Raw genomic sequence first — 72,089 nt, 5'->3', positions numbered from 1 at the left:
TCCAGGGAGCCGCCCTGCCCTCCCTGGCTTCGACCGCGGGGCCTGGCGCGGGCCTGGGGTCCTCGGTGGTGGGGGCCAACCTCCGTGCGGGGACCCTCCGGCCGCTTGAGCGGAGCCGGCGCCCCGCTCCCCGCGCGGCTCGTTAGGCCCGAAGGCGCCGTGTGCGTCTGGCTGGGCTCCTGGTCTTCTCTTGCAAACCACGCTCGGGAAGACGTCCTCAGCTTCGAGACCACGTGGCATTTGCTTCTGGTTCTTTTACGATTTTATTTACCTTCTACTTTCTTTTCAACTCAAAATTATTTTGACTTAGGTTATGAAAGAACTATCCAAATGTATTATTTTTTCCACTTGGCTACACCACAATATTTATGGAATTATTGATGATTTCCTACTGATTCGCCTGTTTGAGTCTCAGTTACCTCTGCTGTATGCCCGGGAGTGGACTTGCTGGGTGTACGGCGATTGTGTGTTTAACTTTTCCGGGAGGAGAGCTTTCCGCCGCGGCTGCGCTGTTTTACTTTCCCAGCAGCGGTGTGTGAAGGCCCCGGTCTGCTCTGCCCGCATCCTCACCAACACTTACTCTTTTTCGCTTATCTCCTTGGGTTTCTTTTGGTCGTAGCTGACTTAGTGGGTGTGAAGTGCTTTATCATTGCGCCTTTGAATTGCATTTCTCTAACGACCAATTATATTGAGCGTCTTTTCAAATACTTATTGGTTATTTGCGTATCTTTGGATCAATGTCTGTTAAGGTCCTTTTCCTCTATTTTGATTGGGTTATTTATCTTTTGTGTCATTGAGTTGTAGGTGTTCTTTATGTATCTTGAATACGAGTCCCTTTTAAATATATTATTTGCAAAAATATTCTCCCATTCTGTGATTGTCTTTCCACTTTTCTGATCATGGCCTTGAAAGCACAAAGGTCTTTAATTTTCAAGTCCAAATTATCTCTTTTTTCTTTTGTTATTCATGCTTTGGGTATCACAGCTAAGAATCCATTGCAAATCCAAGGTCCTGAAGATTTAGTCCTAAGTTTTTAAATAAAATTTCAATAGTGTTAACCCTTTTATTTAGGTTATATTAGGTTATATTTAGGCCTTTAATTAATTTCCGGAGTTCTGAAAATGTTGACTATGAGAATTTTTGCCATTTTTTGTTGCTTTTATTAAGGTGCAAACTTCCAGAGGTCTTTAAGCTCTCATTTGCACAGGTGACCAGTTTGTTATTTTTTTTTACAAATAATGAAGTATTATTATTATATATAATGCAATATAATTCTGAATACTATTCTGTTCTGTAAGTATGCCACAGTTGATCCAGTCTTCTAGGGAAGGGCACTTGGATAGCTTCATTTTGTGAATGTTAGGGTTAGTGCTGCTGGGCACGTGCTGGAGTGTCTTATGATGCAGTTTTCTTTGGGAAGATAATTGTTGGGTGTAACCTAAGAGTGCCATTGCTGCATGTGGATATGGGTATGTTCAGTCTTAGCGGGCACTGACAGATAGTTTTCTAGCAGGGTTCGAGTTTTTCCGGTTCATTCATATGCTCTATGACACAGCATTTTTATCTTTTTCTAAATTTTAGCCGCTGTGGTGACTGTTATATTTTATTGTGTTTTTCATTTTCATTCTTCTTGTTGTTAATCAAGTTGAGCATATTTTATTTACCATTTGCATATAGTTTTTCAATTGCTTTTTCGTTTTTTGCCCAATGCACCACTGCATTTTCTATTTCCCAGAGTGATTTGTAGTTCTTTATATATTGTGCATATGAACCTTTTCTTGGTTGTGTATATGCATTACAGATGTCTTCTCATACTTTGGTTTTGCCTTTATGCTATTTTTATTATGGTTTAATAAACACAAGTTCTTAATTTTGGAATGTATCATTTTTCTTTGTTAGAAGGAACCTAAACCAAGATTAGTAAGATATTGTCCTGCAATTTGGTTAAAACATTATTTTTCCTTTGGCACTTAAATCTGCAATCCATTGATTTTTGTGAATAGAGTGAGATGAGAATTAACCGAGTTTTGTTTATGTCATGAGGTCGCAATTTAGTTTCCTTTTTGTCTCTGTGGGTATCCAGTGTGGTGGGGAAAATTCTGAGATGCTCTCTGAGAGAGCTGCCCTGGTGGGTAGTATATTCTCCTCCCGTAGAACGTATGATGAATGACAGGTACCTTGGATTTTACTCTTGATTAGGTTATGTTATGGAACAAAGGTGAAGTAGTTTTTCAGCTGTCCTTAAGGCCCCATTTCCGTTGTTTTTGATTTAATTAAAAGAGGGATTATCCTAAGTGGATCTGATGTAATCACATGAGCACTTCAAAGGGACTTGGTTCTTTATGAAGAGAGAGATTCAAGACCTGGGAGAAATTCTCCTGTTGGCTTTGAAGGAGTGAACCGCCATTTTGGATAGAGGCCCACACGTGAGGGAGCAGCAGGTGGTCTCTGTCAGCTGAGGGCCTGAGTCCAACAACTACAAGGGAATAAATTACAACAATGACCACGTGTGCTGAGAAGAGGACCAGAGCCTCCAGCCGGGGCCAGCACTTGTAATGCAGCCTCGTGAGGCCTGAGCAGAGGACCCAGCTAACCTGTACCTGACCCACAGAAACAGTAAGTAAGACATTTGGATTGTTTGAAGCCACTTAATTTGTGGTGATTTCTTACAGTACCATAGAAACGTAATGCCCCACTTGATACAAAACCGCTTATTGAAAAATGCACCATTTTCCCCGCTGCATTGCCGCGCCGCCCTGGCTGTAAACCACTTGTAGATGTGTCTCTTCCAGGTTTCACTGTTGAGTTCCACTGGCAGGTTAGTCATGTTTGTGCTAATGCCACATTATTTTTAAAAATTATTTTATTGAGGTCGTATTGGCTTATAACATTGGGTAATTTCAAGCATATATTATTATATATAAATTTCTGTATAGACTGCATTGTGCTCACCACCAATAGTCTAGTTTTTATCTGTCGTCATGTGTATGTGCCTCTTTACCTCTTTCACCCTCCCACCCCAGTTCCTTCTCCTCCGGTAACCACCTTATCTTCTCCTTATTTATTGCTTGTTTATCTTTCACATATGAGTGAAATCATACAGTATTTGTCTTTCTCCATCTGACTTATTTCACTTGGCATAGTACCCTCAAGGTCCATCATGTTGTCACAAGTGGCACATTTTAATCTTTCTTTTTATGGGTGATTATATTCCATTGTATATATATATATATATATATATATATATATACCACTTCTTCTTTATCCATTCATTCATGGAATGAGCACTTGGGTTGCTTCCACATCTTGGCTATTGTGAATAATGCTGCAGTGCACATAGGGGTGCATATATGTTTTTGAATTATTGATTTCATGTTCTCTGGATAAATACCCAATAGTGGAATAGCTGAAATATAGTATTTTTATTTTTAATTATTTTAATTTTATTACTTTTTAATAACTATTTAATTTAGTTTAATATGATATTTCTAAATTCTAGCTTTTTGAGAAATCTCCATACTGTTTTCCACAGAGGCTGTGCTAGTTTGCATTCCCACCAGCAGTGCATGAGGGCTCCCTGTACTCCACATCCTTTCCAACATTTGTTAATTTTTATCTTGTTAATTTTAGTCATTCTGATGGATGTCAAGTGATATCTCATTGTAGTTTTGATTTGCATTTCCCTAATTGTTAGTGATGTTGAACATCTTTTTATGTGCCTTTTGGTCATCTGTATATCCTCTTTGGGAAAATGTCTGTTCAGATCCTCTGCCTATTCTTTGATCCGGCTGTTCATTTTGCTGTTGTTGAGTTGTGTGAATTCTTTATATATTTTGGAAATTAGTTGCTTGTCAGATATATGATTTGTAAATATTTTCTCCCAGTTAGTGGGTTGTCTTTTGGTTTTGTTCCTGATTTCCTTTGCCACGTAGAAGCTTTTTAGTCTGATATAGTCCCATTTGTTTAGTTTTTCTTTTCCTCTCTTGCCTGAGTAGACATGGTCTTCAAAAAGATGCTGCTAAGACTGATGCTGAAGAGTATACTGCCTGTGTTTTCTTCTAGGACTTTCATGGTTTCAGGTCTTACATTCAAGTCTTTAATCCATTTTGATTTTATTTTTGTGTATGCTGTGAGATAATGGTCTACTTTCATTCTTTTGCCTGTGGCTGTCCAGTTTTCCCAACACCACTTATTGAAGAGACTCTCCTTTCTCCATTGTATGTTCTTGGCTCCTTTGTCAAAGATTATCTGTCAATAGATGTGTGGGTTTATTTCTGGGCTCTCAATTCTGCTCCATAGATCAGTGTGTCTGTTTTTTTGTACCAGTACCATGCTGTTTTGGTTACTATGGCTTTGTAGTATATTTTAAATACAGAGAGTGGGATACTACACTATTTTTTTTTAAGCTGTTGCCAATCTTCTTCTTTATTTTTCTTTTTCATCTCCCCAACCCCCCCCCCCCCCCCCCCCCCCGTACACCGTTGTATATCTTAGTTGCAGGCCCTTCTAGTTGTGGGATGTGGGATGCTGCCTCATCGTGGCCTGATGAACGGTGCCATGTCCGCACCCAGGATCCAAACCCTGGGCCGCCACAGCAGAGCAAGCGAACTTAACCACTCGGCCAGGGAGCCGGCCCCACACTATTTTTTTTTATAATAAGTCTTGATATCTGGTAATGTTAAGTCTTTTAGGTTTGTTCTTCTGTTTTAAAATTTCCTTGGCAGTTCTTCGTTCTCTGAGTTTATATATGGATTTTAGAATAAAGTGGGGAAGTTTTGAAAAATAATTGCTGAAATTTTCAGTGGGATTGCAATGAATGTGCATAAATTCCTATGATCTTTATTTTACTCACAATTCTATAATTTATGTAGTATAAATTTATTTTACACTATAAGCATGAATGCAATAAATATATTTCTATTCCCTCAATAGTCTTCTCTTAATTTCACTATGTAAAATATTTTTCTTGCTCTTTACCTTTATGCTCATATTCACTTATGTTCTTCTAATTTATCATATTTAATTCCTATCATTTATCTTGCTCTAAAAGATGATGGAATCAGTATGTTTACACTGTCTTACACTTTCATTAGGTCTTTCCTCAAAATTTTTTAATCTATTTCTGCATTGTTAAGGCTTATGACATGAACATTCTGTTCTTTACCAATAAATAACATATTTGCTTTCGTTTTCCCTACAGTAAAATAGATTCCATGACATTGCCATCTCTTTGAGAGTAGTTTATCTGGTCATCTTTTGATTGAATTTGTCCTCCAGTAGTTTTTTCTTAGGAAGGAGTGATAGGTTATTGAATTTTAATTTTTTTTTATTTTATTGCTGTTTAATTTTAGTTTCAGTTTGGCTGTTTATGAAATTCTTGGCTCGCCCTGTCCTTGCATACTTTGGAGCTTCTCAGTCTCCTAGAATTTAGTTTTGCTTTGGAGAAATTTGAGATCAGACCAACTTTTACTCCTTTTGGTCACCACCCTTCAGGCAACTCTTCTCTGTTGTCTTTGTTGACCTTCACAGCGATACTTGGATGTTGCAGATGGTGATGCACCTGTCTTTAACTTTTATTAAATCAAGATTTTGCATTTCTGATTTTCCTTATTACTTAGGGGTAATGCCCAAGTCCAGAAAGTGAAAATACGACTGCACTCTGTCACTTTGAAGCCAAGAAGTGTCTCTCTGCACCGCATCCCTGATTTGTTCTCATGGGTTGTAAATGTGTCTTTATAGATGTGTGTCACATTTCTCTCAGTAGGTTTATAACTTTACGCTTGAATTACCAAAACAGATAGCATCTCATAGTTGCTTAAATCAAAGAATGTTCTTTATCACCATTTACTAAACCCCCTATTTAGAAAAACTGATGTAACAGTTTCCTTTGGTTGATAACAATTAAAGTAACAACAGCCTCATCAACAATACCAACAGGAGCAGCAGCTAACAAGTATTAAGTAATTCCTATGTGCAGAACAATGTATTAATCCCTTCATGTGGACTGTCCTATTTAATTCTTACAACAGGGCTGTTCTGACGTAACTACTAAGGTCTAGTGAATGATGTAACTTGAGAGAAGCTACTCAGTTGGCAGACGATAGAGCGATGATGGGGTCCTGTGCTTTCTGACTTCAGAGTGTTCACCACCTTTGCATAGGTACTGCTCAGCACGTGGACTTTCTTTTTCACGTCGGGATTTGGCGTTGTTTTCTATGACTCTCCAGTTTCCATGGAATGGTAGTGTTTCTTCGAAGGCCTGACATCGTTCTGTAGAAGGCCCTGAAACCTGCTGCACAGTTTCATGGCTGAGAATATTTTCCCCTTTATTCCTCCTCTGTTCCACATCCCCTCTTTTGCAGAAGTGGAGACAATAATGAAAGCTGGAAGAGTCTCAAAGATCAGCTTTGGAATTTGGGAACTCGTAGGTCTTATTTAACGTGGTGTGGAGTTTGAGAAAATAGCTCTGTGGTTATGGAAATTTATTGAACATAGCTGAAATTTGTTTCCTTGTATATGAAATGGGAAATCCCATGGGTGTGTTTTGCTCCAGTCTAGGTACTGTCACCTTCAATCTATTCTACATACGTTAGTAGAAGTGATTTTATCAAAAATATCCTTAGCTAGGGAACTGTGGTATTTGTCTCAAATGTTTTTTTCAAGTGTTTAAGAACATGAGTTTTGTATTATGATAGACTTGGATTCCATTTCCTCTTTTTGGCCTTGTAGCTCAGGGTCATTAGTACATTCCTCATAGAGTTACTGTGGAAATTACATAAAATAATCCCTGTGAAAGGGGATTACTATTATTATTACTGTCACATCTTGGTTATTTAGAGGGGCAATACAATTATATGGGAAAATACTTAAACAGAGCAATATCAGGCCTGGCGATATTTCTTATGAATGATTAGTTTTCTTTCACGAGTTGAATTATCAAATCATAATAGATGCACTGGTGTGATAGAAACTTTAGAATGAAAAGAAAGAGGACTAATATGGAAATCCAGTATTTGAACATCATGATCAACAAGAACAAACAAAAAATTTTTAGCTTCATCACTTGCCTAATTGATTTAGTTTAGGAAGGACCCATTGAGTTAAATATACTCAACTATTTAGTGATGAAATCAATGAAGGGATGAAAGTGCCTTCTAAGTAAGAGAAATGAGAGACTGGTTTAATCAAGGTTTTGACTAATGATACCAGAAAATATTCTAGTAAAATTTTCTGAGCACACAGTGTTAAAAGGTCTCAAAATGAATTTTCTCTCACCACATCTTGCTTGAAAAATCAGGTCTCATGGGATTCACTTTTCAGATCTATGTTGTAAATTATCCCAAACTGATGTTGAAATTACAATCACCATATGAAACCGTGCAGTTGTCTGGATAGAAATATTTATAATTTATAATGGAAATCATCTATGATTACTACAGTGATGAAATGCAGTTGTTTGAGTTCCATTCTTCAGAAATGGCAACATTTTAAATTTATTTATATTCGTACTGGTTACGATGTGCTCTGTATCAACGGCTAGTGATTTGTAGAGCCCTACACCCTACCTTTCAGCAGTGTTATCCTGGATTTGAATCCAGAACTGGCAGTGGCAGGCATTGTTTGGTGTGGCTCCACAAGAAGGACACGCCAAGACTTCAGTCTCGTGCAGACATTCCCGGAGGAAGAAATCAGAGACTGAGGCTAACCCCACACAACTTTTGGTAGTTTCCCCATGGCTCTGGAGAACACAACTGTGAAGAATTATTCCTACAACATGTACTTATCCTCTTATTAGAGAAACACTCCTGCAGTACAGTTATTGTGATCAACCAAGAAACATCTTTCACTTTAGCTATTTAATAGAAATTCAAAGGAAAAAGCCTGGGGCCAAGCCGGTGGTGCAGCAGTTAAATTCGCACGTTCCATTCGCCGGTTCGGATCCCGGGTGCGGACATGGCACAGCTTGGCACCCCATGCTGTGGCAGGCGTCCCACATATAAAGTCCTCTACTTTGGGCACAGATGTTAGCTCAGGGCCAGGCTTCCTTAGCAAAAAGAGGAGGACCGGCAGTAGTTAGCTCAGGGCTAATCTTCCTAAAAATAATAAAAAAAAGGAAAAACCCTTCCAAACAAGTAAACAAAAACAACTAAAAATCAATAATGAGCTCGAAGAGCTATAAAAAGAGCGAGAAGACTGGGGGGGGAGGGTCAGTTTAACATGATGGCAAAATATGTGTTTAAGACCCTCCTGAAATTACTCTAAAATATTTTACCATGAGAAATAACATTATTTAAACAATAGCAGTATTATATTTGGAATAGTTCATAATCCATAATCTCTGCAAACATCTCTATTCCAAATATAATTTATATATATGGTTCTCCTATAGTATGACATTTGAAGGACTGTTTTTCTGGAGGAAATGGCTTCTGCTTTAGTCACAAAATGTATCATTCTTAGACTTATTTTTAATTAAAATTTTTGTGGAGATAATTGTAGATTCATGTGTTTGTACAAAAGAATATAGAGAGTGGTCGTGTGTACCCTTTATCCCATTCCCCCCGTGGTGGCTCTCTTAGTCTTTTCAGGCAGCCATAACAAAGAACCACAGACTCAGTGGCTTATAAATAACCCACCGTTCTGGAGGCTGAAAATCTAGGATCAAGGTACTGGCAGATTTGGTGTCTGGTGGGAGCCCACTTCCTGCTTCATAGATGCCATCTTCTCGTTGTGTCCTCACGTGGTGGAGGGGGTGAAAGAGCTCTCTGGGATCTCTTTTATAAGGGTACTAATCCATTCGTGGGGCTCCACCCTCATGACTGAATACCCTCCCAAAGGCCCACCTCCTAACACCATCCCATTGGGGGTTAGGTTTCAACACATGAATTTTGGGGGGGGGGCACAAACATTTAGTCTATAGCAGTAACATTTTGCAAAACCATAGTGCAATATCAGAAGCAGGAGATTGATATTAATACAACCCATTTATCTTACTTGGGTTTTCCAGTTATACTTATGTGTGTGTGTATTTGGTTCTGTGCACTTTCATCACATTTGTAGGTTTACATATCCACCACCACAGTCAAGACACAGAGCAGGTTCACCATCACAAGGACTCTTTTGTCGTCATTTTATAAACACAGACCTCCTTTTGCCCCTTTCCCCACCTCCCCAGCACTACCTCCTTGTAACTACTAGTCTGTTCTCCATTTTCTAAACGCTGTCATTTCAAAAATGTCATGTAAATGGGATCATGCATTATGGAACCTTTTGGGATTGGCTTTTTTCACTCAACACAATTCTGTTGACATTCATCCAAGTTGGGTGTATCGAGTTTGTTCTTTTATTGCTGAGTTCTCTGTGGTATGTACATACTGCAGTTTATTTAACCATTCAGGTATGAAGGAACAGCTAGGCCATTTCTAGTTTTTGGCTATTGTGAGTAAAGCTGTTATGAACATTTGTGTACAGCTTTTTGTGTGAGCGTAAGTTTTCATTTCCCTGGGATAAATGACTTAGAGTGCATTGCTGGTCCATTTGCTAATTGCACATTTGTTTTAGAATAAACTGCCAGACTCGTTTCTGACTGTCTGTACCATCTTCCATTCTCACCAGGCTCACACCAGCATTTCGTATCATCACCATGCTCTATTTTAGCCATTCTGTTAGGTGTGTGGTGATGTCTCATGGTGGTTTAATTTGCATTTCCTGGTAGATGGTGATGTGGGACATCTTTTCCTGTGCTGCTTCTGCCTTTTGCTCATTTTCTAAAGTGATCGATTGCTTTTTACAATTAAGTTTTGACTAGTGTTCATATATTCTAGATACTGGTCCTTTGTCATATATGTGGTTTGCAAATATTTTCTCCCAACTCCAGCTTGTCTTCTCATTCTCTTCACACAGATATTTGTAGAACAAAAGTTTTATATTTTGATGAGGTCTGTTTATAAATTTTTCTTTGGTGGTTTGTACTTTTTTTGTCAAGTCTAAAATTCTTTGCCTTGCCCTAGATCTGAAAATTTTCTCCTATGTCTTTTTATTTCTAAAAGTTTTACATTTTACACTTAAGTTTATGATCCATTTTTAGTTAATGGGTGTGTAACATGTGTCCTTTAGGTCAAGGTCTGTTTATGTATTTATTTTGACTGTGGCACCATTTGTTGGAAGGGGCATCCTTTCTCCATTTATTTATTATTGTACCTTTGTCAAAAATCATTTCAGCATATTTGTGTTGGTCTGTTTCTGGGTTCTTTGGTCTGTTCCGTTGATATATGTGTATATTTATGTTGATTACTATATCTATAAAGGAAGCCTAAATATTGGATGGAATGGTTCCTCCCACTTTATTATTCTTTGTCAATGTTATTCTAGGTATTCTAGGACCTATGCCTTTCCATGTACTTTTAGAGTAAACTTGTATATGCCTGCAAAAACCTTTCTGCAGTATTGATAGGAATTGCATAAAACCTACAAATAAATTTTGGGAGAATGGGAATCTTTACTATTGTCTTCCAATCCGTGAACACAGTATGTCTCTCATTTTATTTATTGCATAAAAGCTACAAATAAATTTTGGGAGAATGGGAATCTTTACTATTGTCTTCCAATCCATAAACACAGTATGTCTCTCATTTTATTTAGATCTCCTTTTATTTATCTCACCAGAACTTTGTAATTTTAATCATTGTTGCTATGTTTAATGAAAATATCTTTATTATTGTCACTAATATATTCTCTTTGAGATGCTAACATATTCTCAAGAATTAAAGATTTTGTCCAAAAGATAAATGGGGAAAGTACCTGACAAATCACTTATAAATATGAGAAAAATAAATAGCTATCAAATATGTGGCTAAACATCTCATCTTACTAGTAGTCAAAATTTACAGAATAAACAAGGGTTATGACTATAACATTTTTTAAAAAAAAGTATGATATTTCTGAATATAAAAAAGTAAAGTGAAAATGACAATCTTACTTATTACTGATGAGTGTGCAACTTAAAGTATCTTTCTGAATATCTATTATTTTCAGTTTTAATCTGCGACCCTAAAAATGTTCTTCAGTATTTTTTCAACCAACAAATACTTGTTGTCTACTATCAACCACACATTATCCTTGACACTTGGATATAATAGTAAACCCAAGATTTTTATGAACCTTTTCATTCTAGTGTTGGGAGATAGAAAAATATACCAATTGTCACATAAATGTCCAGTCTTACTATATCTTAGAATGTTAATTTGTTTTTAAGAAATACTTTGTAGAGTGCATTTTCATATTTCAAGTATATTATTAGTGTAAAATTAATGGTAGGCCATTATTTTAATAATTTAACACACAATGTATATAAAATTTTAATGATAAAAAGAGTAAAGATAAAAGAGGTAAATAAAAGCAACGTCACAATATATGAGATTAGCCCTGCTATAAATTAGCAAACCAAAGCATTGTGTAGGAGCAGTAAATGCCACTATCACCTCCGTAACAACATAAAGATGACATCGTGGTGGCTCTCAGTGCTCAGCTGTTGGTGAGAAATGCAAAATCCAAATTGGCCTTGGGAATGCAAGCACATGACTCCAAGGTGAACCCAGAGTATCACATCAAATGTCTCAAGAATATTTTTCTAAAACAAACAAGTTTGTCTCTGTGATATAATATCAGTTATTTATAAATACTGTGAGGAAAATTAACATGATCAATCAAATAAATGCACAGGTATGGAAAATAAGTCACATATATTTTAAGCATCATGGAAACTGTTTGGAAATTTTGAGTAGTGAAACCACATGACAAAATTGCATGTTAAACCAATGACTTTGAAAACTGTAAGGAGTATACACTTGGTTCAAGAGTAGAATTAAAGGCTGCTACAGAGGTCTAGCAGAGGACAGATAATGGTGGATTTGAAAAAGGTGGTACTAGCAAGAAGAGGTCAAATTCAGGATTTGAAAGTAGACACGGAAAAGACTTTTTTATAATGTGTTGGATGTGTGTCGTGAAATAGAGAATGGAGTCAGTGATGATTCACAGACATTTGACTAAAGTAACCAAGTGTTCAGAGATGCCATTTACTGAGAAATGAAACACGGCAGGAATAAGCTTTTATTGAGAGAAAACAAGAGATTTGTTCTGGATGTGTTAAATTTGTTACTTACTTAACATACAGATAGAAAAAAAGTTCAAAGTTGCATATTTTGGTGTTAAATTCAGTTCAGAAGTTTGAACTGGAGGTAAAATAAATTTGGGAGCAATCAACATAGAGATGAAATCACTTTGGGAATTAGTATAGCAAGGGAAGATGTTTTAGGATTGAGAGCTGGACTGCTGCAACATCATGTGGTCAAGAAGAATTAGGAAAATCCAACAAAGGTGACAGAGATGGAATAGTCAGTGAAGTTTGAGGAAAAAAACAGGAGTGTGGTGTCACAGAACCCAAGGGAAAAAAGTTTTCAAGGAGATTAAAAAAAATACTATGTCAACTGTTGCTAAGAGAGGCAATAAATGAGGATTATGAATTGAAAATCAGGTATAAAAATATGAAGATTGACAGTGAGCCTGATACATGTAGTATGGTTGGTGGTGGAGATAAAATCATGATTTTAGGTGGTTAGAGCAAGTAGAGACCATGCTTTCATGTAATTATGATGCAGTAGGCAGTGGAGAAATGTAGTATCGAAAAAGTCTCTCTTGTCAAATAAAGGTTTTATTTGTTTGGGTACTTATTTGCTTCCTCTTATAATTGGGAGGTGCTTAGCATATTTCGTCTCGATGGGAATAATCTAGTAAATAGGAAATAACTATGGTGAAGCAGAGACACAATTTGGAGTGAAGTTTGTGAGTAGGACAGTTCATGAATTTTTACATAACGTAAAGCAGAATATCTGGCTTCAGATACAGGTGGATTGTGAGAGCATGTGAAGGTTCTAATCTAATTGTTATATTTTATTGAAATAAGTAGCGAGGTCTTTTTCTAAGAATAAGAAAAGGCAAGGAGTTTTAGAAGGTGGGTGTGATGCTTAATTTTATGTGTCAACTTGAAAGGGCTAAGGATAACCAGAGAGCTAGTAAATGTTATTTCTGGGTGTGTCTGTAAGGGCGTTTCTGGCCCATGTGGATGGGCATCGTCCTATGTGTTGAGGGTCCAAATAGAACAAAGAAGTGGAGGAAGGATGAATTTGCTCTCTGCATGAGCTGGGCGTCCATCTTCTCCTGCCCTCGGACATTGGAGCTCCTGGTTCTTACGCCTTTGGACTTGGACTAGACCACACCACTGGCTCTCCTGGGTCTCCAGCTTTCAGATGGCAGATTCTGGGGCTTCTCAGCCTCCATTATTGCCTGAGCCAGTCTCTCATAATGAATCTCTTTATTTATATGTATATATACACACATCCTATGGTTCTTCTTCTCTGGAGAACCCTGACTAATACAGTTGGGAAGAGTGGATGGTGAATTGATAAAGATATACTTTTCAGGAAACGATGAAGGCTCATTTGAATTATGCAATCATTATGGTAAAGTGAGTCACTAGATTTGTATTTTTCTCACCTGCTTTAATATAGAAGCTGCCTAGGTTCAGAACAAGATTTTAAAAGTGCTTTTGAAAATGACTTCCAGGTTATCCTGGCAAAAGGAGGGAGGAACAAAGAGTTGAACATGTGTGAAAAAGAGAGTTGATAATCGTGGTTCATTCAACCTATTATAAAACTGGAAAGATTGTTAAAAACAACCATTTGAAGACCTGAGAAAATGACAAAACACAGATTATCAATTTAGAATTGTTTGCTCATAAGAAACTGCTACTTTGTGGGAATAGAGACTTCAATGCCTGGGAGTACTCAAATGCTTCACCCGGACTTGGACAGGATGAAATACAGCCTCAGCTGCAGGAGTTGGAGAGCTCAGTTTGTGGCTGGCGGAGAAAACCAAGCAGCATTGCCAGAAAGAGGCGACAGATTCCATTTGGGTGAGAAGCAAAACCCCAAAGCATTTATCTCAGGTGGAGGACTCCATTCAGGGCAGTAGACGCTCCCCAAAGCTTTACCGGCTGGTGTGGACAGACTCAGTTCAGGCACACAGCAACATCCAGAGCTTTACTGGATGGATCCTAGGTCTTGAATGGGAGCTGTCAGCAGATCCTCTAGAAATGTGACTGGGAGGTCTTGGCAGTGAGGGAAGCATAGAAGGACTGAGATGAACCTTTGAACCAGTTCCTCAGTCCACACGCAGCTCGGGTGTCAGAGACTGGAAGCTTTGCAAGGTCAAGGTGTCTAAGCATAACTCTCCCCAAATCGTTGGATGGCCCTAAACTACACCATCACCAGGAGACTTGCAGGGAGCCAGGACAAAAAAAGAATGGAAAAACCCAGACACTACATCATATACCAAGAACTGGTATATGTCAGTTCATGAGAGAGATTTTACAGTTTGTCAGGTTTTATCCCTAAAATAAGAAAGCAACATCTCAGTAAAATAAAAGAGAATCTCAAGTTGTCTAATTTACTATTTATAACATCAGTTTCTCAACCACAATTCCTAGATATGCAAATACATGGAAATGTGTGACTTATATTTAGGAAAAAATCCGTCAGTAGAAACTGAACCCAAGTGGACACAGATGTTGGGTTTAGCTGGCAAAGACTTGAAAGCAGATGTTCCTAAAATGTTCAAGGAATTAAATGAAAATATATTCAAATGATAAAAGCAATATATGCTAATAGTTAATCAACAATTAGGAAAAATAAAAAGAGAAATGGAATCTATAAAAAAGAAGCAAATGTTAATTCCAGAGCTAAAAATTATAACTGAAGTGAAAAATTAACTAATTGATCTCAACAATAGATTTGAGATAGCAGAAGAATCAGTGAATTTTGAAATAGAATTACATAGCTCAAAGAACAATGTTAAAAAATGTTGATGGGAAAATATCAAACATTTAAAAATATGTGTAAACGAAATACTAGAGAAGAGAGAAAAGGGAGCAGAAAAAGTATTTGAAGAAATACTGGCCAAAGTTTTCCAAATTAGGTTTGGGATGTTTCTTTATATATCAAAGAATATAAAATATTTCTTTACATGTTATAGAAGCTCAATGTACCCCAGGTCATATAAGCACAGAGGGAACCCCACCTAGATTCATTATAGTCAAGTAACTGAAAGACAAAATCTTAAAAGCAGCAAGAGAAAGGTCACATCATATTTGAGGGGCAGCGATAAGATTAGCACTGAATTCTCATAATCAAAATGGAAGATAGCACGCGGCAGAAGTTGTCCAAAATACTGAAAGAAAAAATTAAAATGTTCAACCAAGGTTATTATATCCTGTGAAACTATCATCAAACATGAAGATGAAATTAAGGCATATCCACATAAACAAAAACTGGAAGAATCTATTGCCAGCATCCAGTGTTATAGGAAAAACAAAAAGTGAATAAATTAGGGCAAGTGAGAGTGACAGAGCTGAAGGAATGCAAAATTAAATAGAATGGCCACAGTAGACATTACTGACTGATGATATTTAAAAAACAGATGGAAATGAGTAAGGGGACTGACCCATAGAAATATATAGGATGGGGAGGTCCAACGTATGAAAATCAATCAATGTAATACATTACATTAACAGAATGAAGGAAAAAACCCACATAATAAAGTCCATTGATGCAGAAAAAGAATTTGACAAAATTCAACACATTTTCATGACAATAACACTCAACAAACTAGAAATGGAAGGAATCTACCTCAAAATAATAAAGATGATATAAGAAAACCTGACAGCTAATTTCATCCTCCGTGGTGAAAGACTGAAAGCTTTTTTTCTAAGATCGGGAATAAGCAAGGATGCTTTCTTTCACCTCTTCTAATCAACATAGTATTGGAAGTTCTGGCCGGAGTAATTTGGCAGGAAAAAGTAAAAGAAGATATCCAAGTTGTAAAGAAAGAAGTAAAGTGATCTCTTTCTGCAGGTGATATAACCTTACATGTAGAAAACACCAAAGATTTCACACACCAAAAAAACCTGTTAGAACTATTAAACGAATACAGCAAACTTGCAGGATGCTAAGTTACACACAAAAATCAGCTGGGTTTCTATATACTAAGAGTGAAAAATCTGAAAAGCAAATTAAGAATTAAGCAAACAATTCCATTTACAATCACATCAAAAAGAGTAAAATACTTAGGAACAAATTTAACCAAGGAGGCAAAAGATTTGGACACTAAACACTGTAAAATGTTGCCAAAAAATTTGAAAAAGACACAAGGAAATGGAAAGGCATCCCCATGTTCATGAATTGGAAGACTTAATCTCATTAAGATGTTAATACTATCCAAATTGATGTACAAATTCAGTGCAATCTCTACCAAAATCCCAGTGATATTTTTTTGCCGAAATAGAAAATAGGATGCTAAAATTCATTTGAAATCTCCAAGAACCTCAGATAGCTAAAACGATCTTGAAAAGGAAGAACAAAGTTGGAGGTCTCACACTTCCTGATTTAAAAACTTACTGAAAACTCACAGTAATCAAAACAGTGTGGTTCTGGCCGAAAGAAAGACATATAGACCAATGGAATAGGATATTGAGCCCAGAAAAAAGCCTCATATATATGTTCATATGATTTTTGACAAGGGTGCCAAAACTATTCAAAAGGGAGAGGACAATCTTTTCAGCAAATGCTGCTAGAAAAATTGGATGTCTACATACAAAAGAATTAAGTTGGGCTCTTATCTTATGCCATATAGAAGATTAATTCGAAATGGATCAAAGACCTAAATATAAGAGCTAAAACTATGAAACTTTTAGAAGGAAACATAGGGGAAAAGCTTCGTGGCGTTTGATTTGGTGATGGGTTCTTGTATATTACACCAAAAACACAGGCAACAAAAGAAAAAATAGAGAAACTGAACTTCATCAAAATTAAAAAGTTTTGTGCATCCAAGGACACTGTTGAACAAGTGAAAAGACGGCCTAAAGAGGAGAAGAGATTTACAAATCATATATGTGATAAGAAATTAATATGAGAATAAATGGAGAACTCCTACAACTCAAGAACAACAAAAAACAAACAACCCAATTCAAAAATGAACAAAAGACTTAAATAGCTATTTCTCTTAGGAACATACACAGCTGGCTGATACACACATGAAAAGTTGTTCAACATCACTAAGCATGAGGGAAATGCAACTCAAAACCACTTAGCAACTGTGAAGATGACTATTACAAAAAAACCCAAAAACCAAAACAAAACCATAAAATGAGAATTGGTGAGGACATGGAGAAATAGGAACCACGATATTGCTGTTAGGAATGTAAAATGGTACAACCACTGTGGAAAACAATATGGCTGTTTCTCAAAAAATTAAACATTGACTCACCATGTAATCCAGCAATTACTCTTTTGAGTATATATCCAGAATATTGAAAGCAAATTTTCAAACAGATATTTCTGCACCAATATTTATAGCATCATTAGTCAAAATAGCCAAAAGGTGGTAACAACCCAAGTGCCCCTCAGTGGATGAATAGATAAACAATATGTAACGTATGCATACAATGGAATTTTATTCAGCCTTTAAAAAAGAATGAAATTCTGCCATTTGCTGTAGTATGACGTAGAACATCAAGGACACTATGATAAGTGAGATAAGCTAACGTCTGTTGCCAGTTTTCCTCTCTTTGCTTGAGGAAGATTGTCCCTGAGCTAACATTTGTGCCAGTCTTCCTTTATTTTGTAAGTGAGATGCCTCCACAGCGTGGCCTGATGAACTGTGTGTAGGTCTGCACCCAGGATCTGAACCCTCCAATCCTGGGCCGCTGAAGCAGTGTGTGAACTTAACCACTACACCACCAGGTCAGCCCCAACAATTCACAGTTTTTTACAGTTTGTCTACTAACCCATGAAAATGCTTTATCCTTCATTTAATTTATATATCTTTTAATTACTCTCAATCATATTTATAGTTTTTGGTGTAAAATTCTTGAACATCCTTTTTATATTTATTCACAGATATTTAATATTTTAGGTAGTATTGTAAATGTTATATATTTTAAAGTTTCAGTTTCTCTTCATTCATAGTATTTAAATTTGATTATTTTTATATTAAATTCTAATAACTTCTGTACATTCTGTTAAACTTTTTTTTTAAAAGATTGGGACCTGAGCTAACAACTGTTGCCAATCTTCTTTTTTTTTTCTTTCTTCTTCTCCCCAAAGCCCCCTGGTACACAGTTGTATATTCTAGTTGTGAGTGCCTCTGGTTGTGGCATGTGGGACGCTGCCTCAGCATGGCCTGATGAGGGGTGCCATCTCCGAGCCCAGGAGCCAAACTGGTGAAACCCGGGACTGCCCAAGCAGAGCGGGTGAACTTCAACCCCTCGGCCACTGGGCTGGCCCCTGTTAAACTTTTTATATACAGAACCATATAGACTGTGTATAATGAGTTTTATTCTTTTGTTTCAAAGGCTTATATATTCCATTTTGATGTGTATGCCTTGTTGGATGAGCTTACACTTCAGTAATAATCAGAATAAATATGATGAGAGAGGCATCCTGGTCTTAGTCTCAGATCTAGGGAGAAAGCTTTCAACATTTCTCTAAGTGTGGTATTTCACCTAGGTGTTTTGTACACGGCTTCCTTTATCAGACTAGGGAAGTTTAACTCGATTTTTAGGTTGCTAGTGTGAATGGTTTTTCAATTATGTCAATTTCACATTTTTAAGGATATCTGTGTGTGTGTATATATATGAGATCAGCATATAATATTTGTTCTTATCATGTCTCTGTTAAGATTTGGTATCAAATTTTTGCTGGTATGCAAAACTGGTTAGAACGTATTTATCAATTGTCTATTCTCTGGTCAATTTTGGGAAAGATTGGTATCATTCCTTCATTAAATATTTGGTAGAATTCACTAGTTTAGTGTTTGAGGTCTGGAGTTTACTTTGTGGGAATATTTTTACTGATTAATTCAATTTATTGAAAAATATATGATGATTTGGATTTTTATCTCTATTTAGTCAGGCTTGGTAAATGGTATTTTTCTAAAGCTGAAACTATTTAATCTATACTCCAAAATTAGTACCATTTTCCCTCTCATGTTATCACCATCTTTGTCGACAAATTCGAGATTGATGATGTACATTTATCGTTTCTAATATTGTTTCTGTTTTCTGTCTTTTTTCTTGATCAGTATTCCCAGGGGTTTATCATTTTATGATTTTTTTTCCAAAGAGCTAACTCTAGATTTTGTTGACTTGTCTAGAGCATGTTTGAATGCTATTTCATTGATTTCCACCCGTATCTTTAGTGTTTTATCCTTTCTACATTTTTTCTGAAAATTACATAAACATCCATCTCAACAAGTTTAAAAAGAGTAAGTTATTTTAAATCTTCATATTAAAATTTTAAGGAAGCATGTTTTCAGTCCAAAATATTTTCTAATATCCTCCATAATTACTTTTCACCCTATGGATAATTTAGAGGTTCTCTTCTTAATTTCTGAATTTGTGATGAGGTTGTAGACATATTGGGTGAATTTCAGAGTGGTCAGAGAATATACTGTGTAGGATTTTAAACCTTTGAAATGTGTTGAGCCTTGTCTGACATTATTGGAGGCAGGAAATTATAACAATACCTTTGTAGATGGTCTAGTCATTAAAAAAATAAGCAATAAATACACAGGAATAAATATATTTAAACAATATGTCTGGTGTCTAAAAGTTTATGGATTTTACAGAAACAGGAAATAAGTAAGTAAAACAGACATTCAATTATTAACAACTATAAAATTATAGTGAGAGGTAAAGTAAAATATTCGTTATATAATTTATATTTTACATACTTTATATATAATTAATATATGTTAATTAATTATATGATATAATTATATATAAACTTTATATAATTTATATATAAAATATTCTTTTATATAATTTGGGTACATTATCAAATTTTTTGAGTATGTGGGATAAATGCACAATATTTTATAAATGGCTGAAATCTAACTTTTTTCTGATGATAAAGTGTCTATATTCAATCAAGGCTGAACTATTTGGAATTTGTTGTGTGAGCCTAGACCATGTCTTTAAGATGATCCAGTATGTTAAATTTTTTTTAAAAGTATAAAAAATAGCTCATTGAGTCTGTAGAACAAACTCTTTTGTTTTGATTACATTTTATTATGTCAAAGTAAACGTTGATCCTTCCTTCCTGATAGATAACCTAGAGAAATTTGGTGGGCAGTAGGTTATTCTCGCAATGAGGCGGGCAGGGGTGGACAATGTGATAGTGAGAGGCAATTTGAGCGATAGTGATCTTGAAATCTTACAGTTCAGCAAGAAGGAAAGCATCAGGAAGGAAAACAGACACTGAGACGAGATGGTACATTTAGCCACCTCGCTGTGTGTTACGTGGTGGACTAGTTGAAAATAAGTCACACAACAATTAGGTTATTTTTCTTTTTTCTATATATTATGGAAAAATAAAAAAAATTTCTTCTCTCTTACTCCTAATTTATTGTATACTTTATAAACAATCTGATACAAAAACCCAACTATTGGTAGAAGAGATTAACAGAATAATACAAAGCAAGTAAACCATTATTAAAAACTTGGACACCTAATTCAATGTAACGTTATTACATATGCTTTCTATAAACCCAATGATAATGGTTGAGATAGTCAAAGATGGATAGTATCCAACTGCATAATAGGAATCTACAAACTTTAAACATGGCATAATTTAAAACAGTGTTTTCTGTTCTTTCTTTCTCCAGAAACAGAAAAACAAATACCATTCAAATTCTGTCGATGACAAAAAAAATCTGTAGCATTAAATTTTATTGACTTGACATTTCTAAGATCAGAAACACAAGAAATAGTAATGTGTTAAACACCCACCATTAGTTCCTTATTTTAGAAAAATATATTAAAATACCAGAGCAAGAGCTATTAAGTATCAAATGACATCACTTTTCCTTACACAAGAGGAAAAATAAAGAGTAGAGATTTTCTTACAATTAATAAGGTAAAACAAAATTCAACTGTTGCAAGTGCAATTGTTCTTCAAGGGAAAATTACAAATGTCTGTATAAGATCTTTTCCTCATGATTCTACCCCACATATTTTGGTATCAGTCTTGCTGTTATTGGTACATCTCTCCATAGGATTGCTAAGAAAGACTTTACCTGAAGCGACTGGAGGCACAGGTTCCTTCATCAAACTGTTCAGAGCAGGACCCGCGTTACCTGCTAGTCTACTCTTCTGCAACATTCTTTGAATCTTCAGGAATTTCAGTATTTGAAGTTATTATTGAACACAAAAATCATGCTTAAAATTTCCAATGTAAGCCTATGGTATTTTGTAACGTTCGTAATTGTCATATTGTCTCAATGGTCATAATTATCCTCACCATCATAGAAGCTACCAGTTATTGGATGCCTAATGTGTCATGACAAATTTAACTAGGTCATTTACCTGGTTTTCTGTTAATCTTTGCAACAACCCTGTGAAATAAATAATATTGTTGTTGCCGTTCCGCCAGTGAGAGATCTTAAGTTTATTGAGTTTAGAATGGTACGCAGATAGAAAGTGAGATACTGGTCATTGGAGACTGCGTCACTCGAGATGTAGATACAGGCTTTTTGTTGAGTATACTGCCTTGCCCACAGTCGTCAATGTGCACCTTAGCTACAGTTGGACAGCAGGAAATGGAGTAATTTGTCCAGGGCAGTGAGAAGATACTGCATATGGAGGGGGTGGCGTGGATATGAAAATAACTTTATAATAATGGAAATGGAAGAGAATGATCTAGGTGGTTTTTTATTTGCTTCTTTGAGGGTTTTTTTTTCTTTTTTTAGCATTTTGTCTAAGGACTTTGCAAAAGACAGCAGGAACATGAACATTTGGGAAAAAAGGGGGGAAAATGACAGATTCCAGTTAACTAGCTCAGATTTGCTCCACATATCTTGGTTCTTTTTGGAGTTTTTGGATTTCTGTTCCATGATAACGTACTCAGTATTTTGTTGCAACTCCCAAAAGTGATGAAAATTTACCAAGCATTTGTCAGAAATAGACGCTTTACTGAATGCTTCATGGGAATACAGAAAAAAAAAGATTGCACTGCACAAAACATGGAGATCTTCACATTTGTTCTCTTTAGACTTCTCTGATGGTCCCTTAATTACTCTCCAGTTGCCAAGGGCTTTATTTCTTTCTCTTTATTCCACATGGTATTTAAATTCTCCAGTGTTGTAAGGAATAAGTTAGTTCTGGCCATTTGGGGGAAAAATGAAGTAATGAGCAGAATCTAAACATTCACGTGTTGAAAGCACTGTAAGAGTATATCTTGCTGTGTCATGGCTGTGGGGGTCCTCATCCATGATTCTAAGGATATTTATTCAAGAGAACTGGTAACTTCTACTGAAGAGTGGGGAGTGAGTTCTGCTTACTAAAAACGATTTTTCCATAGCCTTGGGTCATTTATAACTTTTGCTTATTTCACTTTGTTTTCTGACTTACCCAAGCTTGAACAGCAGGATAAAAACAATTTTTTCCATATAGGAGCAAACAGTGACAACCTGGAACAGAATATAAATCAGATTCTCTTAGAAAGGGTGAGTCAGGGTAATAACCAAATGCGTCAAGTCAGTCTTTCTCTGACTTCATGTTGCGTGTGTTTATAAGGTCTGAGAACCATCGCCACATTTCAAACTGACCCTTGCAAAGCAAGAAAAATCAAACAGAAGCACAACTTACCATCTACAATGTATGCACAAACAAGATTTGAATAATTAGATCTATGTCTGAAATACAATCCTTTTTTTATTGATAGGTTTTTTTTCTGATAAACTTGAGAAAAGATAGTATTGGTTTGGTTAAAGTCAATGGGATGCAAAAAATAATGCAATTTTTTTACTTCCCCAAAATATTGCATACGATTTTTCACCAACACATGTACTGTTCTAGGTAGGGTCTGTGTGTTTGCATTACGTTCATTACATTGTGTGTGTGGTATTACAAATTATTGGGACAGTTACATGCAGATATGTCGCTAGAAACTGAAAAATCTCTGGGGTCGTTGTTCACGTGAACCACAAGGATACTGGCGCTTCCTGAAGGAGTCTGAAGATGGTAACTCCTGAAGTACAGGACATTGGCATCTTCTATATGTGCTGCTACGCTATCTCTTTCTCCCACCTTGGTGAATATTTGGTGATGTTATCTAGTAACACAAATAACAACAAAAAACTTTGTGACCCATGCTTCACAATGGACACGCATGATTTTACAAAATGTACACAGTTGTATCACATTTCAAAGCTTGAGATCCTACCTTACAAATTCCAAAGTATCAGAATGCCACAGTAGGAACCCAGGGGCCTGGGACCCCTCTCTGTGTTACTTATGTGTCAATTATATGTTGTGAATATAAAAGAAGAGTTGCTGTCCAAATCTTATTCTGCAAATTATTTTTATTATCTAGGAAAAATACTCTAATAAGTGTTCTTAAAAAATGTAAGAGAGAACACCAAAACTTAGCACTCATGATATTAATAATAGCATAATAAAATAATTTACAATTATCCAGAGACATAAAATAGTGAAATAGTTTAGTCTTCAACACTGAAGGTAAGTCAAAGCTATTCCCAGGTGGGATATACTTAATTCTGTTTGAATATAAAACTCTGAAGAGTCCCACACTGTTTCATAGGTTAATTAATTTTTGTTCTTTTATAAAAATGTGTTTGTGAAAAAATATTTCCCCATGTGGAAAAAGTGCTACAACTGGGGTACATCTGTTTGGAGAATTGCTCTCTCCTGAAAATAATTTTTCTTTACATTCTAGATAGCTAAAGCATGTGTGTCTTCTTTCTATATGAATCTGATTTTTTAATATTACCTTTCTAAAATTTATTTTTAATTGAGATATAATTGACATAGCGTTGTGTAAGTTTACGGAATGCAATACATTTGTATATTGCAAAATGATCATTACTGCAGTAGTAGCTAACACCTACATCACATAATTATCATTTCTTTTTTGTGGTGGGAACAATTAATTAGTCTCTTAGCAGCTTTGAAGTTTGGAATACAGTGTTGTTGTCTGTAGTCACTATGCTGTGCGCTCAGTCTCTAAGATTTATTTGTCTACTAGTCCCAAGTATGAGGCCCAATCAAAAGGCACAAAGGACTATTCACACTTGAAGGGGATAACTAGAGAGAGATTGGAACTATTTTTTAAATTTGTTTTTAAAGTTTGTTAATGTTCATTTTTTCCTCTTAATGAGACCAGGTCATTTCAATACTACACTCAGCCTGGATTTGTGGCCTCTGAGCATCTCGCCCTTTCTTTATGATTCAGTTGATTAATGCCACTGCTTGTTGAGGGCATCATCCACTATGTGGACCCATCACGCTTTTGCAGAGATGGATATACACTGAAAACTTCCCTCTCAGACCTTGTAGGAAAAGGCTCAGTCCCACAGAACTAATATGCTTATGTGATGCTTATGGTAAAATGGGACAAATGAGAGATATTTTTCTTGCTTTGCCTTGACTGTTAGAAAAGAAAGAGCTCCACTATTACTTCTTCTGGGAAATTCTTCCAGTCCTTCCCAGATCATATCCGTTTATTATATGATGTCACAGAATCACTTTGCTTCCTCTAGATCACGTCGTTCTTAAATGGATATTCTTTCTATAATTACTTAACTTTTCTATAATGCACCATAGTGTAAACTGTAAAGGCCCGCATATATATTTTTACATATCATTCACTTTCTAGTGACCAAAACAGTCCTAGAACATAGGTCGCATTTAAAGAAAACATTGCGAAATGAACCGGTGAATCGATGTGGTATCAATAGCTCACTTGGGCTATTTTTCAAAGATATGATTCTTAGCCTTCCCTTTTCTCCATTTTTCTCATTGGCCTGTTTCAAAAAATCATTTTAAAGAGAGATATGCCCTTTTTCCCTCCACATTCTTCTTATCAATCTGGGTATATCATCACTTATCTGTCTCTCTAACAAAACTGTTTACTAACTTTTATAGTTATAGTTTCATAAATTATTTATCAAATCATTATAATATTTTCCAATTACTTAGTATTTTTTAAGAACTGTTGCCTTTGAATTTCTGTTTGCTGTGGTTGTCTCTAGCTAATTTATTCTTCTGTCCCGATCAATGGACAGAAATTGCTGAAATCAATGATCATCTCAAACTCTTCCATTAGTTTTCCATGTTTTAATAGCCAGGATATTGTTTATGTAGTTGAACCCCCTTTTAGTTAATGGTTAACTAAGAGAAGTCACATCAAAATTTTGTTTAAATTTATAATAATGTTGATATTAGGAAATGTGTCTGTATTGTTGACCAATAAGCAATTTAATGACAAAACATTTAATAGTAGGTCCCATTTAATTTGTTGGCTTAATTTTATTAATTCCTGTTCAGTTTTTGTCCACGGAGCATTGTTAATGACATTTGGCAATGTTTCAATATTTTATAAACTGTAAGAAAATAAATATATGTTTTACTTTTTTCATCAAACAGCATTGCCGTTTTATATAACTCTTGCTCAATCTAATAGTTTTACTCCTAGAAGACACTTTTTACTGCTTCATATTATATCTGTGATGATTTCTGCAGCTCTGCCAAAGTTCCTTCATTTAATTAAATCGATTCCCTTCATCAAATCAATCCGCATGGTTTAATGACTGAATTATTTCTTTCTTTTGAAATAAAAGAAAATATTGAATTATCTGTGAGAATGTATTTTATTAAAGCCAGGTCACTATAGTAATTGCACTTTTAAAAAGAGCGTTCTTTTTTTCATTAATTTCCATTAGAATAAATTTACAAGTAAATTTATAAGACTTGGTAAAAATTTCAAACTCCTTTCTAGCCTTTGCACTTAGGACTAACAACCTCTGTGAGCCTACATGTCTTTTTCAGTAACATAGGATAATATATACCAGCCAATCTGCTGTGGGGATTGGAAGTAACATACCTGGAGCATCCACCTGGGCTTCTGGCACATCCTCAGTGCTGAGTGTTTAAGCACTCATTGCACATGAGCTTCGAGACTTGACATATGAGTAAGTTCTTTCCTAGAGAAATTAAAGAGCTTGCAGACATTAAATTGTGGGAGCATTACTAGGTCTGTATACTTTTGATACTTATTCAGTCAGGGTTCATTCAGATGTTCTGCTGAATCAACTATTTCTAAGTGAATGCTACACTGAACTCCCCGGTCCCCCTCCTCTCTAGTGGGTCCACGTTGCTCTGTTAATCATATTCCTCTTCAACCTTCAAGGCTACGTTTAAGTCTCAAGTCCTCCATCAAATTTTCATTGTGGTGCTCGTTGCGGGGACACATCGTTCCTGAGATCACAGTGTGGGTTAGCTGGTTCTCACTGGGTGCTCCCCTTCAGGCAGTGGCTCCGGGATCTGTGCTGCCTCCACCATGTCGTGGGACCATGTGGGACATTTGCCTCCCAAGGTCCATAAGGAAGACAGTGAAAAAGCACAAGCGGATTTCTGGTTTAGACTCAGAAGTCGTCCATGTCACAGAGAAAGTAACTCAGTCACATGGTCCCAAACCAACTACAAGAGAGGCTGTAAATGCAATGAGATTCTGTGAGCATGGGCACAGCACGCTTGTGGCAAAATGTTTGTGCTCACCAAAATTTAGTTCTGCTTTTTGACCCTGGGAATATACTTTGTTGTGAAGTCTACTTTATCTGACCTTTGTATAGGCATTTCTGCTTTCTTCTGATTAATGTTTGCATGTTTTCTTGATGTTAGGCTGGCGTAGGGTAGTTATTGTCAAAAAGTTTCCTGTCTTGTGAACCTGCCCGTTTCCTATTGCTTTGGCAAAAGACAGCTGGGTTTTCCAGGGGCTTTTTTTTTTTTGTCTGATCCTGCTGATGTTTCAGGCTTAAGCTTCTCCAGCACCCATACTAGGATCTATAGGAAGCAAGGAAACTCAAGAAACTTTGCACCATATTCTTCCTTAAGTCTCAGATTTCTTAGCCAGCCCCCTATTTCCCTGCTCCTTTGGAGTCTGATGCTCGTTTTATGCACGGTGTTCATGGTTTTTAGCTATAATGAGTGGGAGGATTATGGAGAAATGTGTCTACTCCATTTTTTATGGATTGAGAAGTCTCCTCTTCATTACATGTTTTAGTTGTTTGTTTGTGACATATAAGAAAGCTAGTGTAGATTTTTCTAAGTCATACACTTTATTGAACTCTTATTAGAGGTCACATAATTTTTTGTTTCTGTTTGATAAATTTTATAACTAAATAACATGAAAATAATTTTAGTTTTCATATTACTTACCAATATTTATAACTGTTACTGTTTCTCATATTGGACAGAGGCTCAGAACATTTTTAGGTATTTTGTTTTCTATGTGTCTTTTAGTATTACCTGACTCCAGTTGTTTCTTAAAAGAAGTAGAGACAAAAATGTAAAATGTAAATTAGTATTTATAAGCCTATGCTCATGATATGTGAAAAATAAAATATTTGCTATCCATCTTTTAAGTCCTGGCCCAAATATCACTTCCTTCCAAAAGTTTTCTATTATTATTTTCGCTACAATTTGTTCTCCTCCATCAAAACCATGCTTTGATATTATGGTTCTGAGCGTATAGTTTGACATTTAATTATCCTCAGTTTGTGCTGTGATTCCATGTTGTTTGAAATTTTTCTGATTGCTGAGGTTGATCTTTTTTCTCCAGGTGTGTTTCTTGAGACAGGTAATAAGCTCAGCTGATCTCTTTACATCTTTACAGCATTCTCCGACATCCTTAGAACATGGTAGCTGCTCATTGTGTGTATTTGGAATCAAAAGACAGGTCCCACTCAAGTCCCTGGAGTTAGCAAGCTCTTCTGCCGTCTCGCATAATATTAGGGAAGCATATTTTTGCATGGATTACTCCCAATATTGTAAAGCTCCTGATGTGGCCCTCCTTCTAGAAACATAAGATTCATGTTTTATCACGACTAGGATTGGAGATATTTGCATATATTACATACCTCAGGGCAATAGATAACTTGGATGTGGTCAGAAAATAATTGGACAAAAAAATCAGTAGAGTGGCTCCAAAACCCTCTCCTTACACCTTCCTTCATTCCACCCAAATATGTGACCATCTTTTCAAAACCCATCCTTTCCCTTATGAAGGGATCCCAAACATTATCACGCGTCTTGGTATAATTTTGTGTTTTTATGTTTCTGAAAATTTTGGAAAAAGTAAGGATGGTCAGTCAGGAAAATTAGGCTCTTAAAAACACAAAGGGCAGATTGATAAATTCTATTTTTCATGTATACACCTTTATGTTATTTAAATTTTTGACCTTTCAATTTTTACAGAAACCACAAGGACAGCAAAGCAGTCAAGAGTTAAATTATATGGAAATTCACTTAAGATGATTTCCTGGTTTTAAGCTCTTGCACCTCTTTCTGGACGGGCATGAGAAAGAGGGTGTGGAAATTAGCTTTTGGATAGCATGGGATTGAGAAAGATCAGCTTAGTGAGCAAAGCTCTGAAACGCAACTTCTGTCTGCCGTAACGTTCACATTAAGGAATGTGGCTTTCCCTAATCCTTTACCCTGGATGCGCAATAATGCAATATCCACCAGGAAATTAAAGCTTTAAAATGACAGTTATAAATTATATTGATGGATAGTAAAGAAGTAGATGAAAAGTTGCATTTCTGAAAATTATTTTGCAAAGTCTCTTGATCAGGTTCTACAAAAGATGATTTGTGAATGGTAATTACAGTTGGGTAAATGCACTGGTCCTGTGGTTTGGGACTGTTAGGAAACAGAAGTGAAGCATTTAGCAAATTAAAGATATCCACATTGGGACCTGCTGATATTGTAGAAAACTTCAAGTTCAACATTTTAAGACTCAATGAATATGTTCAGATTCTTAGACTGCATCATCAAAAAATTTACTGTGGATGTGGTAGTCAAAATTAAAATTGCATAAAGTTGCGGTGTTTAGAGAGATAACCAAATAGCTTTATCAGTCACTATAAATGCAATATAAATGAGATGAAAAGTGAGGTAGTAGGTGAAGGCCAGCATACAGCTCACATCCTCAACTTCCTCCAATTTGTTCCTGCCTGAAGGAAAATGAATGTTAGGGAGTGTGAAGTTTTAATGATTGTTCTTCAGACGGATGATTCATTTGTACAATGAATACTTTCATCAAAATTCATAAACTTGGTAATATTAGAATAATTTTTATAAGGTGAATAAAATGGGACCCTCCATAATTATAAGAAATAATTATGACTCTGATAGAAATCCTACGAAATCAACTTTATTAAATGCCACTGGTTCCTAATTGACTTTTTACAGACAATAACCTATTAGCTCTTCTTGATCCAGCAGCTTGACACTGTTGTTTAATAAAATTATACATGTAGTCAGCAATTTTTAAAATTGTGCTTTGGTTGTCAAAGTGCGTTTTGCTTGTTTCTCCTACTCCCAATCCCACAGGATGTATGAACTGAATAGACTCTCAATTTTATCATTTTGTCATTGCTCCACTGCCAAAATGAAGTCTCTACTGAGTAGAAACCATAGTCTTTCAACTGATCTATCAGAGTGATAAGAGAAGCATTCATTTAGCACTTCAAGGTACTGAAAAAATCTATATTGACTAAACAACCAAGTTAATTATTTTGGTAAGACAGTAGTTTAATAAAATTTATATTGTCCATTGTGTATATATATACTTATATATATATGTGAAATTTATATGCATGAATGTAAGAATTTATGCATGCATACAGAAAAAATCGTCTGTCTTACATGTGCAGTTGTGGTAAGATTTCAGAATTAACTATAACAATTGGTCAGTTAGTGAATACTTTATTGTTTCCTCTTTAGTCCTGGAGCACCAATAAAAATTAAGATAAATTTATATTTATAGTTCTGAACTTCAATGTATAAATTGCAGCAAGGTTACATAATTGACTGTTATATATTCCATGCTTATATATCCCCTGGTGTCTTTTGGGTTTTAAATTCTTTCTCCAACTTATCCATGCAAATAACTGCTTCCTCCTTAGCAGATTTATGCCCGTGATAGAAACTATGCCGAGTTCCATTACCTGTATTTTTCATGGGCCTCTTAAACTCCTCCTACTCTCCCCCATGCCACACGCCCTTCTCTGTGTATGTGAGTCCTGCTCCTACTTTAAAGATGTCATCGTTCATTGGGTTCATGTAGACAACTTCCTAACAGCCATCATATTTTCTCAGTGAATACATTGGAGCAAATACATATATATCTTCTTTCCATTGTGTTTATTTTGTAATGGATATTGTTGTTTCAGTTCCTTAAAGATCACTGGAGGGTTGAGGTTGTGTTTCTTATCTCTTTTTATTTCTAGAATTTGCCACAGTGACTCGTGACCCCACGAAAGTTAATATATATGACGTATCTTCAAAATATTTGTAAGTGGGCTTGCAATGAAAAAAAAAAAGCAAGAAAAAAAGACTTCCATGTTTTCAAGGGTTTTAATTGACTGCTTGGAAATAGGGAGATTTTTTCTTTTCATAGTCATCCTGCAGATCTAAGTGGCTCTATAAATCAATCATGAGACATGAACTTTTGGAAGAATTGTGTGTCTTTTGACGATCTAAGGAGAGGCCAAGGTTTCTTAGTCATCATAAAGCAGATTCTACAAATGGTCATGATCCTGTTACCATGGTAGCATTGAAGAGCACAAGGAGTCTAGCAGTCCCACGGCCCCCACAAAGGTGCATTTGTGGCCAAGATGGGGTTATCTTTAAAGGCTAGACATCATTAGCTTCTGCCCCCTTACCAGTATGCCAGAGTATTTTACCTGTTAATTCAAGATTGAATGGTTCTGAAGGCAAAGCCTTTCTGAGATCACCAAGGATTTTTAAGTGCTCAATACTATGCATTTTAATAATGCTTAATTAAAATATTTCCTATAAAAAACTGCTATGGCATCACAACATATTTCATTTTAATTTTCACGCACCCTCTGTGTAAATCCTTACTTAGTTTTGAATACGCTGGATTGTCTGTGCCATTGTTGATATCCCATAGTTTAATGAAAAATGTTCTTCCTGGAGAAGGCAGAAGATGTGTGAATGGGCAAGAACAGGATGGAACCTCAAGACATTTGATGTGTTCTAAATGGCAGAGCCTCTGCTAGAAGAGATGTCTGTGTCCCAGATTCCTATAGTTAATCTTTCTGCAGAGGGAGAGTACCTGAGGTTCGGGACTCCAGTGACCCATCATCAGGCTTAGAGGCATGCTTGCGGGTAGCAACTGCCACTATTTAGATCATGTTCCTTCTGAAAGACAGAGTAGAGGAGGCTTGCCAAAAGGATCTGACGTGACATTCCAAAGAGCAGATAGATTAGGGGGGCATGAAGGAGTCTGATTTTTGGAGGCATCTCATAATATTTTCACAGCAAGTCATTCTGGGGCACTGTCACTGTGAGGTATCTTGAGAAACTAAACTTAAATTGCGTTAGAAGGAACGTAACTAATTTCTTTTTTTTCTTACAGTTTTTAAAAAATTTCTCTGGGAGAGAAGGTGTGTGTGTTTAGTGCTGTGTAATTTGGTCACATGTGTGGATCTGTGTGACCATGATGAGAAAGGAAGAGTTCCATCACAAGGATCCCTTGTACCACCTTTTCATAGATGTGGCCATCCTCTTAGCTGCCCCCTCCCTAACCCTTGGCAACAGCTAATCTATTATCTGTTCTTAAATTTCGTCATTTCCAGAATGCTATATAGATAGAATTATTCAGATGTAACGTTTTTAAATCGGCTTTTTTCACACAGCAGAATTTCCTTGAGACCCTCCCAAGTTGATGCTTCTCCCATGAGACTTCCCCTTCTTACAGTTGAGTTGTATTTTCCCTAGTATGGATGGACAGCAGTTGTTTACTGTAAACTGTAAACAGTTTGGTTAACCCTTCACCCACTGAAGGACACCTGGGTTGCTTCCACTTTGAGGCTATTTTAAATAAAGCTGCTATGAACATTTATGTGATGTGCCGATTTTTGTGTGAAAATAAATTTTCATTTCTCCGGTGTATATGTCCTGTAGTGCAGTTTCTGAATTTGCGGTAAGCTCATGTTTGGTTTGCAAGAAACTGCCATTCTTTTCCAGAAGGGCTGTCCCATTTTGCATTCGCACAAGCGGTACAAGGAAGATGCAGTGTAAATTCAGCCATACTGGCGCTTCTTGTTGTCACTATTTTTGTTTCTTAGAGCAGTTTTAAGTTTACAGAAAATCTGAACAAGTACAGACAGCCCCGTGTATTGTACTCCCTTTCTCCTGCACACAGTTTCCGTATTGTGAACATCTTGCCCCACTGTGGCACATTTGTTACAGTTAACGACTAACATTGTTATATTGATATCAACAAAAATCCATTCTTCACATTAGGGTTTAATCTTTATGTTGTGCATTCTATGGATTTTACCAAATGCATAATGTCATGTTTCCAACATTACAAGATCATGCAGAGTTAGTTTCACCGCTCTAAAAATCCCCTGTGATCCACCAAGTCGTCTCAACCCCTGGAAACCACTCCTTCTATAGTTATTCCCTTTCCAGAACACCATGTAGTTGGAATCATACAATATGTAGCCTTTTCAGATTGGCTTCTTTCACTTAATAATATGCATTTTAGATTCCTGCATGTGTTTTCATGTCTTGATAGCATAATTCTCTTAAGTACTGAGTAATATTCCGTTGTCTGAACATCCACAGTTTATCCATCCACCTACTAAAGGGTATCTTGGTTGCTTCTAAGTTTAGGCAGTTGTGAATAAAACTGCTATAAACTTTGTGTGCAGATTTTTGTGTGGACATAACTTTCCAACTCTTTGGGTAAGTGCCAAGGAGCACAGTTACTGGATCGTACCTAAGAGTATGTTTACTTTTGTAAGAAACTGCTATAGTAAACCATCTTCCAAAGTGATTACTGTTCTGCATTCCCACCAGCAGTGACTGAGAGTACCTGTTGCTCCACATCCTTGTCAGCATTTAGTGCTATCAGTGTTCTGGATTTTGGCCATTCTGGTAGATGTGTAGTGGTATCTTGTTGTTTTGTTTTTTAGAGACTTAATTTTTTAGAGGAGTTTTAGGTTCATAGCAAAATTCAGGGGAAGGTACAGAGATTTCCCACATACCCCCTTCCTTACACAGGCACAGCTTCTCCATTATCAACATTCCCCACCAGATGGCACATTTGTTAACAACTGCTGAACCTACATGGATACATCATAATTATCCAAAGTCCATAGTTTACCTTAGGGTTCAGTTTGGTGTTGTATGCTTTACGGGTTTGGACAAGTGTCTGATGACATGTACCCACCATTACAGTATCATACAGAGTATTTTCACTGCCCTTCCGAGAACTGAAGTTCTCTGGGCTCTGCCTATTCATGCCTTCCTCACACCGATCCTGGCAACCACCCATCTTTTTACTGTCGTCATGGTTTTGCCTTTTTCCAGGTCTCAGTCTTGCATTAATTTGCATTTCCCTGATGTGGAGCATCTTTTCATATGCTTATTGGCCCGCTATATATCTTCTTTGGTGAAGATATCTCTTCAGATATTTTGCCCACTTTTAACGGGTTTGTCTTATTATTGTTGAGTTTTACAGATACTTTTGCAAAAGTGTGTATCTAAAAAGTCATCATTATACCCATTTATAAAGTTTTTCTCTAATTTTATCATCTAGAAATTTTATGGTTTGTGCTTTACATTTTGTCTAGGATCCATTTTAAGTCACTTTTTGGTGAAAGGTGTACGGTCAGTCTGGATTCTTTTTTTTCTTTTTTGTATGTGGATATACAGTTTTTCCAGTATCATTTGTTGAACAGACTATCCATTTTCTGTTGAATTGCCTTTGCTCCTTTGGAAAAAGATCAGTTCACTATATTTGTGTTAGTCTATTTCTGGTATTTCTATTCTGTTCCATTGACCTATTTGTTTCTTCTTTTGATAATATCATACTGTCTTGATAACACTATCTTTATAGCAAATCTTGTAATCAGGTGGTGTCAATCCTCCAATTTTGCTCTTCTTCAATATTGTGTTGGATATTCTCGGTCTTTTTCCTCTCCATATAAACTTTAGAATGAGTTTGTTGACATCCATAAAGTTACTTGCTGGAATTTTTGTTAGGATTGGATTGAATCCATAGATTAAGCAGAGTAGAATGGACATCTTAACAATATTAAGTCTTCCTAACCATGAACTTAAAATACTTCTCTGTCTATTGAGAATTTTGATTTGTTTTATCAATATTTTGTAGTTTTCCTCATACGAATTTTATGCACATTTTGTTATATTTGTACCTCACTACTTCACAGTTTTTGTGTTAAGTTAAATGTATGTGCTTTAAAAATCAAATTGCATTTGCACCTTGTTGGAATTTAGGACAACAATGGACTTTTGTATATTAACCTTGTATCCTGCAGTCTTGCTGTAATCTCTTATTAGTTCCAAGAACTTTTTGTTAATTCTTTGGGCTACATAGAAAATCATGTCATCTGAAAACAAATACAGTTTTATTTCTTCCTTACCAATCTTTGTACCTCTGATTCCTTTTTTTTTTTTTTCCTTGTCTTATTGCATCAGCTAAGACTTCTAGTATGATGATAAATAGGAGTGGTGGAGGAGACATCCTTGTCTTGTTCCTGCTCTCATGAGGAAAGCATGTTGTTTCTCACCAGTAAGACTGATGTTAGCTGTGGGTTTTCATTGATGTTCTTTATCAAGTTGAGGAAGCCCCCCCCCCCCACTCCTAGTTTGCTGAGACTTTTATCATTTGTTGGTATTTGATTTTGTCACATGATTTTTTTGCATCTTTTGTTATGATCGTGGAATTTTTCTTCTTTAGCTTGCTGATGTGATTAATTACATTTATTGATTTTTGAATGTTAAATTAGCCTTGTAGATCTGGAATAAATCCAACTTGGTTGTGGCATATAATTCTTTGTTTACATTGTTAGATTATATATGGTCATATTTGTTGAGAGCTTTTTTATCTATCTTCATGAGAGATGTTTGTCTGTTGTTTTCCTTTCTTATAATAGCTCCATCTGGTTTTGGTATTAGAGTAGTGCTGGTCTCATGAGTTGGGAAGCATTCCTTCTGCTTCTATCCTCTGAAAGAGATTGTGAAAAATTGCTGTAATTTCCTATTAAATGTTTGGGAGAATTGCCCTGTGAAGCCATCTGGGCCTGGAAATTTATTAATTATTGATTCAACTTCTTTAATAGATAGAGGCTTATTCATATTGTCTGTTTGTCTTTGAGTGAGTTTTCATAGATTATATTTTTCAAGGAATTGATATAGTTCATGTAAATTATCAGTTTTTTGATCATAAATGAGTATTGATTTTGTCAAATTTTTTTCTGATTCAATGATATGATCATACGATTTTTCTCTTTTATCCTGCAGGTAGGATGCAGCGCTTTGATGAATTTTTTAACCCTGAACCAACCTTACATATCTAGAATAAAACCCACTTGAACATGACACCTAATTCTTTTTGTGCATTGCTCATTTTGTGTGCTAATATTTTGCTGAAAATTTTTGCAGTGACGTTCATGAGAGACTAGTCTGTACTGTATTTCTTCTCTTCCTTCTTATTCCTTTTCTTCTTCATGACTGTCTTCGTCTGGTTTTGGTATCGCGGTAATACTAACTTGATAAAATAATATGGGAAGTGGCTCTCCTGCTCTATTTTCTGGAAGAAATTGTGTAAATTTGGTTTTTGTTATTTAAATGTTTGGTAGAATTTTCCAGTGAAACCACCTGCTGTGTAGTGGTTTTTTTTTTCCCCCAAGAGTTTTAAATTAAATTTTAACTTGATCCATTTCTTCCAAGTTGTCAAATGTATGAACATAGATCTGTTTGTAGTATTCCCTTGTATTCCTTTTAATTTGCTGCAGGATCTGTTGTGATATTCTCTATTTAATTCCCATAGTTAGTGATGTGTGTATTCTTTCAGTTCATCTTTGCCAGTCTTGATAGAGGACTATCAACTTTCCTGGGTTCTTTTTGAGAAACAAGCTTTTCAGTTGTTCGGTTTTCTGAATTGTTATTTATTTTAATTTTAGTTGATTTCTACTCTTTATGAATTCCTCTTTTCCTCTCCCATTGTGGGAATTTTGCTATTCTTTTTCTAGTTTCTTGATGTAGATTATTGATTTGAGACCTCATATTGTATTGCTATAAATTTCCCTTGACAGTGTTTTTGATGCCTTCCATATATTTTTATTTTGAATTTTCATTGAGTTCTATGTATTTTCAAAATTTCTTTAGACTTGTTTGATTTATATATTATATATGTTTTATTTAATAATTGGATGGTTGTAGAATTTTCTAGTTTCTTTCTGTTAATTTCTAATTTGACTCCATTGATGTCACAGAACATATTTTATATGATTTTCATGTTTTAAATATTTGAGGTTTGTTTTATGAATCAATATATAATTTCTCTTGGTGTTTGTTACGTGGGTGCTTGACCAAATGTGTATTTGCTCTAATTGAGTAGAGTGTTGAATAATGTCAGTTAGATCCTGTTGGTTTATTGTGTTGTTCCCGTATTGCTAGTTACTGGTTATGGCTGCTTTTCTGTGGCATTGGGTCTCCTTACAGTGCTGCTCTGGAAGTGGAGCCCCGCTAATGGGATCTTGAAGCAGTGTTTCCTTTATTTTCTATTTATTACTGACATTCTTCTAAAATCCTTCTGATTTTTTTTTCTTAATTTGCAAATGCTTTGGTTTGATGGTTGGTTATTTTTTGAAGTCTGAAGATTCACACTGGTTTTATTTTTGTCATTATTCCCTCTGAAAAAGTTCACATTAATAGTCTATAAAAATTTGAAGCCATTCTTATCAGTTTTCAGGATGTTGTAAAAACTCATGTAAGCATAGTTTGATTGATAAGAAAGTTCAAAAGAATTTTAAGGAAATGAATAGAAATATAAATGAGCAAGGATTATAGTAATTATTTTCTATTTAACTACTAGTTGATCTTAATGCATTTGATAATATGATTACTCAATGGTGGGCATTTATGTGTCACAAATGTTATCATTTTCTAGGTAAGTCTACTTAATATAAGAAATAGAAGGCCAAGTTTAAAAAATCCTTGATAAGTTATATTCACTGAGTTAATATTCACTGAGTTGAGTCAACCAAGCTAGCTTTCACTTAAACTTATTCATATATACCAGATTTATATATATCTTAATAAACATTAAGTTTGTTCGGATTTTCTCTTTTCTGGATTTTTGCTTCTCACTGTGCTTCACGGAGAGGGTTGTGCATAGTAACCTTGCAGGGACTTCTTTTTGTACATTAAAATCCCTTTAAACAAAATGAAAACTTTCTTACAAACATTTATGTTGAATCAAGATTGACCCAAGAAAAGTCAATTATAGTTTGACTCCAACATTTATTTAAAGCAGCTATAATATTCTCTATGGAATAAAGAGATAAGCACTTCTGAATACTTCAGTGTATTCTCTCTTACAATACTTTACCCTCTAGTAAGGTATGTTCTTTCCCCTCTCGGATGGCTGTTTAAGATCTCTCACTGAACTGCCATGTTCTTGAAATTCTCTGACCTTCAGTGCCCCTCTCTTCCCTTATTTGTCTACTCATCAGAGGGCATGCTCTAGTTTAGATGTCTAGACAATCTGATAATTAATATGACCTGCAGTGTGACAGAATGGTATATTTTACTTTCCTTTTTTCTTTTCCCTGCCAGATGAGATATTTACATTTTAATTTGATGTTTCAGTGTCAAACTGAAAGACTAACTTTATCTTAAGGTTATTTAGGATAATTTCATACCCAGGAATAATCTGAAGGATTATCTGTAATATTATAAAGGGTTATGTGATTATATCATGAGGTCCATATACTTTTCTAAAGCTCCTTTCTTCAGCTAAAACACATTAATTGAGCTCCTGTCACATTCAAGGCTTTGTGTTAGGCATTGCAAATAAACAGATGAACGAATGAATAACAAAAGGTGGTCTGGCACTTTTAGAGTCGGCTAAAGTCAACTCTGCATGAATCTACAGAAGAAAAGATGCAATGAGTGCTTGTTAGATTAACTTAAAATAGAACTTTATACAATTAAGCTAAAACTTTTGTTTAAAATCGTCTGCTAATAAGAAACAATGGTAGTCAAGTTAACTAGAATCTGAGCTTCTTCATCTTTGCTGTTCTCCTAGTCCACATTACAGAAAATAATGGGATTAATTAATGTTTGAAAAATGAATAAAAGGCTCAGCCAATTGTGATACGCAAGACAAGAATTATACTGGTGTCAGAACAGTTATCTGTTTTATGTGTATATGTGTGTATGTATATATAATATATATATGTGCAGCAAGACATATGACACATGTATGTATATATATATATATATATATGACAAGAGTTAAAATAAAACTCATCATTTTTCCCTCAATAGAGGATTTTTTTTCAAATGGTATAACTCACTTCTCATTTCTTGCTTAGATGTTTATAAATAGATGTATTAACTCAAAAGAGAAAATCGAAGGAGAAGGCATGTAAGAATCCATTTTGAAATAATAACTCCTGTTGTTTATCTTATGAAGCCTCTCTCTTCCACTAAGCGCTAAGGCAGCTTTCTAAAGCAGGTAGTGGATATCTATTTGAAGGGAGAGGAAAGTGAACACATCTGTATATACTTTCCCTTATGTGACTCTGCTTAAATCATGCAACGTGAATTCTAAAAATTAGCACAATGAACTCACTGCAACCCTGCAAACTGTGGCAGGACTAGCAGCACACAGAATACTTCAAGAAATTTCTGAATTAAAGGAATTTAATGTGTCAGCATTGGCTGGCAAAATGGAGTTGAGTAAGCTACATCTAAATATATATCAATCAGCTGGAGGAGGAGGGAGCTGACCCCCAGCAGAACAACAGAGGCCCCGACCTCTGAAATTGGAAAAACTGTCAACCTTTGCACTTCTGTATTCCAAATTTACAAATAATATGCTGCCAGCAAAGCATTCACACCTCACATTCCCACCCCAGGCAACAAAGTGGAGGTTTATTAACTAAGATATTGATCATAGTATCTGGCATAAACCGTGGAAGGAAACTAGAGGGGGTCTGTGTCTTAGAACCAAGCCATGACCTGGAATAGGAGGTGTCCTCTTCCACAAATGGTCGTCTCCAGAAATAGTTTAGTTCATATGCACAGTGTCATCAGTCAGTATTTCTGTTGCCTCATCTTAAAATATAAATGAAAGATCCAGTATAAATATATACTTGAGGACACCTTTAACATAAAATATAAAATTCAAGTTAAAGAAATGAAATTGTTCATAGATGAAGCAAAGGAACAAAACCTTCTAATTTCTATACTCAGATAGATTCAAGAAGATATTGTATCCATATTAGAAGAAATGAGTTTCAAGGATAAGGATCAATAAGAAAATGATGAGGGATTTTAAAAAATTATGATTATTAAAATTTGTTTTTAAAAACTTGGAAAATAGAATTGAAGAAGTCTCACAAAAGATAACACTAAAATACAATGTTCGGGATATGTGAGAGAAAAATTAAAAGAGGAAAACCAACTCAAGGGGTCCAACATTTGACTAATAGGATTTCATGAAACAGAACATAGAGAAAATAAAGAAGAGAAAATTAACAGAGAAATAACAAGGGAGTCCTCAGTGACCCATGAATATTCTAAAAGAAAGGACATAGTGAGTATTAAACAAGATTACAAAAAAAAAAGCCCCACATAAACCCAGCGTGGTGGACTTTTAGAACTACAAGAATAAAGAAAAGATCATCAACATCCCCACAAAGAAAAATCAAACCATCTTAACCAGAAAAGAGGAGCAAAGTGGTGAATATCCCACTTCCCACAAGCAATGTTGGGCGATTGTATAAAATGAAGCAATTTCCTCAATGTATTTTCAGGAAACGGTTTTGGTGCTTTTAGACCTCACCCAGAATATGGAGAGCAGAGTGTCTGAAGGCGTGATAGACTTGGAAGCATTCAAGGATTCATATTGTTTATCCCCCTATGTAGATATTCGGAAAACATGACTTGAGGTCTTTCTCCAGTAAGGCAGGTGCTACACCAAGCAAAAGGAGGACTGGGATCTAAGAATTAACAGTGCCACCTCCTAAGAGAACTGCGTAGCACAGCTCAGGTGACTGCTCTGCAGACAGAGACCAACTATTTTCTATTGGAGCAAAAGAAGGAAGGGGCCAGTAAACATCCCTGTGTCCAGAGAGGATTCCAATGGCCATACTGTGATGGAGATATCGGAAGAAATTAAGTACTTCTTAAGAAAGAGGTAAAGAATGAAAGGGCATTCTTAAGAAAGAAAATCACGTCAATTTGAAAGTCGAGGAACATTTGAGAAAGTTTTTCAAGAGAAGTACTTTCATCCTAGGAGACTGTTTAATCATTATTCTAAACTGTGAATAATACTTATACATAATTCATTTTCAGCAATTAGAATCAAAGGACGGATAAAACAGGAGATAGGGAGGTTTTAGATTGTAATGTAAATGTGACCAAACTGAGCATTGTAAAGTTACTGATGCTAAAGTCAAAGGCAAGAGGCGAGATGAATGCAGGTTAGGGAACACTCACATCGTTTTACGAAATGAGGAATCAAGGTGGAGAGTCCTTTTGTGAGGAAAGAACAGAAAGAAATAGAAGTGGTTTAAGTATACACCATTAAAGTTGAAGTACATACCATTAAATTAAGCAAACTAACCAACAGGTGTTAGACTATACTGAGAGGGTGGACAGTCAGGGGCGGTGGGAGTGTGAATAAACCTGATCATCACATACAATGATAAATCAATAATGTTTAAAGCAAATAATCAAGAAATAGCAGTCTCCTGATTACTTAGAAATATGGAGGCAACTACAGAACGACCTAAAACAGGAAGGATTATGAATGTTTTGTATTCTAAAGAGTCACGTTGGGTGATATGGGGAGTGGGGAGTTTTGTGGTTGTGCAGTAAACAAAAGTCTGTTTTATTAATAATCCTTTAATACAATTTGATTTCAAAATATGCATTTTTCCCAAAATATTTTAATTTACAAGTTAAACAAAGATGTTAGTGAAAGTATGATCTTTACTTTGTAGATAAGAAAACTGAGCCCTGCAATGCATGTTTAGTTTTCCCTAAGACCCGGTGAATGGCGGAGTGAGGACCAGATGCAGGAGTTTGTGGTCTGCTGCTCTTGGCTCTAAAATTCAACAGAGGAGGGCATGGGGTAGAAATCTCCATGAAGGCAGGTGATTCTTTCAGTTATGTTTAAATATATTGTGGGAAAACATCGAGTAGAAAGTGGAAAACCCAAGCACACATTGACTTTTTGCCAGAGGTTAGGTTGGAGAATTTGAGAGGAACCTGTCAGCATCACTTTCTTTGCACATGGACTGGGGATTGTTCCCATTTAAAAAGAAATGCTCTTTGCTCCTCCCTGGGAGTGGAAATAGTTATTGTTTTTCTCTCTCCTGCTAGAGCGGAAGAGCAATTGGCTCTGGACAAGAGTCTACTATTCATTTTAAGTGCCCAATAAAAGTCCTGCATGTATACTTGAAGTGCCAGCCAGAGGAGAGGAAATTAGAAACCCAGGAAATATTTGAACACAGGTTTGAGGTTATTTGAACCAATAATGACATTTATTACTAATGAGACTGAAGATATGATTAGACTTTCTTTGTGAGCAAGCACAGCATCTCCTGGCAACCACTGATTTTATTTCAAAAAGGGTACCTTTACTTTATCACACATAGTTTATCTGACTACAGGACTCAATTGTTGGAATATTGAAGTATTGTGACTTATTGTAATCAAGTCTGCATGCAATTTTCTCTGTGAAATAATTGTAAGCTTCCACTGTATTGGAGGAAATGCTTTCTAATAAAGAAAACCCATATCGAGTATGAGAAAATTTTACTTGATTCTAAAGAGTCCTTTTTATTGATAACATCTGATATGTACAAAGTTTTACAAGAATTTAAATCTGGAGGATGTAAAATTAATCACTATTTTTTATTCTAATAGATAGCATAAAACTCTTAAAATTAGTACTAGTAGCGAAAGACACTTCAATAATATGTAACCTATATATAGATTATTTTTCTGAATATCTTTCCAATAAATACAACTTTTAGAAAAGGGGAAATGACCATAAATTGTGGCAAATTGTGAGACCTCATTCTCCTGTCCTTGGACAACATTCTATAATCTTACATTTCTATCTCTAAAATTGAAGATTGATCCTAAGAAGATGAAGTATAAATAAACTACATAATTTTTAAGTTAAAGTATAATAAACACTCCTTTATTACAAAAATAAACTAACAAAATATCAATGTTCAAATTAAAGAGGGTAGAGATTGATATATATGGTCACTGTTTACAGATGAATTAAATATAGTCATTCTATTATTTTTATTATTACAAAATCATATCTTTTTTTTTGAGGAAGATTAGCCCTGAGCTAACATCTGCTGCCAATTCTCCTTCTTCTTCTTTTTCTTTGCTGAGGAAGAGTGGCCCGAAGCTAACATCCATGCCCATCTTCCTCTACGTTATATGTGAGATGCCTGCTACAGCATGGCTTGCCAAGCAGTGCCATGTCTGCACCCGGGATCCGAACCCCTGAACCCCGGGCCGCCAAAGTGGAACATGCGAACTTAACTGCTGTGCCACCGGATTGGCCTCCACATCTATTTTTTTTTTCAAAGTACGAGTAGGACATAGAAGATTGGAATGCCCTGTGATCACTTTCCACCTCACCAAGAGTTAATTACTGCTGTCAGATTGGTCCACAATTGTCTAGATACTGTTTTCTTTGTTGTAGAAAAATATATTTCCGGTATATATGTTCTTTTTTATAACAACATATTCACACATGAGTGTTGTATACCATGGGCGTCTTTTCAAGTGTTCTTTCAATATACATTAGACAGCCTTAAACTGCTTTCAAAAGGATCGTTTTCTTAAACTTAAAAAGTTTTCAAGATTAATCTAAACAATATTACTATGCCTTTGAAGTACAGTAGAGACTATTTAAATGTGGTTCTATTCTTGGGGATCATAAGAAAACAGAACATGGGTAATATATTAAGGAAAAGCTACTAAGAGATATTACAAGTAATAATAAGGTAAAAGGAATATTTTGAAGACTGCCAAAGTTAATCTGTCGTTCTGCTATGGAGTATTGAGGAATGTTAATCGATATGTATTAAAAAAACAAGATAACTATTTCTGTTATTAAAATATCCGTCTGTTAACCACCATGTAACCCATACGGAATGCCAGTATCCACTTGTGGAATTTTTAAACCATAGGTTCCTTCCCACGCTGCCCCTGATCCCAGAAAGTTTGGTGAGTATGATGAATTTTCTGTAGGCCCAGCTGGCTTTTTTTGAATAACAAAATAGAGTAAGATACTACAGTTTCTACAATATTATTAATAACCACTTTCCCCCAGTTGTCATCCCATAGGCATGACTAGTGGATTACTTATTTTATTTGAATCAATACTGGTTTTCTACTTAAGGAATAAAAGCTTGAGACTATTGCCTGCTCATTATTCTATTCCTCAGGGCACCCACCCTATGATGGCACACTATCTGTCGAATTACTTTAATAATGAAAGGGAAGACGAGTTAAAGGCGTTAATGGCCAGATGCTTAGTAGTATTGCTACAGTGGAGATCACATGCTGCCACATTGATGGTGATATAAAGGTCAGATAAGGACATGGAGTGTCTAGATGGGGACAAGGACAGTTGTGAGGAAGGGGGTTGAAAAGGAAGACTGAAGATGGGAGTGTAGTCTGGATGAGAAAGAAGACAAACACCGTTAGATGTGACCTTGTGACTATACATTTAGTCTAAGAGGATACTGAGCCAAAATTGTCCACAAGTGATTGTGGAGAAAGAAAAATTCACCTCCTGTGTTCATTCATTCCTTTAACAAATAAGTTTTGAAAGCCCAGTGCTCCAAGGCAGGCTCTGCTCCAGGTTTTGGAATCCGTCACTAGACAAAGATTCCAGGTCAGTGGAGCTTTTTGTTGGTGGGGAAAGTCGGAGAACAATAAATCTGTTATATAAGTAAATTATGAAGGATGGCAGAAGGTGGAAGATGCCATAGAAAATAAAAGTAAAATAAGGCAGGACAAAGGGTATGATGGAAGGTTGATGGTATTAAATTGGGACTTAAATTAAAAAGTTCAGCCTTCTGGAAATTTTGTTACTTGGACAAGATTTGAAAGAGATGAGTGGGCTAGCTGAGTGAACAATGAAGGGAAGCATTTCAGGTAAAGGAAACTGCTAGAAGAGGGATCCCCATGGGAGAACACACCTGGGTATTTGAGGAACAGCCCAGAGGCCAGTGCTGCTGGAGTAGGGAGTGGCAGAAAATAAGGTCAGGAGACAGGGAGCTGGGTCACGCAGGGCTTTATAAGCCATTGCACAAGCTTTGCTTTTACTGGGAATTTATTGCCAAGATTTCCTCCATGACTAATGAGAAAGAAAATAAGTCAGGGCTGAGTATAAGGATTTTATCCTGAGCAACTGGAAGGATGGGATGGACATTGCCTGAAAGGGAGAGGGCTTACCTCACAGTAGTGCCGGGTAGATTTTATCAGGAGGCAGAGCAGACGTTCAGTTTCGAACATGTTGCGTTTGATGTGTCTGTTAGACAACCAAATGGAAATGCTGAGTACGCCATTGGCTATTTAGATCTGAACTTCCAAAGATGGTCTCTGCCTCGATCTCTATCTCTGTTCCTCTCTCTAGCTCTGGGTCCAGAGCTGCACCTACAGTTAGATCTAATCTACCCATATGTGAACAGTATAGATGCCACCTAAAGCTATGAGACTGGATGCGGTCCCCAAGAAAGTGAGTGCAGATAGAAGAGAGAAAAGGACCAAGTTCTGGAGTTGGGGCACTCCAACATTAGGGAGTCAGTGATAAGAGGAAGAACCACAAAAGAGGACAATGAATAACTGGCGGCTAGGAGGATCTACCAGTCAAGCTGTGATGCGAAAGGCAGAAGTGCTAGGATTGGTGGAGAATTATATAATTTTGGGAGCTGGTTAAACAGTTCCTGTATGGCTGTTGCTACTGCATCTGGTGCTTAACTAGCCTAAATCTGGTGGGAGACAGAAGAGCTGCAGGCTTTCCCCGTGCTCCCAGCCACCACGGGGAGCCAGCGGATCAGTGACAGCAGTGCCTTGAACCCCCACACCAACCTCTGAATGTAAAAAGGATAGGACTTCTGCTTTTTTGCTCCCTTCCAAGTCTGGCACAAAATAACTCCTGTGGCCCAAGCTGACAGTACTGTGAAAAGAAGGAGATTTCAGGAAATATAGCTCCAACTTAGCTAAATTAACCACCAAGAGAAGCTAAGAAATTGTGGTGTCCTGGAAACTAAGCAAATAAAAGAAATGAAATGATTTAAAGAAGAGAAAATGGCCAACTGTGCTAATTTTTGTCGATAAATAAGATGGAGATTGAGTCGTTGTCATTCAGTTTAGCAGTGTAGACGCCATTAGCAAATTTGACAACAATAGTTCAACGGGATTGGGGCAGGGGCAGCGAAATACAGAATGAAGTGGATTTGAAAGAGAACGAGAGGAGAGGAATTGGAGACAGAAGTAGAGACAATACCGTGCGGAAGTTTACCACAAAAAGAGAATAAGGAAATGGGGTGATAATTTTTCAGGGACATGGAATCAGAATTTTTGTTTTTTTAAGAAGGGACAACATTTTAAACATTGATGGGAATAAATCAGAAAAAAAAATAATAAAAGAGCTGATATGTTGGGAGAATTGTTGGGCGATGTCCTCCAGCAGGCAAGAAGCGGTATGAGCTGGTGCCCAAATGGTGGGGTGGACTTTATATGGAGGCACAACCGCCTCTTCCAAGGCATGTGGGAAGGCAGAAGGTAGGGCCGCAGACACAGGCTGAGGAGCTGAAGAGCTCTTGTTTTCTGGGCAATATCTCATCCGATTGCTCCAAATGGAAGCAGGACATCAGCTAAAAGAGAGGATAAGGTGGGGCTGTTGGAGATTTGGAGAAAGGATGAGTGGTGAAGCAATCACCCAGAGGCTGGGAGAGCAAACTCACCCAGGATTTTAGCGCAATTGCCTGGCAACTTGAAGGACCCACTTAGGGTTCATGGCTATCATCTGCAGAATAAATAGTTATACCTCAGCCCCATTTTTAATTACAGAGTAAAGGGGCGTTACGTACTTTGCAGCACGTTTGCATCTCTTCAAAACTCTTCTAATAGATGACACCAGCAGCAAAATGGCATGCTAGGTAGACAGAACCCAAATCCCCTGGAAGTTATTTACATTGAGCTCTGCGTAACAGTAGTTCAAATTTAATAATATGCCCATAATCAAACTCATAACCTAAATTTGAAAGCCTTTCCAAAACACTTAGTAAGCGGAACTATAAGTGCAATTGTAATTATAAACAATGTGGGGTGATTAACGTACCTCATCAAATAATTTTTTTAGAGTAGGTGCACACCAGAGCCTCAGTCCACCGGTGGGCCTGTCTGGGGCCACTTTATTGCCGCTCCGGGGCTCGCATGTAGGGGGCCGACACAGTCTTGAGCAGCCTGCACAGAGAAGCACTTCAGCACCTCAGGAGCACAGACCGGGATGAATCAGGTACTGGCACAGCCACATGCAGCTCGTTTCATTTTATTTATTTTTTTTCCTATTTCTCCAGCCCACCCACTAAATTTTACTCTTTTTGCCAAGTTACACCCCCTATGCTTGGTTTAGAAATAAGACACAATATTACACTTCTGTTTTCATCCTTAAAACACAGTATAATAGCATTGATTTCTGGTCTCTCTTCAATTATGTTCTTAGGAGCAAATGATTCGAAAATGGGGAAAGGCCTGAAGGAATGAGATAATAGAATTATTCCAATGGCTGTGTTCCCCTTCCACGATATTTGAGGAGGACACAAAGGTGGCTCCAAGGGTCTTGTTTTGCTGCTCTCTGTGTCCTGCCGGCTTCAGCGTCTTCACTATAGAATGTGGAAGTGCCTTTCTCTGGGGGAGGGGCGTGGAAAGAGCAAGACCGCTCAGCACAGACGTGCGTCAAGGCCAGCGGGAGGGGGCTGTGCCAGCACAGACACGAGCACATTTTACTTGAAGAGTCGCTCTCCAGAAAGGAGCCTCGACAGAGGACCCAGGTGACTCGCCCAGAGAGTTAAATCCATTCAGAAATTTCCCGTGGAATCTAGAGAAAATTCACTTTCTAAGGGATGGATTTTCAAGTTACATCAGCAGAGCCTGTGGAAGCCAAACCAAATGCCACTGCCAGTTTTTGAATCACAAGTTTACTCGTAACTTCAGAGAACTGTAAGTAACATTCCGGTCTTGTAACCGATGACTTCTGCACTGATTTTTTTTTTTTTATTTTTAAGTGTATGACAAAAATTCTGATATTTGACCCAAAGCTATAAAAATTATGACAGGCCCAAAAGTGTGAGTTTGAATCTTAATTAGTTCCATAGTCTCCCATTTATTTTTCTATGAGCTGCCTGTCTCCTTTACTTTATGGTATAGAATATGCAGGATGCGATGCTTCACAGCAGACATTTACTCCGAGGTTCTTTGACTTCCTCAAGGGGGTGGCTGGGGAGCACACCTTCAAAGGAACAGTTTCCTGGAGAACCTCAGTGCCAGCACTCACCGACTGCCTGGCCAAAGCCGTCCCAGCAGTGCCTCACATCCTTCTCTTCTCAAGGCCAACAGCCTTTGCAGAGCTAACCTGTAATAAAAGAGCTGGTCACCAACATAAATAAAACGTGCCTGTGTGTAAGAAGGACTGGAAAATCTGAAACACACATTGAAGTCCCTGCCATGATAACTTCTGAAAAGAGCAGAAAGTTAACTAACGTTTGGAGAAGGAATGAAAGAACCAGAAGAGTTTGGCAAGAAGGCTGTAACCCAGCTCTTTGTTTCTGTGTCTCCACCAGCGTCAGTCCCTCTGAGGTCACTCACCCCACCCTCCCCAGTCCTGAGAGCACTGGACTTACACAGAGAAAACAGGGACATGCAGAGGCAAATGGCAGTGAGAAGTGAAAGGGCAATGCTTATCATCATGACTTCAGCCCCGAAAATGAGCAGAGACAAGCCGTTTCTCCTGTCCAGTCATAATTTCTTAGCATCGGTGATCCATAATTTTATTGGTTACATATAGTTGTGGTTCATTTTGGTCGGTAGAAGACGTTTTCTTTATAGCGTTAGTGATTAAGCAGGGGAAGGACCATGGTTCAGGGCCCCATTATAGGATAAATCCCTTAATGACAGAGATCATATAGCCACATCCCCCCCTAAAAAAAAGACACCGATGGTCGATCATTAATGTTGGGTATAATTAGCATAAATTATAATCCTCAAACTTAGGAGATCTAGTCAGACCCAGGTCTTGAGTGCTGTGTACACCTTCAGAATTTTCTGGGCTGCGAAGAATACAGGAAACCAGGGGCAGTTAGTGTGTGCACAGCAATTTACATTCACTATTGGTTTCACTGGCAAAATAGGGTGCAGGAGCTTGTTAATCTTACTTAATTAGAGGTGATATGTAACCAACACAGGTGTGTGAAGACGATTCCAGCATTGTCTGCTGAGGCCCCCAACCCAGATGACCGTCGAGTCACATTGATTGAGTTCTCACTGGCACAGGGGCCCTCTGAGTCAGGAAGGCATCACAGAGACAGTTTGGTTTTAGCTGAGCTCTCAGACTCATAAGAGAGGAGTGAATTCTGGGTTAGGAAGAAATTAATCTCCAAACACCATGAGTTTATTATGGAACTAAAGGGGCATTGGTAATTAATTTCTCTTGTGACTAATGCTAATGGCTTTTGCTGAACTAGTTCAAGTTCATCTCTAGAGTTCAGTGTAATGTATTATTTTCAAATGTAAATATTAAATATTTATTTACTTACTTTGTACAGCCAAGAATCCTGGTGAGATGCTAATAGTCTTCTACCCACTGCCTGATACATGTGGTTAACATGTCACCAAGATTGACAAATGACGAAATCACTGCTTCAGGGGAAGCATGTATGTTGGTATCATTGCACTCTCCCAAGTTTAGTGAATATGGAGATTAGTGTTATATGCTTAAAAGTGGAGAGAAACACTCAAGAAAATGGACATGTGCCAGCTCCAGTCAAAGTTCTAGAACTTATGTCCACTCTTTATAGGTCTCATTTTGTTCTAGCTTCAAGCTGACATCAAAGATGAACTAAAGAATGTTTGGGATGTAAACAGGGTTTCCTATCAGCCAATGGATACAAATCTGTTATTACATGTTTTTTTTATATTAATACTCCAAATACCACTCTTCCCAAGTTTTTCCTACTTGCTTAAAGTCCAGTCACTTGCTAGCATTTTCTTCAGAGCTAATGCCCATGCATACCCTTGGTGAATGTGTGACTCACTCTTGGTTGTGTCCACCGTCTGCAGGGAAAGCCTAAAGTTCACCAGTGTAGATTGCACACTGGGTCCTGAGACAGGTCACCAGAGAAAGCTCCTGTCACATCAGTGTCACTTAATGCCAGGATTTACCTTTCTCTCTCTCTTCACTGTGGCAACCTGGAAGTCACTTTTTAAGTGAAGATGGGAATAGCTCCTTCCTCTGTTTATGCTCATTCAAGGATGAAGTCAGAGCTGGGCTTCCTGAAACCTAGTGTTAAAGAAATAAAAATAAAATGAGTTGACATCTGTCCATTTCACTTCACACTCACTCTGATGCGGCAAAGAGTGTGGACCTGCCCCTGCTCTTAGTGACATATCGTGCACATAATCACTCACTCCCCTGGGATCTATAGGGCATCGTGTGGCATCTCAGCCAGTCTAACCTATTCGCCTGTGGCAATTACTACATCCTGTCTTTTACTACATGTGTATTGGGGAGGAGTCCATCCCTGACCATCAGACATGCAGTTACAGTTTTGAAAATCAATGATGGTCAAAATTCCAATTCTACTTTTATTTTCTGGTGAGAATCCCTTGATCCCTACTCAAGTTAGTATATGTAATTAAGTATGTGGGAGGGGCCCTGGAGGATGCCTTGGTCCTCATCCCAACCCCGAGTTAGATGCGGAAGAGTGAAATCCGCTTCTGTCATGCATCAACAACATCTGATCAGAATGCATGAGACACCTGTCATTATGCATGAATTATATATGATGCGACATGTTGAGTTTTTCTTTTCTTTTTCTTAGAAATGTACAACACATGTCATTTGCAACGCTATTGAAAGGCAGTATGTGGCCTGTAACTATTGTCTAGGACTTTGAGTCAACATAATAAGGGGAGTAGTAACTTAACTGTCACGGGAAAATGAGAAATGAACAGAGGGGAAATTAATATGTACAAGACTCTTTCTCGGGTCCAGGAGAAAAAGCAAAGCATGTCATGACATACTTGGAGTAAAGGATTCAGAGTAGTTCAAATGGAGTTAAGGCGTGCAAGAATGGAGTCAGTCACAGCTAAGGACTCTTGTGTGCGACTCGACAAGCAAGCTGTGTAACAGAGAGCCACGTTCTTGCTGCAGTGGACGTGCCTTGATGGGCTCATCTTTGACCCCAGGGCAACAGTTCATTAGCATTAAGCCTAGTAGAAAATAGCCAAGAAACATTTCCTTGTCAATATGTTTAGTAATTATGTCAGGTAGCAACATCAAATAACTGATCACACTGTATTGCATAAATTACATCAAATAATTAGAGAACGTTTAAGTAACATTAAATAATGTAGGTCAACTCAAATGGTCGGACTTTGAGGATGTTAGGTTTTTTCCTCTTCTCTTTATAAGTGGTCATTACGTCTGTTTGAGAGACTCTCATCGAGTGTAAAGTTCTGTCTCAGTCTCCAACCTCCTGACTGACCCAAATGAGAACGTCCAGAGTCTGCAGAGTCAGCTCTGCTTACATCACATCTCCAGGAGGAGGGGAGGGGAGAGCATTTTTATTATGTCCCAGTTAACCAGTATATTAAGCAAAGTAATCAAAAAACCTCCCTGGAGGGATGGAAGGATGTTGGCTCACGAAATGTTGATCAGGACGCACTTTTAAAGCCACAATCGAAAGATGGTGTATTTATCCCCAGACTGTCTGTCTTCCAGGAAGTCCTAATAACAATAGGAAATGTATGTTCAGTCCCCTTCTTCCATGATTATTTTTAAGCGCAGAGTCATATGTCAATATATTATTTCCTTACGGTAGGTTTCAAAAGAGATCTGTCATTGCAATTTTATTCCATAACCTTTTTGAAACTGTGCAAAATATCCCTTCATTTTTTGTTTTGTTTTGTTTTTGAGGGCTTATAGATCTAGCTCACATGCATCTAGATTATGTGAAAACGTTTCTTACTAAAATTTCAAGTAGCCATTTTTATAGCTAAATTGCCTGTGTTGATTGTATGTAGTAATCATTTGTCGTTGCGTATTCCTGCAAGTCTGTGTAACACAGCCCCTGTTACTCATCTTTACGAGACGTCGTAGTTCTTCTTCGTTCTCTCCCCATTCCTGGATTATTACTTCCACTTTGCTTTAAGGAGTTAATTCACTTTTTTGTTAGAAACAAGTGAGTCCTGAAGATACTATTTTTCATGCTTACAGCAATCCCACCTCTACTTGTAGCTCTATTTGTGAAGTTTAATTAATTCTTTAATCCTGCTGCTGCTTTTGTTTCACTAGCTAATATCTTGAACCAGTTTTAAATGGGTCTAAATGTGCTCTGCTTGTTGACATGCTTAAGTGCCTCTTCTAAGCTGTTCTTACAAGCTACTGACAAATTGAAGCCATTATTACACTAGAAAAAGTAAATAATAATACTTTTTCCCGAGAAATCCAAATGGATTTTAACATAGCTATAAAATGTTCATACATTTTGTGTGAAGTAAAGATAGGGAAAATGATTTCGATAATTTATGAGGAAAAATATTTATACCATCAAGTGGTAAGACATTTTTTGCAACATTCCTCAAATGGCAGATTTTTTTCGGTAGTTAGTCCAGGTTTTTCTCTTATGTCAGGTAAACCTCATATCACTTTTACACTATATTTGGTGAGAAGCTCGGTGCCCTCCCTAATGATTAGGCTGGGTCCTATCATACATTAGTCTGTAGAATGAAGAGGCAGAAATTCCAGCCACGTCAATCATTAAAGAACCCAACCATGGTGGCCAAGAGTGTCTGTAACCCCTGAAAGGATTGCTACAGCCAACTTCCTGCTAAACAAGGATCAGTTTCAGCGGGAGAGACTTTTAGTCATGTAGCCTATTTATTCCTTGTTTCCAGTAGGTCCCCACTCTGATCAAGAAGCGCCCCCCCCCCCCGCCCCAGTACTGCCTACATCCCTATTTCTTAATCCCAGATCCCCATGGAGCAACAAGGTCTGCTCATGGGTTACCCATTCAGTGCATCTTTTGTTATTCCTCTTTCTAGGCAACCTATCACCCAGCACATACCATTTCTGTGATGAAAATTTATAATTTTCTGTCATTGTTTATTTCCGCTTTCCTGGATCATTAACACATTGACCACACGTTTGCTGCTGTTAAAAGTAGTAAAACCGGATAAATTTCAACCTCTCCTGTTTTGCTGCTTTAAAGTTTCCTACTGACTGGGTGGTAAATTCATTCATTCACTTATTCACTCATTTATTCATCTATCAATAAGGGCTTGATCACCTTTTCTGTGCCAGCCACTCTGCTAAGTCAGGAGGGACTCAGCATCCGCACCTGTAACAGGAGGAGAGCATAATGTGCAAATGGATGCAGTGTTTCTTGGGTGTGGACCTGGTGTTGCAAATTCTTCTTAGAGCTACTTGTGCAGGAATTTTCAAGTGAGATATGGTACCTTTTGACTTATTGGTTCTATGGGACATAAATGTATGGGATGCTTCTCTGTCTTTTCTTAATCCAGAGAAACCTAAGTGCTGGGGAGGGAGGCGGGTGTGAAGGGTGGTGCTTAGTTCAGAAGAAGCAGAGACTCTGAGCAGAGCCTACCTTGCCCCAAGCAAAAAAGATGGGAAATGTTAGATGTCAGTGGATTGCTCTGACCCAAAGGAAACTAACTGCAGACATGCGCAGAGAACCCAGTCACAGAAGCACTCAGATGAGCGTCAGGTCTAGAGGCTGTGCATAGGCAGGTGGAGAGCTGGGAACGGGCTTCATGGTTACAAAAGTAAAGGGAACTTTCTAAACCTTTAATACTTACTACTGGTATAAAGATATAAAAATGAAACAATACAGCAAAGTAGATTCCAAAACATCAGTTCCCAAATTGCTCCCCAAATGTGTGAACTTTCATGATTTGTAATCTAGTAGAATCGGTTTATAAAATGAGGATGGCAGAAGGATTTGGAAGGGGTTAGAAGGCAAAACTCAAGTGGATGCTGCATTTCTGAGATTAAAAATAATCCTAGATAAAGCTCTGACTTTATATACATTTCAGAATAGAGTGTTTCCACACATTTCCCTGATAGCCATCATCCCAAGTTGCCTCTTTAAGGATTTCAACACATTTCAGTGCAGCAACATTTTTAAACTAGTGATGTTTTTATGCATTGTCTATTTTTTAATTTTTTTAAAGTCTTTTATTTTTTAGAGCAATTTCAGGTTTACAACATAATTGAGAGAAAGGTACAGAGATTCCCATATAGCCCCTTCCCCCACACATGCAGAGGGTGTGTCATCATCAATACTCTCCCCCACCAGATGAGACATTCGTTAGAATCTATGAACCTACGCTGACACATCATAATCACCCAGAGTCCGTAGTATACATTAGGGTTCACTCTTGGTGTTGCATATTCTATGGGTTTGGACAAATGTATAATGACGTGTGTCCATCATTATAGTATCATGCAGAGTATTTTCAGTGCCCTAAAAATCCTCTGTGCTCTGCCCATTCATCTCTCCACCCCTAACCTCACTAGAACCCACTGCTAGCTTCACTGTCTCCGTAGTTTTCCCTTTTTCAGAATGCCATATAGTTGGAATCGCACAGGTTGTAGCTTTTATATGTTGACTTCTTTCAGTTAAAAATATACATTTAAGGTTCCTCTATGTTTTTTCATGGCTAATAGCTCATTTATTTTTAGCACTGATTAATAGTCCATTGTCTAGATGTAACACGGTTTATTTATCCATTCATCTACTGAAGGACATCTTGGTTTCTTCCAAGTTTTGGAAATGACGAATAAATCTGCTGTAAACATCGTGTGCAGATTTTTGTGTAGAAGTAAGTTTTCATGTCCTTTGGGTAAATACCAAGGAGCACAATTCTTGTATCATATGGTAAGAGCATGTCTAGTTTTGTAAAAAATTGCCAAGCCATCTTCCAGTGTGGCTGTGCCATTTTGCATCCCCGCTAGCAATGAATGAGAGTTCCTAGTGCTCCACATCCTCACTGGCATTTGGTGTTGTCAGTGTTCCAGATTTTAACCATGCTAATAGTGTGTAGTGGCACCTCATTGTTGTATTAATTTGCATTTCCCTGATGACATATGATGTGGATCATCTCTCATATGTTTATTTGCCCTCTGTATATCTTATCTAGTGAGGTGTCTGTTTGGCCCACATTGGCTTATTTTTAAACTATGGTTTTGACAATTAAGCTTCATATAAGAATATTGATCAACAAAGAGCTTAAGAATTGATGCCATTGGAGTAGGCAGTGGGGGTGCCCACCCATGTCCCAGGGCCCACGGTTGTGGTTACAGTGTATGGTGGCCTGATGGCTGAGTGCCCAGGGCCCAGAAACACTAGAGAATTAACAACCAATGACTGTAGGGAGTTGGCAGGTGGCTCGCCCAGCTCCCGTGCACCCCTCCCTGAGTGAATAACCTTGAGCCAAATGGTCTGGACTGACTTTTGTGGTTCTCTAGCTGGATTGAGTTCCACTTACACCCAGTCATGACTCCAATATTGGCTGCCTCCACTTCATTATGTTACTTCCCCAACTTTTTGCCAGTGTGTCCCAGAGTGGCCTCCCAAATCAAGTGCAGGCCCTCAAATCTTTGTCTGAGGGCACACTACTGGGGGAATCTGCACTAAGAGAGCCTTCATACCAAAAAAATAAAAGCATAGTTCTATTTACTTAACGTTGTGTATCAACCTAAGAAGGTAGAGTGAGTGCGTTAGTTTGCTGTCTGATCCTCCCATAAATCAGGATCGCAGGAACCTTGACTGTGTTCACTGTTCTCTCCACATTCCCTTCCTTACGGCTTCATCTTTCTGAGACAGACTTCTATCAGGAGATGCATTGCTCACTGGATAGGAATTATGCTCTTATATCTTAAGGCACATGATGGGAAACACAGGGAAATCCTTCTAGTACGAGGGTAGAATTCCATGAGAATAGCTGTAATATTGACCATGGTTAGATGGGGAAGACACATGGAAAGAACAAACTAGATCTCAGGATTTAAAGGCGGTGGGTGAATTCTCTTAGTCAAAAAAAGAAAGGAATTCTCGCACGATGTGACTTCCTTAATAAGTTGTCCTGTCCACATGACTGAAGCACGTGAAGTTCTGTATCAGGGCCTTATCTTAGGTCGGTCGAATGAAGGAGTTAGGGTCAAAGAATACCGATAAGTGAGGCACAGTTTACAGAGTGCATATTTTTGTTCATCTTCTCTTTTTTCTAGAGAGATATATGAGTAAGTTGAATGAGTTGTAAAGAGGGGAACTTTCAATTCTTTAAACAGTTGGAAATCCTAGGGAAGCCAGGATAAGAGGTAGTATCTTTAAGATTGATTAATTTACCAACAAAGCATTGAATTCAATCCATATTAACCCCTTTCATTCTTTTTCTTCATTTGGAAGGTGTGTATTAGTTCCTTAGAATTGTTCTAACAAGGGATCAAGGACTGGGCCTCTTAAGACAATGGGAATTTATTGTGTCCCAGCTCTGGAAGCTGGAAGCTGGAAATTAAGGTATCAGCAAGGCCCTACTCCCTCTGAAACCCAAAGGGGAATCCTTCCTTGCCTCTCCTGAACTTCTGGGGTTTTCTGATGACCTTTGAGGTTCCTTGCCCTGCAGCTCTGCCATCACCATCGCTTGGCATTTTCCCTGTATGTCTGTCTTCACATGGTCCTCTTCCTATAAAGACCAGTCATACTGGATTAGGAGCCCCTCTTCTCCAGTGTGACCTCATTTTAATTTAATGTGTTGGAAATCTTTCCATTCTCTTAGCTCAGGTTGCAGGCCAGCTCTACGTGGCCTTGTTGGGTTAGGGAGTTGAAGGGGATTGCAGTGTTTCAAGAGCAGACCACCCTATTTATAGGGCCTTGACATGTGGCTATCAGCCAGCAGCTGATCGACGCAGCAGTTTTTCTGACAGTAGGATCAGCTAAATATACAACTTTACATCTGAGAGTAAAACAGAGGCAGAAATAAGAGAAAAAATTCTTCCTCTTCATTTATTTTTTACCTTTCATATTGTCCCAACATAAGAAATTATGGGAGAATTAAAGTTGCTTATGTATGCCCAAGTGAACAGTCCTTTAAAAACACTTAGCAACAACCAGTATCTCAAGGTTAAGCCCCATCCTGTTTTTCCTTTCTATGTCATTTGTAACAACTATGGTCTCTGACATTTAGTTAATTAAATGTGCCCACAGTATCTGACTTGGTTGTGCAATTCCTCTGAGGATGTAATTTTTAAAGGTGGCAAGAAGAATGGTTAACCTTGATGAGTCGGTTAGCCACCGCAGCATGCTGTTCAAGAAGAAGGAAAAAATTAGAATGCGTGTACGATGTGTAAAAATCCCCTAGACATGACATGGATGTGGAATACTTATGATCTGTATTACGCTTCAGAAAGCAGGTAGCAAAATAAATCAAATGACTGCACAGTTGCAAAAGCTGCTCTATGCCAGCCCGGGATCTCTAAATGTATTAATTTAATTTATTAAATTCTTATGAGGAAGTTTTACATGATTGTTTTATTGTGGCTGCTTGAATAGTTTCTTTTGACATCATGTTTATTTTTTTTTCAATTTGAATTGGCAGTTTTTATTATGATTTTGTAGAACTCAGGCACTGCCTGGCAATTTATCATTTCCAATGTTCAGATTATACTAAGAAACATTTACTGAAGATAATAGATTGAAGTAATGTCAGATTATTGGGGTATGGATGGAAGTGGATAGCATCTTGTGGCAAAGCAGTGAGAAAATCCATTTGGTGATGTCAGTTGAGAGACAGTCTTAATGTCAGAGTGAGAGGTGGGTAGAGGTTAGGTCTGGGTAAGCCAAAGGCACTTTTTGTAGATTTCTCCTGTGCTGGTCCCATTAATGTCTGTGATATTGCTGATTAAAGTCCTTATCTCTGCAATCTCATTTGCTTTCCCTGTTCTCAGTCTTACAAACTCTATCCTGCCTCAACTCTCAGAGGGTGAGATGTTCCACAGGTGTTGTCCATAACCTCATTACATCGTTTGTTTTACCACATCTCAGTTATGCTTTTGTGACTTCCTCCTGCATTGACTATCAGGTCCTGAGAGGAGGAATAAATATGGCCTCTCCTTCCAGTGCTAACATTGGAGCTGGCTTGGAGTGAGTATGGAGCAAATGAGGGAAGGGCTAGTAATCATTTTATTTTAATAATAGTGTTAAAAAGATGATCTGTTATCTGTCAGTATATAGAAGGGAGTGGTCTAAAATGGGACATGAGATCCAGGCTGAGATATTTATTATGCTTCAAAATATGTCCAGACACCAGCATCACAGCAGGGCAGGTCTTGGAAGGGACCTTAAAGAATTCTGACTGTTCTGTCCGTCTGAACCGTTGGAGGGTTTTGAACAGAGGTGGGACTTTGCAGGATAACTTGCTGCTGTGTTGAGAAGCTCTGATGGTGCTCGAGTAAGAGAAGGGACATCAGAACAGGTCAGGGTGACTCCATGAATACAGGTAAGAGGTGATGATGGCTTCCACCTCGGTGGCAGTAGGGTTGGTAAGAACTGGAAAGATCATGGGAGTAATTTGAATGCAGAGACAATAGAATCTCCTGGTGGATTGGGTATGGGTGGGAGACAAAGAGAAAATTCATAAATGTACGTATAGGAAAAAACATAGTCTCTGTAGGGTTCGATGCTAATGTCAGGGAAGATTTTGGCTCAAACTATTGCAAGAATGGAGTTGCCAACACCTGAAGTGGGGAGGAATGGGGGTGGGGATGGGGAATGTTCACTTTTGGACGTGTTGAGTTTCATACGTCTATTACACATCAAAATGAGGAATCAAATGGGCAGTTGGACAGGTAAGGCCAGATTTGGGGAGAACTTTTACAACTGGAGATGTGGTTTTGGGCATCTTGGCATAGGGTTGAGGAGTGTGGCTCCTGGCTATGTATGATTTTTCAGGCCTGACCACAGGCAGTCTCAAAGGCTTTACCTGGAAGACGTCACAGTGGGGGTGCTTAGACAGAGACTTTCTTCAGCCACCTCTGCCAAGACTCAAGGAGGAGAGAGTAGGAGCCTCAAAGACACTTTCTCCACTCTGTTTCAGGACTCAGTGATTTCCCACTCCTGGCCCCCCACTCCCCAGGCTCCCAGCCCCATAAAACTTCAGGAGCCTATTGTCTTCTTCTGTGCTGACACATCTGACCTCTGAGTTGTTTTGTGGGAGAAATGGAATGGGGGAAGTCAAGTCTTCTCGGATTTTACCTCTTGCTGATACTGTTCAGTAAATGACTAAAGGCTTGGCTGTTACTTTCACTGTGGCTTGTTGCCTCTATCAGCTACTCCAACAACTGGCAGCTCAGCTCTGTGGAGCTCAGCTCAGCTCTTGACAAGACTGCGTTGCAGCCATGAGACTCGATGAGATACCAAAGTAGTGAATGACTGCAGAGGAAAGAAGAGAAGGGAGGGCTAAGCATTTGGGTATGGAAACATTAATTAAGAGGCTTGGCGCAGAGCAGCCTCCACTCTCAGAGAATGAGTGGAGGTGGACTTAGGTGCTGTCTTGGAAAATGAACGAAAAAATGCATTAAGAAGGATGTAATAATTATCTCTAGAAAATGCTGCTGAAGTGACAGGTAAGATTATAGATGAAAATTTACCACTGGACATGATAATAGGGCATTATCCATAACCTGAAGAATATCTGTTTTATTGGGGTGATGGTTTTGGAAGGTAGATTGCAGAAGATAAGAGGAGACTAATCATAAACAGCTGGTGAAGTCTGTTCTGGAAAGTTTTCTGCACAGCAGAGCAAAGAAATGGGGTCATAGATAGTGGATGAAGTGAATTCAAGACTTTTTTTTAAGAGTGGTGAAATAATATCATCTTTTGTACTGGTGTGATTGAATAGTGGAAAGGGGGAAAATGATGATATAGGTGAAAGTAGGGGCACTACTGGGCAGTGCTCTTGAGTAAGCAAGATCAGCCAAGACCACGACACGGGGAGCGGAAGTGGTTTTGGATAGAAAGACGGAGTTTCCATCTATGGGACTAGACAGGAAGAGAGAGTGTGTGCTGGCTGTGCAGGATGAAAATTGTGTTCCGCTTACCTCAATCTGCTCAGACAAGTAGAAAGCAAGGTCAACGGCTAAGAGTGTTGAAGGAATAACTCAACGTTTAAGAGGCTGCACTTTTTGAGAACATTTGAGAATTTTAAGGTATCTTATTATTTTGACAGTGAAATACCCTAATGTCAACACAAGTAACTATAGGTTGCCGTATACCTCAGGTGGGTGGTCCCCTTGCATGCACATATTCTGTCTAGGCTGAAGAGCACTTGGTCCCCACGAGGAATAGGACCTTTTACAGTAAATAAATGACACTAGATAATCTCATGAAGATGATATTTTGTGCCTATTACAAGAGTTGCTCCTTCGAGGGAGAAACTCCTGCCTTTGGAGCATTGGTCAGGACGTCCAGCTTTACTGAGAGAGGCAGTCTTGTCGTCAGCCTTGGCTGCTCCATCTTGACCCAATTACACGAACAGGCTGCAGCTCTCACTTGGTAGCATGCTTTGTTGGTGTTTAGAAATTGTGGAACGTTTCTGCCTCTATGCCTTTTGGCAGAGACTAAGGAACATTATAAAGTTGAATTTGCATTATGGATCCACTGCTAATTTGCCACCACCGGTGTGGCATCATTGGTGTTGTTTAACATGGAATGCTATTTACACAACTTCTATAAAGTGGCCTCAAATAATGAGTTTCTTAAGCAATAGGATACAAAAAACAAAATGAAAAAAAAAAAGGAAAACACATTCCTCAAGTAAAATTCCATAAAGATATCTGGTAAAAGGAATTTTATTTTAAAAACAAGATCTGCACCCATATGTTATCTCAATCACCCAGATGGCCATCTTTGAAAATTACAGAGTTCAAGTATGTTCTTTTTCCTGTTCTATGAAGGACTAAATGTAAATGACTAAAATATTTCTTTAAATGTGTTAGCTCTTCAAGGTGAAAACTTGCTCTGAAATTATTTTATAGTGTTCAGAGCAATTAACAGAGCATTGGATATTGAATGGATGCTTAATACGTATTTATTGAATTGTGTCACTCATTTTCTTGAAAGAAACATCACTTGACAATCATAATTTTGGACAAGGAACTTTGTGCTCAGGTGAGTTACTAAGTTTTACACTAACAATGATGACTACCAGGAGAAAGGGGGGCTGAATTGCTGGAATTTGAGAGCTGCTGCAGGAAAAAGTGCTGAAACCGAAGAAATAATCTGCCAAGACGTGTTGGAGCAACTTGACCATGAAGGAGTGAGCAGGACATTGCCAGCACCACCAGGCATGACACTGATGAAAGATGATGCCTGAACTTTACCTTCCCAGCTCTAATCAATTATACTGGAAATGTGAACCAACATCTTTGAATTTGAATCTTACAGAAGAATAAGAACAAGAGGACATTTATTGTTTGATGTTGAGTGTTGTGGGGGGCGGATTATAACAGAGCTGACAATGAAAATGAATGTAACAAAACTACTATATTGGTTTTTAAACTTAATTAGGGGAGATTTCCTTTTCTAGCAGTGGTGCAGAGCATGTATTCTGAAAAGAATGCCTGCTACACTCACTCGCTGCTGTATATATCACAACAAAATAAATGTCAGCTAAAATCAGAGAGGTAAGTGGAATCAGAAGCTGGTACTGCCTTCAGGGTAAATGTTCACGAGAGATAGACATTTGAAGATATTTGATGTGAAGAAGAATAAAATTTAAGCCTTAGACTCAGCTGAGGCTGGGGGAGAAGGAGGTGTTGAGTCTGAGACTCTTACTTTGAGCTGAGACACTTGAAATACTTCCTTAGTGAAAGGACGAGCTGGAAGTAAGCATGCTGCCAACAAAAGACATCTGAGAAGAAATGTGTTGTCACTTTTGGAGCTGGGCCATAATTAGTAACAACAACAACAATAATAGTAATAAAGTTATGTCATCTCAAAATCTATTTCTTCTTATTTTAGAGCCTACATTTATTTCCGAAACCAGACATTCTGCATGAAATGTTTTCTGTTGAGAGCCTGTTTGCTATGACTTTAAATGTGAAATTACAACACATTACGTGTAAATCCAAACCCCTACCATTGTCCTAATATATCACTAAAATTCAGTAAAGCATCTATACATAAACAGAAATTACATTAGGTAAAATACTTAAAATACTTTTTCTAATCAATAAAAATATTTATTAGAAAACAGTTCATTGTTTGGCAAGAATGTGGTCCCTCAGCTTCAAAAAATTCAAGAGGCATCTTCCTGTATGGACATTCAATAGCTTTTCAAAATGTCTACACATGGTTATAACGTTCAACCAACTCTGTTGTTTAATGTAACTCAAGATATTTCTCACATTTCATCCTGTTAATAATGTATTGAGTTTAGGAGATATAAACATAACATTTTTCTACAAAATCTACCAAAACTGATGTATTATAAGAGGAAAATATTCCATAAAGTTTTTGAATCAACATATAAGCATTCTACCAAGATAGCATTCACGAGGAGGACATTCTGCAAGGCACGCCTGTCACAAAGTTTCATAACGTGGGGCCAGCTCTGGCTTGGGTCAGGAAGTCAAATTTATACTATCCACACAGCATCAGTCAGTGATTATTGAATGAGACAGAAGCCACCACTCTACTATTGCAAACAGAGGAAATTTAATGCAGAGGATGATGTGTTCCTTAGAAATTAGTAGCTATCGGAGGATGCCACTTTGCTGGGGCCAGGGAAGGGAAGAGATAAATGGTACTTCCCAGAGCCCATGGCTCCCAGAACTGTGTGCTGCTAAGGCTTCTGGGTATTGAGGGGCCACTACTGTGCAGGAGTCAAAAATGAGCAATCCCACCAGCCCCACAAGAACCAAAGAGACTGAAGTCCCTTCATGATGTGCTGCTTCTGCCAGCCCAGAGTCCAAGAACCCGGTGTGCTGCTGCTGTTGGTGTACATTTCCTGGAAAGCCATCGGGAGCTGGCACTCTGCTTCCAGTCTTACTGCAACACTCTGAGCACGGCCGTGGAAAAGAAAATGGTGTTTCACTCCCAACTGCAGTTGGATCTGTGCTAGTGCCTCCTGATGGCAGAACCTGTCATGGGTATGAGAGGGCATCGTGCAGGCTCCTGCTCATTCCTTTCCTCAGTCACTCAGGAGGGGAGCACAGAGGGCAGGAGTGGAGTGAGAATCAATAGACAAGCATATTTCACATCTTCAGTTTCTCAATATCTATTTATCTACATTTGATTAATGTAGTGAAATATTTTGCTACTGTGTAATATAATGCAAGGATGTCTCATATAAAAAAAAAGATCTCCTCACTCTCTCCCTAGTAAAGAAAGACACAAATGTTTATCAGTAACCCTGTCCACCTCTGTATGGTGCTGATTCCTATTCCAGGTCCGTCATAATCTCGTCCATGTGTTCAGTGCGATTAAATTACAAACATACTGGTCACCAATCATCGTTATATAGAATAGAGTGGGAAGTTCATGAAAAATGGAAAGAATTGTTAAATATGTAAAACGTGCGTAACACACAAGGAGGAAATATGTATGTCTGTTACAGTCTGTGTCTGGGGAGGTTGGTATTTATTCCATGATCCATTCCAAGTTTCCTTTGCACTTTGCCATCACTTTGCATGGAATTCCTTAAGTGGGGTGAGTGCCAATCTTTATTTTTTTTTCACTTGTATATGCTTTTTTTAATAGTATAAAAATATTTTGAAATAGCGATTTTTGAAATAATCTTAAAATGTGCCTCCGACAAAAAGAAGAAAGAAAAAAAAATAACAGTTGATTTTGATTTGTAATAGGATCAACTGAGTGCATTGTATGTGCTAGATATTATGCTAAGAATTCTACAGGGATTATCTAATTTTAGCTTCAAAACCTACCCTACAGGGCGTTTCATATAGACTGTATCTTTTACAGAAGTTTTTGGATGACAGCAAAATTGAGAGGAAAGTACAGAGATTTCCCATATATGCCCTGCCCCCCAACAGACTCCCCCACTATCAACATCCCCCACCAGAGAGGTGCTTTTGTTAAAACTGATGAACCTACATTAAAACATCATTATCATCCAAAGTCCATGGTTTACGTTAGGGTTCACTCTTGGTGTTATGCATTTTATGGGTTTGGACAAGTGTATAAAGACATGGATCCACCATTACAATATCATACAGAATAGTTTCACTGCCCTAAAAGTCCTCTGTGCTCCGCCTGTTCATCCCTCTCTCTCCCCTAACCCTGAGAACCACTGCTTTTTTATTGTCTCTGTGAATTAGTTCTTTCCAGAGCATCATGTAATTGGAATCATACAGTAAGTAGCCTTTTCAAAATGGCTTTTCACTTAGTGATATGCATTTAAAGTTCCTCCATGGCTTTTCACGGCTTGATGGTATTTTGAATGCTGAATAATATTCCATTGTATAGATGTACCACTATCATTCATCCATCACCTGGAGGACATCTTGGTTGCCTCCAGTTTTTGGTGACTATGCATAAAGTGACTATAAGCTTCCATATGCAGGTTTTTGTGTGAACAGACATTTTCAAATTAGATGGGTCAATCCTAGGAAGGCAATGGATAGATTATGTTATCAAACTGTGTTTAGCTTTGTCAGAAACTGAGAAATTGTCTTGCAAAGTGATTGTACCATGTTGCATTCCCACCAGCCCTAAAGGGAGTTTCTGTTGCTCTATGTCCTTGCCTGCATTTGATATTGACGGATTTTTACATTCAGCCCAAAGCGGTTATGTGAAGGTAACTCACTGATATTTCACTTTGCAGCAACATGGTAACAAAGGATTTCAAGCATATTTTTATGTGCTTATTTGCCTTCTGTTTATGTCTTTGGTGAGCTGTTTCTGCAGATATTTTGCACATTTTTAATTGTGGTGTTTTTCTTCTTATTCTGAATTTGAGAAGTTCTTTGCATAATTTGGATAACTGTCTTTTATCAGATATGTGTTTTATGAATATTTTCCAGTCAGGGACTTGTCATTTCATTTTCTTGACAGTGTCTTTCAGAAAGCAGAGGTGTTAATTTTAATAAAGTCCAACCTATCAATTTTTTCTTTTATGGATCATGCATTTTGTGTTGTATCCAAGGTCATACGGATTTCTCTTATGTTTTCTGCTAAAGTTTTATTATTTTGTGTTTAACATTTAGGTCTATGATATATTTTGAACTATTTATTTTAGCCCTTTTAAAAATTATTTTATCAGGTTTATATTGGCTTATAACTGTGTAAATTTCAGGTGTACATTATTATATATCAGTTTCTATATGGACTGCATTGTGTTCACCACCAATAATCTAGTTTTTATCCATCACCATACATGTGTGCCGCTTTACTCCTTTCACCCTGCCCCCACCCTTCCCCTCTACTAGCCACCAATCTATTCTCCTTATCTATGTGTTTATCTTCAACATATGAGTGAAATCATACAGTGCTTTTCTCTGTATGATTTTTTTCACTTAGCCTAATGCCCTCAAGGTCCATTCATGTTGTCTGAAATAAAACATTTTTATCATTTTTTATGGCTGAGTAGTATTCCATTGTGTGTGTGTACATGAGTGTGTGTGTGTGTGTGTATGACACCTTGTTTATCCATTCAATTGTTGATGGGCACTTGGGTTGCTTCCACATCTTGGCTATTGTGTAAAATGTTGCAATGAACATAGGAATGCATAGATCCCTTGAATTGTTGATTTCATGTTCTTTGGATAAATACCCAGAGTGGAATGGCTGAATCATACTTTCTATTTTTAATTTTTTGAGAAATCTCCATACTGTTTTCCATAGTGGCTGCACCAATTTGCATTCCCACCAGCAGTGTATGAGGGTTCCCTTTTTTCAACATCCTCTCCAACATTTGTTATTTCATGTATTGTTAATTATAGTTATTCTGACAGGTATAATCACCTTTCTTATTTGGACACAACTTTGGTTACTTTGGATCTGGTCCCCTGGGCCTCGTGTTCCTCCGCAGGCTCAGAGGCTGCTGTCCCGTGCACCACCTGCACTGTTGTCCCCGGGTTATCTTTGGATGCTGTGGTTCCTGTTGCCTCTATTTGCAGATTCCACATGCCACCATTTCGGGTGGGCAGGGGCTGTTTTTACTTTCCCTGCCCCTTCTACTTGTAGTTGTGCTGGTGAGCCACTCTGCATTTGCATGGGCTGGGCTGCATCCACTAGGCAGGGTGACTTCACACAGGCAGGACCGCCACAGCATGGTGGGTGCTCCCACAGGCTGGGCTACCCCCCTCCACGGCATGCTCACATGGGCATGGCAGCCCCGCCTCCACACACAGTTGTGTTGGCTGCTGTGTGAGGATGCTTGACCTGGATCTCTGCTGCTGGGGAGGTGGAGGGCAGCACTCCCCTAGGTCCACTGCTTCCTGGGGGTCCAGTCCACGCACCTTCAGATGCATAGCTGCGGGGATCTCTCAGGCACCCTGTTGGTTAATGGATATCCATTTACTCATAACTTAGAGGTAAGAGGCAAAGGGAACAACTCATTCTGCCATGAAGCTGACATCATCCTTGAATTTTTTGTTGCTGTGTGTAAGTTCTGTTTACATTCATTCTTTTTTCTTTTGCGTGTACATGTACAGTCATTCCTTCACCATTTGTTGAAAAGACTATTAATTCTCCTTTGAATTGCCTTTGCTCCTTTGTCAAAGATCAGCTGACTATATTTATGAGAATCTGGTTCTGGGCTCTCTATTCTCTTTCGTTCATCTGTTTGTCTATTCTTTTGCCAATACTGTGCTGTCTTGATTGCTGTAGCTTTATAGCAAGTCTTGAAATTGGGCAGCATCAGTCCTCCAGCTTTGCTCTTCTCCTTCAATACTGTTTTGGCTACTCTGGGTCTGCCTTTCCATATAAACTTTGAAAACAATTTGTTAATATCCACAAAGCAACCTGCTGGGATTTTGATTGGGCTTGCATTGAATGTATGAATTAAGTTGTGTAGAGCTGACATCTGACAATATTGAATCTTCCTATCCATGAAAATGGACTATCTTCCATTTTGTTTAGATTTTCTTTGATTTCTTTCATCAGAGTTTTGTACTTTTCTAAATATAAATCTTGTACATGATTTGTTAGACTAATACCTATATATTTCATTTTTGTGCTAATGTAAATTAACAACATTTATTAGCAAAAAATGTGTATATTAACTTTTTATCCTGCAGTCTTACTATAATTGTTTATCAGTTCCAGGAGATTTTTTTTTTTTTTATTTTTTGGCCAATCTTTTGGGATGTTCTGCATAAACAATCAAGTTATCTCTGAACAAGACAAGTCTTATTTCTTCTTTCACAATCTGTATCATATTTCCTTTCCTTTCTGTTTGAGCGTCCAGTAGGATGTTGGGTAACATTCCCTGAAAAGAGACACTCTTGTCTTGTTCCCAGTCTTAGGAGGAAAGTGCTCATTTTCTCAGCATTAAGTGTGATGCTGGCTATAGGATTTTTTGTAGGTTTTTTATTTTTTTTGAGGAAGATTAGCCCTGAGCTAACTACTGCCAATCCTCCTCTTTTTGCTGAGGAAGACTGACCCTAAGCTAACATCCATGACCATCTTCCTCTACTTTATACATAGGATGCCTACCACAGCATGGATTTTGCCAACTGGTGCCATGTCCGCAGCTGGGATCCGAACCGGCGAACCTGGGCTGCCAAGAAGCAGAATGTGCGCACTTAACCTCTGTGCCACTGGGCCGGCCCCTGTAGATGTTTTTTATCAAGTTGGGAAAGCACTCCTCTATTGCTAGTTAGCTGAGAATTTTTCTGTGAGTGGGTGTTGAAGTTTGTCAAACGCTTTTTCTGCATCTATTGATATGACCATATGATTTTTTAAAATCAGACTGTGGGTGTGATAGATTACATTAGGTGATTTTTAAATGTGGAACATGCCCTGCACATCTAGAAAAAGAATCCCATTTAGTGGTGGTGTATTATTCTTTTTATAGATGTTAGATTCAATTTGTTATTATTATGTTGAGGAGCTTTGTATGTATGATCATAAAAGATATGGTCTGTATCTTTCCCTTCTTGCAGTATTTTTATCTGGTTTTGGTATTCGAGTAATGCTGGACTCATAGAATGAGTTAGTGTATGTTCTTTCAGCTTCCATTTTCTAAAACAGATCATAGAGATTTAGCATCATTTTCTCTTAATGTTTGGTAGAGTTTTTGGGAAGATTATTAATTATTTAATAAATTCTGAAATAGATATAGTCCTATTCAGATTATCTGATGCTCCTTATGTGAGTTTTCATAATTTGTGTTTTTTAAGGAATCCATCCATTTCATCTATGTTACCAAATTTGAGGGCATAGAGTTATTTATAATACTCATTTATAACCTTTTTATTCTTTATGGAATTAGTAGTGATAGGCTCTCTTTCATTTCTGCTATTTGTGTTCAGTATCCTCTCTATCTATTTGGTTAGCCTGGCTAGAGATTTATCAATTGTATTGATCTTTTCAGAGAATCAGCTTTTGGCTTCAGTGATTTTTCTCTGTTGACTTATTGTTTTCAGTTTCATTGATTTCAGCTTTATTTTTTATATTTTTTTCCTTTCTTCTGTTTGCTTTAGGCTTAAATTATTTTTTATCTAGTTTCCTAAGGTGTAATGTTGCATTACTGATTTTAGATGCTTCTTTTTTTCTAATATGTTCATTGAATGACATGTTTCTCTGTAAGAACTCTTTTACTTCACCCCATACATTTTGATAAAAAAGTTGTATTTTCATTTTTATCTTACTCAAAATATTTTTAGAAATTTCTGTTGCGACTTCTGCTATTACCCATTGGTTATTGAGAAGTGTGAGTTTAATTTTCAGATATTTGGGGATTTTTCCGATATCGTTCTGCTGTTGATTTCTAGTTTAATTCTGTTGTGGTCTGAGAACACACTTTGTATATTTTCTTTTATTTTATTTGTTGAGCTGTGTTTCATCACCCAGAATGTAGTCAATCTCGGTGAATGCCACATGTGAACATGAGAAGAGTGTATTTTCTTCTGATTTTGAATGGAGCGTTCTTTAACTATCAGTTATATCAAGTTGATTTATAGCGCTGTTCAGGTAGACTGTATTCTTACTAATTCTATGCTTGCTTGATCTATTAATTACTAAAAGAGGTATCTGTAAGTCTCTAGCTGTAGCAGTGGGTTTTCCTGTTTCTCCTGGCAGTGATATCAGTTGTTACCACATGAATTTTGATGCTCTGTTATTAGGGGCATACAGGTTCAAGAATGTCATATCTTCCTAGAGAATCTCACCCCTGTATTTTCATGTAATGCCCATCTTTATCACTGATAATTTTCCTTGATCTTAAGTTGGCTTTGTCTGAAATTAATAAAGCTCTTCCAGCTTTGTTTTCATTAATGTTAGCATGGTATATCTTTCTGTGTCCCTTTACTTTTAATGTATTTGTGTCTTTATGTTGTAATTGGTTTTCTTGTAAACAACCATCTGTTCTTATTTTTTAAGTCCACTTTGACAATCTCTGCCTTTTAATTGTTGTATTTGGATCATTCACATTTAATGTGATTATTTACACAGTTGGATTACCATGTTTTTAATTGTATTCTGCTTATTCTTTTTTCTTTCTCTTCTTTACTGCATTCTCTGGTTTAAAATTTAGCATATGATTTAATAATTCTTTCCTCTTTTAGTATATAAATTCTTCTTAAAAATATATGGGGTGCCCTAGAATTTGCAAAATACATTTACAACACATTCTTTGTTTTCTGTATTCCATTGCTGGAATCACCACTTCTCTAAGAGCTTTGGGTTTTGTTGAAGAAACCAATACACGCAGAAACCAAGGACTGTGTAAAAGGTATGCTCATTGCTGTTGCCTTCTCATTGATTCTAGGCCACCTCAGTGGACAGAGCTGGAAGCATAAATAAATTTATATACTAACCTGTGTATACACACATATGTAATTTATATATTTAAATAGTCATATCTGTGTACATGTAAAAATAAATATATATGACATAATAATATTGGCATATATATGGAAATATACTGAGATTTATATATCAAAATTTATGTGTATAATTTATGTGTTCATAACTGTATATATTATAAATACATAATTACACATACACACATATGTATACCAACATTTACCCTCTGATTTGAATAGTACCCGGCATATAAATAATTGCTGAATAAATGAACAAATTGAGAATTGACTCTTTCAAAGTTTCAAGACTCAGGTAGATATGTGGGATGATTATTGTAAAATTACTAGAAACAGGTGATTTTTAGCAATTACAAATTATTTAGGGGCATATAAAATTATATAAAGTTTCTAATTCATTTCATGGAAATAGGAATAACACATAAGAAGATATTTCACATAGAATAAGTAAAATTGATCTTTAAATATGTGAATATATATACAATCTCACTAACAACCAAAACTGGTAAGTTGACACACTCTACGATTCCATTTTTACCTAACAAACTGGCAGGTACTTGGATAAATTAATTATATCTCCTTTTAAAGAATCTTTACTGAAACCAGTTTTATTTATAGCAGTATAGACAAAACACCAGTAGAATAGTTATCTTATTTTTTTCAACCTCACGTATTCTTCAGTGCTTTTTGGAACATGTGTAGATACAGCCTTTCTCCGTTCATTCATTTATTCATTTAGCAGATGTCGCTCAAAGAGAGGATAGCAGAGTGATTGGCACAGGAAAAGTGAAGGGAGTTTTGAATACGCAAATAATTTGGTATCAGCACGGTGAGAACTCGAGGCATAGGAAGTGTCAGAAAAAGAGAGCAGTGGAGGGGATGGACTCGCAACATGCTGAGGAGACGATGCTTAAGTCTGCGTGAGATCCGGGAGCCACTGCAGAGTTGAAACGTGGCAGCAGCATTGCCAGTCAGCGTTCTAAGTAGATCTCTATGGAGACAATGTATAGATGATTGAAATAGAAAAATATTAGAGTGATTAAGACCAATTAAAGAAAAATCCAGCCACTTGGGAGGTTGTCATCAGAACTGGGCTATTGGAAGATGACATTTTTGTCAGAGAAGAGCTGTAGGTGATGGCAGAATCCAGGGTTGGCCATGGGTCTGGATGTCTGAAATGGAGAGAAGTCTAAGAGCTTGAAGAATGACCAGCGTGCCCACTAAAGTAGGAAATGAGTATCAGGACCAGATGTTCCGTGAGCTCTAGGTGCAGGACGGGGAGTGACGGGGTTGTTTAAGCTGGAGGGCGAACATCTCAGTGGAGGATTCGCAAAGGGGTTTAGAGATCATGGTGGGGTCTAAGGGCACACTCCTCCTGCCCTGGGGTCTGAGGTATGCAGGCTTCAGATGATAAGCCTGCATCCTCCATAAGTAGGCTTTGGGGGAAAAAGATTTATATTAAGGAACAAAAATAGAGAAAATATTTTGTTAAAAAAATTAAAGTTGTAGGAAGTTTTAGGATTTCCAAGGCTGGAAGAACAGAGGAAGGAAGGATCCAGGAAGAAGAAGCCAGAGGCAGCACAGAAAAGAATGTGCGGGAGATTCCAGGGTGTCGGTGGAGGTGAACTTTTAAGTGTGTGTGTGTGTCCGTGTTTGCATGTGTGTGCATGTAGCAAACATGGCTTAGAATAATACTCTGATCTGAAATTTCAAGATAGATATTAGAGTTGTTAAATTTGCAAACCGTATAGGAGACAGGACTCATTTGAACTGCTTCTTGGCAGAATCTTAGAAAGTTTAGGGGCTAATTTTAGGGCGTGAGTATAGGCTGTTGATGTTCGAGAAGAAATTCAGATGTCTCATTGTTTGAGGGGTTTGTGATGACGGAGTTGTAGCAGCTCCTCAGCAAATGAGGCTGGAGGTGCCTGGCTGGAGGCTGTGCAGCTCCGGTGTGCTCTCGCTCTGCTCGCAGTCAAGGCTCGGGGTGCTGGGCGGTCCTGGTGGATGGGTGGGCGCTGTGAGAGTGTGGAGAAATCACTTCCAAGTCAACACAGACGAGTTAAAGCAGGCTCACTTAAAGAATGGACGAGGGCTTAGAATGAAGAAGAGAGCTACAATTCAGTTGTCTCTCTGCATTTTATTTAGAAAATTTTAAAAATAGTTTGTTCTGTTCTGTTGTCATTTAGTGAGAATCAGGTGCCCGAGGGGTTTAAATGCAAAGTAACTAGCTTTGATAGAAAAACGAGTTTAAGAGCTTTTTTGATTCTTCTAGGCTCAGATAATAACCGTCTGAAGAAGGGTCGGTTCATTATTGCAACTTAACAAGTGGAACAGAAAAGAGCAGTAAGAACATTGAGAGTGGGTTTGAAGAACCATCAAAGTTAAACTTTACCTCCCTTTTCAGACTGTACCCCTGCAGTCCAGGAAGGCAGATGCAAGGAAATGTGTGTATCGGTGAGGGATGGTGTGTGCGTATCAGAGACCACAGTCCCTGTGAAAAGACAGCAGTTAAGAAGAGCAGAAAATCTG

Source organism: Equus asinus, chromosome 29 (genome assembly GCF_041296235.1).
Source record: "Equus asinus isolate D_3611 breed Donkey chromosome 29, EquAss-T2T_v2, whole genome shotgun sequence".
NCBI classification, from domain to species: Eukaryota; Metazoa; Chordata; class Mammalia; order Perissodactyla; family Equidae; genus Equus; species Equus asinus.
Note: the sequence above shows the minus strand (reverse complement) of the source record.